Source organism: Hemitrygon akajei, unplaced genomic scaffold, assembly GCF_048418815.1.
Source record: "Hemitrygon akajei unplaced genomic scaffold, sHemAka1.3 Scf000064, whole genome shotgun sequence".
NCBI classification, from domain to species: Eukaryota; Metazoa; Chordata; class Chondrichthyes; order Myliobatiformes; family Dasyatidae; genus Hemitrygon; species Hemitrygon akajei.
In genome coordinates, this window is record NW_027331950.1 from 530,057 (window position 1) to 602,145 (window position 72,089).

A 72,089-nucleotide genomic window follows, 5' to 3' on the forward strand; every position below is an offset into this window, starting at 1 on the left:
AAGGTGCAGGTTTGGAGGATCGATCAGGAGCTCACAGTGTGTGAAAGGTGCGACGGGTGGGGGCTTGTTTGTGTGTCCACCCTTGCCTGGTTGACAGGTCCACCACTGAAGAACGGTCGTACATGGTCATAGTCGATGACCACAACAGGACAGGAAGCTAACGGACAGTTCGATGGTAACGTGTCTCTCTCACTCCCTCTCTCTCCCCCCCCCCTCTCTCTCCCTCCCTCCCTCTCTCTCTCTCCCCCTCTCTCCCTCCACCTAAACTGAACTGAACTCTTCACCATCGTAAGACTATCCATTTACCCCTAGACTTTGAAAGAGCTTGGTTTTGATTCCTATTTCCACACTTCCGTACATATCATTGCTAACCTGTTTCACATATTTGCATTTTTATAGGACTGTATTGCTTAGTTTACTAATTAACACTATTAGCTACAGTAATACCAGACTCCAAAGTGTGTTTCATTTCTGCTGGTTCGGTAACCCGGTCACGGGGTACGTGATAAACTGATGACTTGGACTCCGAGCCGGCCATGACAATGAATTTCACAGGATCACTACCTGCAAATCATTGTGGGCAGGTGTTTTCATGGAGATGCACGGCAGAAATGTCGCAAATGTTCAGGGAACACTGGGGCAGGGAGCCCACGGTGGGGTAGATGAACCATAGTGTACAAAGGATGTAGAAAATCTAGTTAAGAAGAACAGAAAAGCTTATGGAAGCTCCAATAAACTGAGTACAGATGGATTTCTAGAGAATTACAAGGTTACATGGAAGGAGTGTAAGTGTGAATTAGGAGAGTCAGAAGGGGCCATGAGAAGTGTATGTGAAGAGCAAGATGATGACCAATGTGATCGTAGGACCAATAGAGTGCGATACCTGAGTTAGATCAGGTAGCGTTGGTACTTAAGGAATAGTTTGCTTCAGTATTCACCAGGGAAGGGGACCTTCACAATTGTGGGGATGACTTACAGCGGATTGAAATGCTTGAGCATATAGACATTAAGAAGGAGGACGTGCTGGAGCACTGGAAATATATTAAGTTTGACAAGTCGCTGGGGCCAGGTGAGATCTACCCCAGGCTACTGTGGGAAGAGAGGGAGAAAATTGCAGAGCCTCTGCCGATGATCTTTGCATTATCAACCAGGATGGGAGAAGTACCAGAGGACTGCAAGTTAGCAAATTCTGTCTTCAAATTTGACCAACCAAATATTAATGGTGAAACTCTTGGCAGTGTCGAGGATCTGTGTCCAATAGGAGCTCAAAGCTGCTCCGCAGGTTGACCGTGTTGTTAGAAAGGCATATGGTGTGTTGGCCTTCATCAACTGTGCGATTGAATTCAAGAGCCATGAGGCAATGTTACAGGGATATAAACCCTTAGTTCCACACCACTTGGAGCACTCTGTTCATTTCTGGTCGCCTCACTACAGGAAGGATGTGGATACTACAGAGAGAGTGCAGAGCAGCGTTACAAAGATCTTGCCTGCATTGGAGAGCATGTCTTGTGAGAATAGATTGAGTGAACTTGGCCTTTCCTTCTTGGAGTGACGGAGGACGAGAGGTGACCTGACAGAGTTGAATAAGATGGTGAGGGGTTTGATAGTGTGGATAGCAAGAGGCTTTTTCCCAGCGTTGAAATGGCTAACACGAGGGGGCATCGTTTTAAGGTGCTTGGAAATAGGTACAAGGGGAGATGTCAGAGGTACGTTTTACACACAGAAGGGAGCATGGGACGCATTTCCAGTGAAGGTGGTAGAGGCGGATACAACAGGGTCTGTTAAGAGACACTTATATAGGTACCGTACACGGAGCTTAAAAATAGAGGGCTGTACGGTAGGGAAATTCTGAATTAGGATCCATGGTCGACACAACATTGTGGGCAGAAGCGCCTGTAATGTGCTGTGGATTACTATGTTCTATGGTCACTCTCCGCTGCTATCAGATTTTTCTTCTCCAGCCCTTGACCTTTCTCACCCGCCTGGCTTCAACGATCACATTCTAGCTAATCCCTTTCCCCTCTGATTATACTGCACACCTTTTGATTCTGGCGTTTCCCCCGTCCTTCTCAGTGCTGAAGAAGGGACTCGTCCCGAACCGCCGGCAGTTTATACTTTTGCACAGATGCTGCCTGAGCTGCTGAGTTCCTTCAGCGTTTTGAGTGAGTGGCTTTGGATTTCCAACATTTGCAGACTCTCCCGTGTTCGCTCCAGGATTCGCCGTGACCAGGAGATCACATCGGCAAGCGTCAGGGTCGAAACCTTCCCGAAAATCACGCCTGCGCTCGGTAAACGAAAGGCTGATTGACCTGGCAGCATGTCGGAGCGGCGTCACGGGCGGAGATTTCCCGCGACTGAGGGACAATTACTGTGAGATGCCGACACACCATGGATCCGCATCCCGGGACAGTCCGGGTCCTTTCCCTCTCTCTTGGCCCCGCGATCCGGATGAATGATTTCACTTTATTTCTGACATCCTTCTCATACATGAGGAGTAAAATTCTTTTTGTTAAAGTAATAATAATAAATGAAATAAAAATAATAGTAATGAATAAATAAACCAATTACAATATGCTTATATTGAATAGATTTTAAAAACGTGCAAAAACAGAAATACATTATATTAAAAAAGTGAGGTAGTGTCCAAGGGTACAATGTCCATTCAGGAATCGGATAGCAGAAGGGAAGAAGCTGTTGCTGAATCGCCTAGTGTGTGCCTTCAGGCTCCTGTACCTCCTACCTGATAGTAACAGTAAGAAAAGGACATGCCCTGGGTGCTGGATGTACCCAGAAGAAGCCAGAATAAAAATATGGGGAGGGGAAAGAGGCTAGCTGGAAGATGGCAGGTGGGTGGGAAAGAAGAAATAATCTGGTAGGTGAAGAGAGTGCACCAGAGGGGAGAGAGGAGGAGGAGGGGACCCGGCGGATGTAATAGGCAGGTGAGAAGTAAGAGTGTGGAATAGAGGAAGACGGGGGTGGGGGTGGGTTTGGTCTATCAGAAGGCGAGATCAATATTCACGCATCAGGTTGCAGTACTCAGACCGAATATAAAATGTTGCACCTCCAGCCTGACGGGGGAATTCATCCCGGCACAAGAGGAGGCCATCGATCGACATGTCAGAACAGGGATGGGAGTCAGTATTGAAATGTTCGGCACTGGGAGGTTCTCCTTGGGACGGATGGTGTGAAGCTGCTCCACGAATTGTTCCCCTAATTGATGAGCTGATGCTCAGGAGGGAGGAGCAACACCTTATATTCCTGGTTCCCTCCAACCTGATGAGCTGAACCACAGTGCACCAGTCTTGTCTGGTGAATCCAGAGCCCCAAGGGAAGCTGTCTCTCCATCTGAATGATGGTCTTTTTGACCTCCTGAAGACCTGTTTTTGAGTAACAGTAATGTTCCGCTGCTCTCCTATGCCCACTTCCCCAGCTGGTCTCCATCCCACTGTAACCTCAGACAACCCTCACTTCCCCCACACACCAGTTCTGGTGTCATCCACAATCTCACTAATTGTTCGATCTGCATTCCCCTCCAAATTATTCACACACGTGACCAGCACCAGTTCACTGCAAGGAGACAGAAAGAAGTGAGAGTAGAGCTCAGCTCAAACAAAGAAGACAAGCGAAACAAAGAGCAGGAGAGTGGTGGTGGAGGGGAACTCGTTGGGTCTGGTGGCAAGAAGGAAACGGAGAGCTCTGTGACTTTCCTGGTGGGAGGGGGAGGTGTACATGAACGGGGTATCCACAGTGACAGTAAGATGATCGTGGCCAGGGAACATGAAATCGTTGAAAAAATTTCTCCTGTGTTGCTTGGATTTCCAGCATCTGCAGAGTTTCGCCTGTTTGTGACCGGGAAATTCCGTTTGTTGTGGACAGAGCAAAGGTACTTGACAAAGTGGACTCCCGATCTACATTGGGCCTCACTGACGTAGCGGAGGCTGAACCAGCAGCATCAGGTAGAGTAGATCAACCTGACAGACTCACAGGTGAAGTGTTACCTCACCTGGTAGGACGAATGGAGCTGAGGGGGAAAGAAAATGGGAGCGTGTAGAACTTCCCTCGCTTGCAAGGATATGTTCCAGGAGGGGGATTAGTGGGAAGAGACGAATGGAATCCTTGTGGAAAGCAGAAAGTGGAGGGGGAAAGTAAAGATGGGAAGGTAGGAAGAGGTTTAGTGAAGATCACCATGCAAATCGATAGGTTTACTAAATCAGCCAGTGTGAATGTGTTTTGTGAGCCCCGCCACCCGCCACAGTCGGTGTCTTTCTCGGGTCAGCTGTCACCTGAATGCGCCAGGGTGGATGGCGGAGGGTTTTACAGAAATGGCGAGTGGTGTAGGGTTCAGGTGGTTTCACAGAATGGTGATGAGTGTACGGTTAGAAAGGTTTTCACAGATGGTGAGGGCTGCAAGGATCGGAGGTGTTAACAGAAATGGGGGAGTGGTGTCTGGGTTGGAATAGTTTTCATAGGGGGCAAGGGGTGTAGGAATGCTACTCCACCTCTGTAGAAATGTACTTCAGTACCAAAATGGTATTTTTGTCTGTAACGAGCTGGAACCTGTATTGTATCAGGTTGCTTTGCTAATAATCTTCGTGCAGCACTTTGCAGATGTTTAATGCCAAACACACTAATTCCACAAACAACAGAGTGCACCCTGTCCTTGAACTTGTGTATGAAGGAATGACCTTTTGGTCAAAGCTACTACCAGTTGTTTTGCACTGCTAATCGTCCCTTCTGCAAGGGAAAATAACAACACTTATTATTGATCCACTCTGAGTTAATTGTTGTTGGTTGGAAGACGTAGTGAAAAGCTGCTTAACACCATCTCCTACCTGGACACTCACACTTACCTGCACCTGCAGCTTCCTCCGCATCGCTTCGCCATCTCACCACTACACCGCTCGTCGTAGGATCTGAAATACTCATTCCGTCCATTCACTTCTTCACCATTCGAATTTCCCTCTAAACTCCAGACTGCTGCTTTCTCCACGTCAGCTTCGACACCCTTATTAATCAACAACCCACCATTTATTGACTTAAGAGTTCGGACAACCTTGGGCTGTTTTCTCTGGAGTGGAGGAGGATCAGGGTGACCGGAAAGAGTTTGATTAGATTACAAGAGGTATAGACAGAGTAGATAGCTGCCATTTTTAACCTTCTGCGTCACAATGTCTAATCGCAGACAGCATGCATTTGGAGAGATGAGGGAGCTGTGGAATTCATTGCCACGGACGGCTCAGAGGCCAAGTCATCGGGTTTATTTAAAACAGAGGCTGATCAGTGCTTCATCAGTAAAGGTGTCAAAGGTCATGGGGAGAAGGCAGGGAACGGGGTTGAGAAGGAAGATAAAAGACACTGGGACAGGGACAGAAAGAGGAAACTTTAGAGTGAGACGTGTCAAGCTCAGACAGATGGGACAGACTCCGATAGGGGTTCTTGTCTGGCACGGAGCAGTGGGGCTGAACACCGGTTCGTTTTCCACTCTCGGACCTTCACTGAGACCATTTCTCATCAGTACATGTTTTACAAACAATACAACTTCAACGTAAATTTATTTTCGAAGTGTGTTAACCAGATGCTATCGAACAATTCTTTGTCTTCTTGACAAGGCAACTCAATGCTCACCCCCAGCCTGGGGTAGGGAATGGGACCCATTCCAGAGGGGGAGGGTTGGGTGAGTCTGGGACTTTATGAAGGAGCCCTAACTCCATCCTCCTCATTCCCGTCCCCCATCTCACTCCCCTCCCTCTCATTCCACTGCATGTGTTTGTGTGTGTGAAAGATAGAGACCTGCGTGCCCAGTCACACTCCAACAACGCTCTCTCTCCCCCAACACACTCATACTCCTCTGTACGCAGCAATCCTCACCAGCTCAAATGATCCAAAAATCTTATCCCCTCCCTCCTGCACCAACTCCTTCGCCACGTGTTAAACTGTATAATCTTCCTAATACTGGCAATTGGCACAGATGACAGTCCTGAGATCACAGGCCTGGAGGAGCTGCCCTTTAAATTAGCACCTCACTCCCTGAACTCCCTTTACAGAACCTCGTTACTCTACCGGCCCATCTCATTGTTACCCACATGGACCACAACCTTCACTGTCCACCCTCCTGAGGAATGCTGAGCACTCGACCGGAGATGTCACAGATGCTAGCATGCAGGAGGCAACATACCATCCTGGAATTTCATTCTCACCCACAGAACATCCAGTCAGTTCCCTGAGCTGCTGAATCACCTCTAACCACAGCTCACCTCGTCTCCTCCCTTCCCTTCTCAGTCTCAGAGCCAGACGAAGTGCCAGAGACCCTATTGCTGTGTCTTTCCTTTGCCAGGTCATCCTACCATCCCAGACAGGGTCATAAGGGGAGCATTGGGTTTGGACCCAAAAGCAAGACACAGACACTGAACTACCAGGAATAGAACTAGGCATGAGAAGGAAGCAAGGAAAATGGGGAAGAAAGGATACTGACCCTGGACAAGACAAGTATTCTGGGCCTGGGCTAGGAATTGACCAGGACAGCGGAACCAGGACATGGAACTGGGAACTAGAAGCCTGGACTTGGACTCCGAGCCAGAGACTGGACAAGGACCCAGAACCTGGGTCTTGACTCGGGCTCGGACTCCAGATCCAGGCGAGGACAAGACGAGGCTACAGGACGAGGAAAGGCACAGGAAGGAACGAGAGACTCCTGGACGGGACAAGGGAACCTCAGCACAGGACGAGGGAATCCTAGCACCGGGCTGGGCAAGGTACTCCTGTGCTGGGCGAGGCACATGGACATGACGAGAACCCAGAGCCTTAGTCGAGGGAGAGCCAACAGGACTGGACGTGAGTCTCCTGGACGAGGGAACCCCAGCACAGGACGAGGGAATCACAGCACCGGGCCGGACAAGATACTCCTGTACTGGGCAAGGCACAAGAACATGACGAGAACCCAGAGCCTAGGATGAGGAAGGACAGGAACGCAGAACACAGGCCCGGGACCCCTCCTTGGATACAGGATGTAGGGCCGGGACTCATAACACTGAACGCTGAACACAACGAGACAGTTCGCAACGCCGGGTAGCGGCAAAATGGTCCGAACTACATGGCGAAGGCATGGACACAGACAGACAGTTCCAAACAGGGCAAGGCTCCAGACAGAGGCAAGGCGAGGCGAGGCTCCAGGCAGACGCAAGGCTAGGCACTGCTTCAGGTAGAGGCGAGGTGAGGCAAGACTCCAGGCAGAGGCGAGGCAATGCGACGCACTAGACAGAGGTGAGGCAAGGCCCTAGGCAGAGATGGGGCGAGGCAAGGCTCCAGTCAGAGGCGAGGCAAGGCAAAGCTAGGCTAGGCTAGGTTCCAGGAGGAAGGTGAAGGGAAGGGATACAGACGGGGGTTTGGACAGGAACAATCAGCAGCCAGAGGCTGAATCCTGAAGCTATTTATGAGACCAGCCAAACAAGAATCAGCTGCCTCAATAGAAACTGGGGAAACCCGATAAACCTGGAATAAGGAGCATGGACCAGACAGTGATCCGAAATGCAGACTTCATGGACTAGAACATGACAGACAGTATCTGAAATGAAATATATGTTGCTCAGGGAGATGAACACAGGGGTAAACTGCACTCTCTATTTCCACCTTTCTCTTTCCTCACTGTCACCCAGTTCCCTGAGCCGGGCACCTTGGGTGCAACGACCTCTCAAATGTCCTACCTATCACCCCTTCAGCCTCCCGAATGATCTGGAGTTCATCCAGTTCCAGCTCCAACTCCGTAATGTGGATTGTTCAGAGCTGAAGCTGGATGCCCTTCTCACAGGTGTAGTTATCAGGGACACAGGAGGGTCCCCTGCCTTCCCACACCCCGCAAAGGAGCTTTCCACTATCCTGCCTGGCATCTCCACTGTTCTAACTGAGAAAATGTAAAGAAGGGGCAAAAAACATTCTACCTCCATCATGATTTTGCCTTCTCTGACTGACTGCTCTCCCCACTGAAACCTCAAAGAATTAAAGCCTCAAAGTCTCCGCTCCAACTCTGTCCAGTCCAACAATGACCGCTCCACTTGCTCCTGCTAATGAAGGTTTTCTTGATAATCCATCCTGACTGTTGAGTAGCCACTGCTGAAAGCTCAAAAATAACCTGCCCTGAACCACTGCCTTTAATACCCCATTGGTGAACCTGAGTGAATTACGTCCTCTCAAGCTTCTGACCTCTCCGATTCACAATGGATCAAAGCTCGGTAGGGGGACACAAGGATGAATGACTGATTGAAACTCATCCCACAGTCTGAGCAGGTGACCACCCTCCCCACAGTGTGAACCCACCACTGTCTCTGCAGTGTGGATCAGTGTGTGAATGCCTTCCCACAGTCTGAGCAGGTGACCACCCTCCCCACAGTGTGAACCCACCACTGTCTCTGCAGTGTGGATCAGTGTGTGAATGCCTTCCCACAGTCTGAGCAGGTGACCACCCTCCCCACAGTGTGAACCCACCACTGTCTCTGCAGTGTGGATCAGTGTGTGAATCCCTTCCCACAGTCTGAGCAGGTGACCACCCTCCCCACAGTGTGACCCCACCACTGTCTCTGCAGCGTGGATCAGTGTGTGAATGCCTTCCCACATTCAGAGCGGGTGACCACCCTCCCCACAGTGTGAACCCACCACTGTCTCTGCAGTGTGGATCAGTGTGTGAACGCCTTCCCACAGTCTGAGCAGGTGACCACCCTCACCACAGTGTGAACCCACCACTGTCTCTGCAGTGTGGATCAGTGTGTGAATCCCTTCCCACAGTCTGAGCAGGTGACCACCCTCCCCACAGTGTGAACCCACCACTGTCTCTGCAGTGTGGATCAGTGTGTGAATGCCTTCCCACAGTCTGATCAGGTCTATGTCCTCCCACTGCTGAAAACAGTCTGGTGTGTCGTTAGCCGAGATGAATGTATGCATTAATTCCCACAGTCAGAGCAGATGAACAGCTTCTATACAGTGTGAACTCACTGATGTTCGCTCAGTGATGTCTGAATGAATTCCTTCCCGTAATCAGAACAGGTGACTGGCATCGCCCAGTGTGAACTCACTGATGTTCGCTCAGTGATGTCTGAGTGAATTCGTTCCCGTCTGAGCAGTTGATGTTCAGTCAGTTGAGATGTCTGAGTGAATTCATTCCCACAATCAGAACAGGTGACTGGCATCGCCCAGTGTGAACTCACTGATGTTCGCTCAGTAATGTCTGAGTGAATTTGTTCCCGTCTGAGCAGTTGATGTTCAGTCAGTTGAGATGTCTGAGTGAATTCATTCCCACAATCAGAACAGGTGACTGGCATCGCCCAGTGTGAACTCGCTGATGAACTTTCAAGCCTGATGACCGAGTGAATCCCTTTCCACAATCTGAGCAGGTGAACGGTTTCTCCCCAGTGTGAATTCGGCAGTGCCTCACCAGGTTGGACGACGCAGTGAATCCCTTCCCACATTCAGAGCATGTGAATGGCTTCTCCCCAGTGTGAATTCGGCTGTGCTTCACAAGGTGTGATGAGTCAGTGAATCCCTTCCCACATTCACAGCATGTAAATGGCTTCTCCCCAGTGTGAATTCGGCTGTGCTTCACAAGGGAGTATGAATCAGCGAATCCCTTCCCACATTCAGAGCAGCTGAACGGTTTCTCCCCAGTGTGAATTTGTTGGTGTACATTCAGATGAGATGACTGAGTGAATCCCTTCCCACATTCAGAGCACGTGAATGGCTTCTCCCCAGTGTGAATTCGGCTGTGCTTCACAAGGTGGGATGAGTCAGTGAATCCCTTCCCACAGTCAGAGCACGTGAATGGCTTCTCCCCAGTGTGAATTCGGCAGTGCTTCACAAGGGAGTATGAATCAGTGAATCCCTTCCCACATTCAGAGCAGCTGAACGGTTTCTCCCCAGTGTGAATTCGCTGATGTACTTTCAGATGAGATGACTGAGTGAACCCCTTGCCACATTGAAAGCAGCTGAACGGTTTCTCCCCAGTGTGAACTCGCTGATGTTCAGTCAGTTGAGATGACCGGGCAAATCCTTTCTCACATTCAGAGCAAGTGAACGGTCTCTCCCCAGTGTGAACTCGGTAGTGCCTCACAAGTTTGGATGAGTCAGTGAATCCCTTCCCACATTCAGAGCAAGTGAATGGCCTCTCCCCAGTGTGGACTCGCTGGTGTCTCTGTAGTGTGGATGAACGAGTGAATCCCTTCCCACAGTCTAAGCAGGAGAACGGCATCTTTTCAGTGTGAACTCACTGGTGTTCATTCAGTTGAGATGATTGAGTGAATCCTTTCCCATACGGAGCAGGTGATTGGCCTCTCCCCGGTGCGAACTCGTTGGTGTCACTGTGGCATGGTTGAGTGTGTGAATGCCTTCCCACCATGTAAACAGGTTACCATCCTCTCACTGGGGAATTTTCAGATGTATATTTAGCACCGACGGAAGAATGAATTACTTCCCGCTGTCAGAACGGGTGGAGCATCTCACTGTGGTGTGAACTTGCTGATGTATCTTCAGACTGGATGACTGAGTAGTTCCCCTCCCTCACACAGAGCAGGTGAACGGCCTCTCCCCACTGTGAACTCACTGGCGTGTCTGTGGGTAGGCTGTGAGTGAATCTCTTCCCACACTGAGAGAAGGAGAATGATATCTCACTGCGATCAATCATCTGGCAATTCAGAAAGTCAGACGTTAGAATCCCTTGTACAATCAATGCAGTTGAAGAACTGATCTCCAGTGAACAAATGCTTGTGTGTTCTCAGCTCCCCGGTTCCAGTGGATTTCACTGAGTTACAACAGAAAACTTCATTTCAGACACAAAACACATTTCCAGCTGGGATGAGATCATTCTTCATCTCCAAGGATTGACAACAGATGTGTCGGTCTTGCAAAGGAAATATTTGGCCAATCCTTGTATATCCGGAAAGAGACAGCCCATGCACAAGTGTTCTGCCGTTTCAAACCTGTACAAATATTTGAAAGGACATCAATAGGTGAAGGACAGTTTTTCAGGTGAGATTTTAGTCTGTGGTGAGAACATAAGAAAAAGGAGTAGGAGAACATCATCTGGCCTGTCTCCACCAACCTGCCTTTTCCCCATCGCCCTTCATTCCCCTACTTTGCAAACATCTATCCAACCTCATCTCAAATGCATTTACTGAGGTAGCCTCCACTGCGTCATTGGGCAGAGAAATCTATAGATTCCCAACTCTCGGGGGAAAACAGTTCTTCATCTCCATCCCAAATGCCCTGAATGTTAAAGTGATGTCCTCTAGTTCTACCCTCACCTACCAGTGGAAACAACTTTCCTGCCTCTATCTTAATTCTATCTGAATCATAACTTTACATGTTTCTGTAAGATCTTCTCTCAATGTGAGCTCTGGCATCAGAATATCACCCAGTTCATCTCAAGTTGAGATATACCACAGGTGACTGTGGGAAGCAGATGGAGATCAACCTGGTGGTTCATTTCGGTAGGTCCAATTTGAAGACAGAATACAATATTAATGATAGGACTCTTGGCAGTTTGGAGGATCAGCGATATCTTGGGATCTGTGTCAATAGTTCATGCAGAGCTGCTACGCAGCTGGACAATGTTTTTAAGAAGGCCTTCAAAGCGGTGAGGTACTACTACAGATATAAAAGGCCTTCGTTAGGCCCTACTTTTAGCACTGTGTTCAATTCTGATCACCTCACTACAGGAAAAAATACTCTAAATAGGGTGCAGAGGAGATTGACAAGGATGTTGCTTGGATTGGAGAGCATGCCTTACAAGAGTAGGTTGAGTAAACTTTGGAGCGATGGAAGATGAGAGGTGACCTGAGAGAGTTGTATAAGATGATGAGAGGCAATGATCGTGAGAAACCCAGAGGTTTCTTCCCAGGGCTGAACTAGCTAACATGAGGGGGTATAGTTTTAAGGTGCTTGGAAGTAGGTACAAGGGGTCTACCAGAGGTATGTTTTTCACACAGAGAGTGGCAGGTACTGCCAGCGACGGTGGTAGAGGTGGATACAATAAGGGTCTTTTCAGACACTGTTAGGTACGTACGTGGAGCTGGGAATAATAGAGGGCTATTTGGTAGTGAAACTCTAGGCAGATTCTAGAGTAGGTTATACGGTCGGCATGACGTTGTCCGAAGGGCCTGTAATGAATTGCAGACTTATGTTTCTGTGATTATATGTGAACTCCCCATCTTCTAACAAGGCACGGATCAGGCATCCTGACTGACCAACAAAATCTCTGACTGTATTCCTGTCTGTATGAGAATGGGCTATTTCAGCCTTCAATCAACCTGTGACTTGGCTCAATCTGTCTCTGTCCTTTGGTATATTTCAAGTTCAGGTCATGTTCCACAAAGTGAACTTGTTACTACATGTCTGATCCTTGAGATTTTCTAATTACTGGGATTCCCTCCCCCCCCAGCTGATTGAGTGATGAACCCATCGATGGCAATGCCAATGACTATGAAGGGGTAAGCAGTAGTTATTCTCATTGGAGTGTGGCACTTTTGTGATGTGAAAGCTACAAGTCACCTGTCATCGAGGACAAAGGTGTTTCATATCATTATTTACCCAGAAAGAACTAAAGCCGACCGGCGGATTTTTTTATGGTATACTGTACTAATTGACATTTTCACTGACTCGGAGGTAGACTCTTCATCCGAGAGTAACTGGACGCTATATTTTTGTTCCGAGGTACTGATCTTCGGATTTACATGGCTGGAGGTCGCTGCGTTAGGGACATTCCCTATGGGGGACAACGCTGGTGTCACCCATGACTGCCTCCTTACCCAGAAGACACCACGGAGGAGAAACCTGTCTATACGCCATCCAAGGAAACAGCGATGCGCATGCGCCGGAGAAATGGCGGCGCCGCAAACTCCCCGTGGCTCGGGTAAATCGTGGGGCTGAGAGAGACGGAAAGGACTGGGACTGTCCTAAGGTGCAGGATCAGTGTGGACGGAGCTCATAGTAATTTTCCTTTAATCGCGGTTCAGACGCCGGTGATTAAGTTCCCACCCGCGGCCCCGCTCCTACCTGCGTCCGATCCCTGAGAGCCTCTCGTCTGCTGAGCGCATGCGCAATGTTCACGATTGGCTGTGCCGCCCACGCATGCGCATTGGATAAAACAGGATAAAAAAATCTGCAGACGCGGAAATCCAAAGCAACACCCACAAAATGCCGGAGGAACTCAGGGGGGCAGAAAGCAACAATGGAGAGGAGAGAACAGTCGGCGTTTCAGACCCACACCCTTCTTCAGGACTGGAAAGGAAGGGAGGGAGTAAGAATGTGGGGGGGAGATGAGGTGATAGGGTAAACCGGGAGACGGGGAGAGTTAAGAGCTAAGAAGTTAATAAGTGAGAAAGATAAACGGCTGGAGAATAATAATATTTTATTGATCCTGAGTGGGAAATTCATTCCGTTACAGCAGCAACATTTAAAAACACACTTAGCAGTGTGCAGACTTTACTAAAAAGAAAGTAGAGAATAATAATATATACAGTAATACTGTACCAATGTGGAATAATATTGAATAAAATAATAATGCAGGGGCTATTGAACTAAGATGTGTGTTCACCTATCGCAGAAAGATGAACTCTTGCATTTGGTAAGAAACAATTTCTGTAACTATGCTTGAGAGGGCGGGGATGTTGGAAAGAGGGATGGGGACTCTGCTGTCTGTCGGGTAGGTCATGGAGAGGATATGACAGATTGTCCATAATCACTAACAGTTTGTTCAGTGACCCCCTCCCCACCACTAACTCGAAAGAGTCCGGTTCTGTCCAAGGATGGATCCATGTTTTCTGATGAGTTTATTTTGTCTTTTTGCACCGCTGCTGCTCCCCCAACAGAAAGCAGCAAAGAAGACCGCACTCGCTACAGCAGACTGGTAAACGATCTGCACCAACCCGCCTCACACATTCAAGCATCTCGGTTTCATAGAAGATAGAGTCTACTCATCCCCTTCTTGTAAACCACCTTTCTGTTGCTTTTCCAGTCATATCTATTGCCGAGGTGAACACCCAGCTAATTGTACTCCTCCACCACAGTGACCTCTTCTCTCAGAATGTATACTGGACTCGTAAATGTCCACTTCCTCCTAAAATCAATCACCATTTCCCTGGTTTCGGCCACATTCAGGAGCAGGTGATTCCTCCCTCACTATTCCACAACCCTGCCCACCAGTCCTCTGTTCTCCGACTCCTGCCCATCTCTGCAGAGTCATCAGAGAACTTCTGCAAGTGGCCAGACTCAGAGTTATACTGAAAGTCAGAGATGTACAGTGTGAACAGAAACGGAGACAGGACAGTCCCTGGTGGGGCTCCAGTGACACTCACCTCCACCTCAGGCAGAGAACCACCCAGCGGTACAAACTGGGCTCTATCAGTCAGGAAGGCAGTGATCCAGGAGATAGTGGATTTGTCACACCCATTCTTTGCAATTTCTTGCTCAGAAGAGGCGGATGGATTGCACTGAAGGCACTAGAGCGAATCTAAAATTATGATTCTCACAATGCCACCAGCATCATTCCGGTGGGAGTGAGCTCACTGCAACAGGTGGATGATAGAACACAGAAACAAAGAAAATCTGCAGCGCAACACAGGCCCTCCGGCCCACAAAGCTGAGCCCAACATGTCCTTATCGTAGAACTGCCTAGGCTTGCCCACAGCTCCATGTACCTGTCCAGGAGTCTCTGAAAAGACCCTACCGTTTCCACCTCCACCACGGTCGCCGGCAGCCCGTTCCACACACTCACCACTCTCTGCGTAAAAAACACAGGCGCCTGACATCTCCTCTGTATCTACTTCCAAGCACCTTCAAAATATCTCCACTCGTGCTCGCCAGTTCAGCCCTGGGGAAAAGCCTCTGTCTATCTACATGATCAATGCCTCTCATTATCTTGTACACCTCTATCAGGTCCCCTCTCATTCTCCATCGTTCCAAGGAGAAAAGCCGGGTTCACTCAACCGATTCTCAGAAGACATGCTCCTCAATCCAGGCAGCATCCTTGTGAATCTCCTCTGCACCCTTTCTATGGATTCCGCGTCCTTCCTGTAGTGAGGCGACCAGAAATGAGCAGAGTAATCAGAGTGAGGTCAGACCAGGGTCATATATAGCTGCAACATTACCTCTCAGCTCATAAACTCATGCACCGCGTGCCTTCTTAACCACAAATTCAACCTGCGTAGCAGCTTTGAGTTTCCTATGGACCCAGACCCTAAGATCCCTCTGATCCTCCACACTGCCTAGAGTCTTACCATTAATACTACGTTCTGCTATCATATTTGACCTACCAGATGAACTACCTCACACTTATCTGGGATGAACTCCATCTGCCTCTTCTCAGCCCAGTTTTGCATCCGATCAATGTCCCGCTGTAACCTCTGATATTCCGGGGCTCTCTCTACTCTCTTTCTTGAAAAAGGGAACAGCATCTGCATCCCTCCAATCCTCTGGAACCTCTCCCGTCCTCATTGATGATGCAAGGATCATGGCCAGAGGCTCAGCAATCCCCTCCCTCACTTCCCACAGTGTCCTGGGGTACATCCCATTGGGTGCCGGTGACTTTCCAAAAGCTCCAGCACATGGGATTGTCCACTCCTGACACACAGTGATACAGAATGACACAAAGAACACAGAAATAAACGGCAAAACGTAGGAGCTGCAGCAACAAGCTGTCACAAGCGCAGCGCCATCTTAGAGTGTGAGTAGCTGGGAGTGTCCCGTCTGACAGTGACCGCAGGTCAGGGTAGGAGACAGCCGGAGAGACTACATCTGCTGACCCGTCTGACAGTCACTGGTCAGGGTAGGAGACAGCCGGAGAGACTACATCTGCTGACCCGTCTGACAGTGACTGCAGGTCAGGGTAGGAGACAGCCGGAGAGACTACATCTGCTGTCCCGTCTGACAGTGACTGGTCAGGGTAGGAGACAGCCGGAGAGACTACATCCGCTGACACGTCTGACAGTGACTGGTCAGGGTAGGAGACAGCCGGAGAGACTACATCTGCTGTCCCGTCTGACAGTGACTAGTCAGGGTAGGAGACAGCCGGAGAGACTACATCTGCTGTCCCGTCTGACAGTGACCGCAGGTCAGGGTAGGAGACAGCCGGAGAGACTACATCTGCTGTCCCGTCTGACAGTGACTGGTCAGGGTAGGAGACAGCCGGAGAGACTACATCTGCTGACCCGTCTAACAGTGACCGCAGGTCAGGGTAGGAGACAGCCGGAGAGACTACATCTGCTGTCCCGTCTGACAGTGACCGCAGGTCAGGGTAGGAGACAGCCGGAGAGACTACATCTGCTATCCCGTCTGACAGTGACTGGTCAGGGTATGAGACAGCCGGAGAGACTACATCTGCTGACCCGTCTGACAGTGACTGGTCAGGGTAGGAGACAGCCGGAGAGACTACATCTGCTGTCCCGTCTGACAGTGACCGCAGGTCAGGGTAGGAGACAGCCGGAGAGATTACATCTGCTAACCCGTCTGACAGTGACCGCAGGTCAGGGTAGGAGACAGCCGGAGAGACTACATCTGCTGACCCGTCTGACAGTGACTGCAGGTCAGGGTAGGAGACAGCCTGGGAGATTACATCTGCTGACCCGTCTGACAGTGACCGTAGGTCAGGGTAGGAGACAGCCGGAGAGACTACATCTGCTGACCCGTCTGACAGTGACTGGTCAGGGTAGGAGACAGCCGGAGAGACCACATCTGCTGACCCGTCTGACAGTGACCGCAGGTCAGGGTAGGAGACAGCCGGAGAGACTACATCTGCTGACCCGTCTAACAGTGACTGGTCAGGGTAGGAGACAGCCGGAGAGACCACATCTGCTGACCCGTCTGACAGTGACCGCAGGTCAGGGTAGGAGACAGCCGGAGAGACTACATCTGCTGACCCGTCTGACAGTGACTGGTCAGGGTAGGAGACAGCCGGAGAGACTACATCTGCTGACCCGTCTGACAGTGACTGGTCAGGGTAGGAGACAGCCGGAGAGACGACATCTGTTGACCCGTCTGACAGTGGCTGCAGGTCAGGGTAGGAGACAGCCGGAGAGACGACATCTGTTGACCCGTCTGACAGTGACTGGTCAGGGTAGGAGACAGCCGGAGAGACTACATCTGCTGTCCCGTCTGACAGTGACCGCAGGTCGGGGTAGGAGACAGCCGGACAGACTACATCTGCTGACCCGTCTGACAGTGACTGGTCAGGGTAGGAGACAGCCGGAGAGACGACATCTGTTGACCCGTCTGACAGTGGCTGCAGGTCAGGGTAGGAGACAGCCGGAGAGACGACATCTGTTGACCCGTCTGACAGTGACTGGTCAGGGTAGGAGACAGCCGGAGAGACTACATCTGCTGTCCCGTCTGACAGTGACCGCAGGTCAGGGTAGGAGACAGCCGGAGAGACTACATCTGCTGTCCCGTCTGACAGTGACTGCTCAGGGTAGGAGACAGCCGGAGAGACTACATCTGCTGTCCCGTCTGACAGTGACCGCAGGTCGGGGTAGGAGACAGCCGGACAGACTACATCTGCTGACCCTGTCGGTTTCAGCCCCAGGACACAGGAGAACACACATCGTAGTTCAATAGTCTCTGCGTTATTTTTTAATATATAATTATTGTGTATATTGTTAATCTTTATTTTTAGTAAAGTCTGCACAGTGCTAAGTATGTTTTTAAATGTGGCTGCTGTAACGAAAGAATTCGCCACTCGGGATTAATAGTATTTAATAATAATAATTCCCCACCCCTTTATCACTCTCACCAATCAACTTCTCAGCTCTTCACTCCTCCCCGTCTCCCTGTTTACCCTATCACCTCACCTTCCCCCAGATTCTTACTCCCTCCCTTCCTTTCCAGTCCTGAAGAAGGGTCTCGGTCTGAAACGCCGACTGTTCTCTCCTCTCCATAGTTGCTGGAGATTTTCCTGATTTTCTGAATTTCCTCCAGCATTTCCCGTCTGTTGCTTTGGATTTCCGCATCTGCAGATTTTCTCCTGTTTGCTCACATGCGCATGCGCAGGGGGTCTGAGGCGGTCCGAACTATCGCGCATGCGCTCAGTAGACGAGAGGCTCACAAGGACCGGCTGCAGGTAGGCGGGGTCTCCGGGAGGGATTTAATCTCCGGTGTCTGAAACGCGATTGAAGGGCTATTACTGTGAGCTCCTGCCGCACTGCTCCTGCACCCCAGGACAGCCCCGGTCCGTTCCCTCTTCCTCAGCCCCACGATCCGTACCCGGGCCCCGGGGAGCTTTCAGCTGACGAGCGCTGGAGCCGCCGCCATTTCTGCGGCGCATGCGCATCGCTAGATCGTTCGGTGCCTGACAGATAGGTTTCTCGTTCGTGCGGCCTTTCGGGTAAAGAGGCAGCCATGCGTCACTCTGCCAGCGTTGTCCCAGTACAGTCGGAGGAAATGTGAGCGAATGCCTCTCTCAAACACTGCCGAGGTCCAGCTGAATACATGCAAGGATTAGTAATTCGGAACAAAAATGAACTTCCTAGTTAATCTTGGATGAAAAGTCTACCTTCCAATCAATTAAATTGTCAATTAGTGCTGTATGGCAAAAAAAAAATCCTTCCGTCAGATTTAGTTCCCGCTGGGTAAGTAACTCCTTTGTCCTCCAGGACAAATGACTTGTGGCTTTCACATCACAAGACTGCCACACTCCAATGAGAATAACTGCTGCCCTCCCATTCAAGATTGCTGGCATTGACATTAATGGATTCATCACTGTCAATCAGCTGGGGTGGGGATCCGAGTAATTAGAAAATCTCCGGGATTCTATATGTTGTGACAATTGCTCTTTGTAGTGTTGTGGAGCATGGCCAGAACTTGAAATAATCCCAAAGGACAGAGACAAATTGAGCCAAGTCATAGGTTGATTGAACGCAGAAACATCCTCATACAGACAGGAATACAGTCAGAGAATTTGATGGTCAGCCAGGATAACTGATCCGTGCCTTGTTAGAAGATGAGGAGTTCATTTAGAGACAGAAATCCACAGTGTAATTACAGGCCCTTCGGCCCACATTGTTGCACCGAATGTGTAACCTATTTGAAAAACTGCCTATAATTTCCCTACCACATAGCCCTCTATTTTCTAAGCTCCATGTACCTATCTAAAAGTCTCTGAAAAGGTTCTATTGTATCCACCTCTCTGTGTGAAAAACATACCTCTGACATCACCCTTGTACCTACTTCCAAGCACCTTAAAACTATACCCCCTCATGTTAGCCATTTCACTCTTGGGAAAAAGCCTCTTGCTATCCTCACGATCAATGCCCCTCATCATCTTATTCACCTCTATCAGGTCACCTCTCATCTTCCTTCGCTCCGAAGTTCACTCAACCTATTCTTATGAGGCATGCTCTCCAATCCATACAACATCCTTGTAAATCTCCTCTGCCCTCTGTCTATAGTATCCACGTCCTTCCTGTATTAAGGGGACCAGAACTGAACACAGTACCAAAAGTGAGGTCTAACTAAGGCCTTATATCTGTAAATCTCCTCTGCCCTCTGTCTATAGTATCCAAGTCCTTCCTGTATTGAGGGACCAGAACTGAACACAGTACCAAAAGTGAGGTCTAACTAAGGCCTTATATCTGTAAATCTCCTCTGCCCTCTGTCTATAATATCCACGTCCTTCCTGTATTGAGGGGACCAGAACTGAACACAGTACCAAAAGTGAGGTCTAACTAAGGCCTTATATCTGTGAATCTCCTCTGCCCTCTGTCTATAGTATCCACGTCCTTCCTGTATTGAGGGGACTAGAACTGAACACAGTACCAAAAGTGAGGTCTAACTAAGGCCTTATATCTGTAAAGTTACCTCAAGGCGTTTGAACTCGGTCCCATTGTTGATGAAGGCCTTCTTAACAACACTGTCAACCTGCCCAACAGCTTTGTGTGCACAATTGACACGGACCCCAAGATCTCACTGATCCTCCACTCTGCCAAGAGTCCTAACATTAATGTTGTATTCTGTCTTCAAATGTGACCGACTGAAAGGAACCACTGGGTTGAACTCCATCTGTCACTCCTCAGCCCAGTTCTGCATCCTATTGATGTCCGACTGTAACCTCCAACTATTCACAACAACCCCAACATTTGTGTCATCGACAAACTTACAAACCCACCCTTCTAGAAACTTAGGAAACCTACATCATGAAACAGGCCCTTCGGCCCACTTAGCCCTCTATTTTACTAAGCTCCATGTATCTATCCAAAAGTCTCTGAAAAGACACTATCATATCTGCCTCCACCACCGTTGCCAGCAGCCCATTCCACACACTCACCACTCTCTGAGTAAAAGACTTACCCCTGACATCTCCTCTGTACCTACGCCCCAGCACATGAAACCTGTGTCCTCTTGTGGCAACCATTTCCGACCTGGGAAAAAGCCTCTGACTATCCACATGATCATGCCTCTCATCATCTTAAACACTACTTCCTCATCAAGGTCATTTGTAAAAATTACAAAGAGGAGGGGTCCCAGCAAAGATCCCTGCTGAACAGCACTGGTCACCGTGCTTCATACAGCATCTACATCCACCCTTTGTCTTCTGTGGGCAAACCAATTCTGGATCCACAAAGCAAGGTCACCTTGGATCCTTGCCTCATTAATTTCTCAATGAGCTTTGCTTGAGGAACCTTATCAAAAGTCTTACTGAAAACCATGCCCACGACATCCAATGCTCTACCTTCATCACTGTGCTTTGTTGCATCTTCAAAGAATTCAATGTGGTTCGTAAGGCATGACCTGCCCTTAACAAAGCCATGCTGACTATCCCTGATCAGATTATGTCTCTCCAATTGTCTCAAGTCCTGCCTCCCAGGATCTTCTCCAACCACTTGCCCACCACTGAAGCAAGACTCCATAACATACAGGAGCAGAAGTAGGCCATTTGGCCCATCGAGACTGCACCGTCACTCAATCATGGGCTGATCCAATTCTTCCAGTCATCCGCATTCCCCTGCTTTCACCCAATACCCTTCGATGCCCTGGCTAATCAAGAAACTATCTATCTCTGCCTTAAATACACCCAATGACTTGGCCTCCACAGCCGCTCGTGGCAACAAATTCCACAGATTTACAACCCTCAGACTAAAGTAATTTCTCTGCATCTCAGTTCCGAAAGGTCGTCCTTCAATCCTGAAGTCGTGCCCTCTTGTCCTAGACTCCCCTACCATGGGAAATAATTTTTCCATATCTAATCAGTTCAGGCCTTTCAATGTTCAGAGTGTTTCTGTGAGAACTCCCTCATTCTCCTGAACTCCAGGGAATACAGTTCAAGAGCTGCCGGACGTTCCTCATGCGGTAACTGTTACGAACACAAAAGTCTCAGCAGCAATGGAACGCCTGGAGTCTGGTTTTGCTGTTAACAAAACACTGTTTTATTAGTAACCACGTCATTTAGTAACTCAAACCAGGTAAATCAAGAGTTAATGCTGTTATGCGTATACAGGTGTAAATGTATAAATCCCCGAACTTCTTCAAGCTTAGGTGGTAAATGATACAGTCTTACGATGGTGTGGTAAGGAAATTCAATTCGGTCCACGGGATTGAAGTGAGAGAGACAGAGAGAGATGTATAATCCAAGTGAACAGATGTTGTCAATCCTCCTCGATGTCTTCCAAATCTTCTAAGTTAGCCAAACGTGACCAGCTTAAGAGCGCCATCTTCAAGTGATAATCTACCAACCCAAGCAAGGGTTAGACACACCGGTATATTCCACAGGGTTGCCCTCAAATGCCCTAATAGTCATGGATCGATTCCTCTTAATCGATCCTCAGCCCCACCCTTGTGGGCACTTAAAAGTTCAGTGGCAATTCCACCACCAGCCTTTGTGCATCTGCGTGTCCCACAAAAGAGACAGTGACGCTTGTTTAAATGCCGGTGTGCTGAACAGCAGCTGTCCGTCATGTAGCGTTCTCGTTCTCTCTCTCTCTCTCTCTCTCTCTCTCTCTCTCTCTCTCTCTCCCTCTCTCTCCCTCCCCCCTCTCCCTCTCTCTCCCCTCCCTCTCTCCCTCTCCCCCTCTCTTTACCCCCTCTCCTCCCTCTACTTGTGCTGTACGTCTCTCTCTCTTACAGGCATGATTCTTAAAGGCACAGTCCATAATGAATAAAACTTAAGATTTCATCGCAGTAACCATTTCATACCTGGAATCATTCTCGTGAATCTTCTCTGAGCCATCACGAATCTCAATATATCCTTTCCAAAATGAGGAGCCCAATCCTGTACACAATACTCCGTGTGGTCTCCCGAGTGCCTTATAAACCACAACATCACATCACTGCTCTTATATTCTATACCTCTAGAATTTTGCCTTATTCACAACCGGCTCAACCTGGAGGTTCACCTTTAGTGTATCTAGCACAAGGATTCCCAAGTCTCTTTGCATCTCTGCATTTTGAATTCTCTCCCCATCTAAATCATAGTCTGCCCATTTATTTCTTCTACCGAAGTGCATGACCACACACTTTCCAACATTGTATTTCATTTACCCCTTCTTTGCTATCCCCTAAACTATCTAAGTCTCTTTGCAGGCTCTCTGTTTCCTCAACACTACCTGCTCCTCCACCTGTCTTTTTATCATCAGCAAATGTAGCCATAAATCCTTTAATATCATAGTCAAAATCATTGACATGTATCGTGAAAAGCAGTGGTCCCAACTCTGACCCCTGTGGAACTCCACTGGTAACAGGAAGCCAGCCAGAATAGGATCCTTTATTCCCACTCTCTGTTTTCTGCCGACCAGCCAATGCTCCACCCACTTTAATAACTTCCCTGTCATACCATGGGCTTTTATCTTGCTAAGCAGCCTCATGTGCAGCACATTGTCAAAGGCCTTCTGAACATCCAAGTACACCACGTCTACTGCATCTCCTTTGTCTACCCTGCTTGTAATTTCCTCAAAGAATTGCAGTAGGTTTGTCAGGCAGGATTTTCCTTTCAGGAAACCATGCTGGCTTTGGCCGATCTTGTCATGCGGCTCTAGGTACTCCATAATCTCATCCCTAACAATCGATTCCATCAGCTGCCAGCCATTGATGTCATGCTAACAGGTCTATAGTTCCCTTTCTGTTGCCTCTGACCCTTCTTAAATAGTGGAGTAATATTTGCTATTTTCCAGTCATCTGGTACAATGCCAGAATTTATTGATTCTTGAAAGATCATTGTTAATGCCTCCACTATCTCTTCAGCTATTTTCTTCAGAACCCGAGGGTGCATTGCATCAGGTCCTGGAGATTTATCCACCCTCAAGACTATTAAACTTCCAGAGCACCTTCTGACTCATAATTGTCACTGCACAAACTTCACTTCCCTGATACACTTGAATGTCTGGTACGCATTCAATTCCTCTTACTTCTCAGCAACTCTCATTACAGTAACTCCAGCGATATTTTGTATTGGTCCTAAATCTACCCTCGGCTCTTTTTACCCTTTATATATATTTTAAAAAGTTTTCAGTATCTTCTTTGATATTAGTCACCAGCTTCCTCTCATAATTCATCTTTTCCTTCTGAGTTTTCCTCTGCAAGTTTTTAAAAGCTTCCCAATTCTCTATCTTCCCACTCGCTCGAACTTCCTCGTATGCCCTCTCTTTTGCTTTTACTTTGGCTCTGACTTCACTTGTCAGCCACAGTAGTGTCCTTCTTCCCTTTGAAAATTTCTTCTTATTCGGAATATATCTGTCTTGCATTTCCCTCATTATTTGCAGAAAATCCACCCATTTCTGCTGTGCTGTCCTTCCTGCAAATGTCCCTTTTCAGTCAACTTCAGCCAGTTCCCCTCTCATCCATTGCAATTTCCTTTATTCCACTGAAATACTGACACATTGGTTTTATTTTTTCTCCTCTCAAATTTCAACGTGAATTTGATCATATTGGGATCACCCAGTCCAGCACAGCCGATCCCCGAGTGGGCTCAACAACCAGCTGTTCTAAAAAGCCATCCCTCAGACATTCTACAAATTCTTTCTCTCCAGGTCCTCCCAATTCACGTTCATGTTAAAATCGCCAATGATTATCATGACATTGCCTTTCTGACAGGCCTTTTCTATCTCCTGTAATCCACATCCCGACTGCTGTTTGGAGATCTGTATACAACTGCCATTAGGGTCCTTTTACCCTTGCCATTTCTTAACTCAACCCGTAGAGACTCATGACCCTATCATGTGGATAGGGTGGTGAAGAAAGCTTTTGGTATGCCGGCCTTTATCAATCAGAGTATTGAGTATAGGAGTTGGGATGTAATGCTAAAACTGTACAAGGCATTGGTAAGGCCGAATTTGGAGTATTGTGTACAGTTCTGGTCACCGAATTATAGGAAAGATATCAACAAAATAGAGAGAGTACAGAGAAGATTTACTAGAATGTAGATAGATAGATACTTTATTCATCCCCATGGGGAAATTACCTGGGTTTCAGCACCTAAGTTACAGGGAAAGGCTGAACAAGTTAGGTCTTTATTCTTTGGAGCGTAGAAGGTTGAGGGGGACTTGATAGAGGTACTTAAAATAATGAGGGGGATAGATAGAGTTGACGTGGATAGGCTTTTTCCATTGTGAATAGGGGAGGTTCAAACAAGAGGAGATGATTTGAGAGTTAGGGGGCAAAAGTTTAAGGGTAACACGAGAGGGAATTTCTTTACTCAGAGAGTGGTAGCTGTGTGAAATGAGCTTCCAGTAGAAGTGGTAGAGGCAGGTTTGGTATTGTCATTTAAAGTAAAATTGGATAGGTACATGGACAGGAAAGGAATGGAGGTTTATGGGCTGAGTGCGGGTCGGTGGGACTAGGTGAGTGTAAGCGTCAGCACGGATTAGAAGGGCCGAGATGGCCTGTTTCGGTGCTGTAATTGTTATATGGTTAGACGGTTACACCTTACAATCCTATGTCATCTCTTTCCAATGATTTAATATTATTTTTATCCATAGAGCCACACCACCCTCTCTGCCCAGTAACCTATCATTCTGATACACCGTGTATTCTTGGACGTTCGACTCCCAACGGCAGCCACCTTTTATCCAAGTTTCAGAGATTGTCCAATTTGCCAATCTGCAGCTGAATTTCAAGATTGTCCATTTTAATCCTCATGCTCTGTACATTCAAATAACACTCTCAGCCCAGGATTTGTTGCTTTCTGTTTTAACTGCCCCACATCTCTATTGCCCTGTTCCTCATGCCACTGGCTTTGATTAAGCCTCATCTCCTGACCATTCTTTCTACAATCTCTGTTGCACACTATCTTCGATTTATTTCTGTTTCCCTTTTCCTCAGCCCCATCACTCCGATTCCCATCCCCAAGCCAAATCAGTTTAAACCCTCCCTAACAGCTCTATTAAATGTGCCGGCTAGGATATTGGACCCCTTCGGGTTCAGGTGTAACCCGTCCTCTTTGTACAGGTCGTACCTCCCCCAGAAGAGGCCCCAGTGATCCAGGAATCTGAAGCCCTGCCCCTTACACCAGTCTCTCAGCCACACATTAATACACCTGATCATGCTATTCTTGCTCTCACTAGCACGTGGCACAGGCAGCAATCCCGAGATTACTACCCTAGAGGTCCTGCCTTTCAGCTTCCTACAGAACTCCCTGAATTCTCTCCTCCCTTTGTCTACCTGTGTCATTTATACCAACGTGTACCGAGACTTCTGGCTGGTCACCCTCTCCCTTCAGAATACTCTGCACCCGATCTGAGAGATCCCGTACCCTGGCACCTGGGAGGCAACACACCACGCGTGTATCTCTGTCAGGCTTGCAGAACCTCCTGTCCGTTCCCCTCACTATTGAATCCTGTGACTACCGCATTCCTCATCTTCCTCTTTCCCTTCTGCACCACGGAACCAGGCTCAGTGCCAGAGACCCGATCGTCATGGTCGTCCTCTGTCAGGTCATCCCCTCAACCGCATCCAAAGCAAGGTAACGATTACTGAGGGAGATGGCCACTGGGGCACTCTCCACTCACTGGTCTATAATTTCTGGGTTCCCTCTACTCCATTCCCTGAACAAGGGAACAATGCTTTCCAATCCTCTGGTACATCTCCCTTCCTGAGTGGTAATACAAAGGTCATGGCCAGAGGCTCAGCAATCTCCTACCTCGCTTCCCACAGTAGCCCGGGATATATCTCAGGTTGAGTTGCTCCAGCTTGAGTTGATCTGGGTAAAATTGTGATGCCAGCGCTCACATTGAGAGGAGATCTTACAGAAACATGTAAAATTATGAAAGGGGTAGATAAGCCAGAGGTAGGGAAGTTGCTTCCACTGGTAGGTGAGGCTGGTACGAGAGGACATTGCCTCAAGATTGGGGGATGTGGGATGGAGATGAGGAGGAACTGTTTTTCCCAGAGAGTGGTGAGTCTGTGGATTTCTCTGCCTAATGAAGCAGTGGAGGCGACCTCAGTAAATGTATTTGAGACAACGTTTTATAGATTTTTGCATCGTAGGGGAATTAAGGGTTCTGGCGAAACGGCAGGTCGATGGAGATGAGTCCATGGCCAGATCTGCCATGATCTAATTAAATGTCGGAGCAGGCTGGACCGGCTGTGTTTTCACGACAGACTAAAATCCCACCTGAAATATTCTCCTTCACCCATTGATGTATTTTGCATTGTTGTTGATCCTAGGAGATAAAGATGTATCTCATTCCAGTTGGAATTGTATCTGTGTCTGAAATGAAGTTTTCTATTGTAACTCAGTGTTATCCACAGGAACCGGGTGCTGAGAACACACCAGCATTTGTTCACTGGAGATCAGTTCTTCAACTGCATTGAGTGTACAAGGGATTCAAACGTCTGACTGTCTGAATTGCCAGATGATTGATCGCAATGAGATATCATTCTCCTTCTCTCAGTGTGGGAAGGGATTCTCTCACAGCCTACCCACAGACAGGCCAGTGAGTTCACCGTGGAGAGATATCATTCTCCTTCTCTCAGTGTGGGAAGGGATTCTCTCACAGCCTACCCACAGACAGGCCAGTGAGTTCACCGTGGAGAGATATCATTCTCCTTCTCTCAGTGTGGGAAGGGATTCTCTCACAGCCTACCCACAGACAGGCCAGTGAGTTCACCGTGGAGAGATATCATTCTTCTTCTCTCAGTGTGGGAAGGGATTCACTCACAGCCTACCCACAGACAGGCCAGTGAGTTCACTGTGGGGAGAGGCCATTCACCTGCTCTGTGTGAGGGAGGGGATCTACTCAGTCATCCAGCCTGAAGATACATCAGCAAGTTCACACCACAGTGAGATGCTCCGCCTGTTCTGACTGCGGGAAGCAATTCATTCTGTCATCGATGCTGAAGATATATCCAAAAATTCACCAGTGAGGAGACGTTTCTCAGAGTGTGGGAAGGCAGTGACACAATCAACCACACTACAGCAAGTTCACACGGTGCCATGGCTGTTCCCCACCTCTGAATGGCGAAACGGATTCATTTAGTCATCTCAACTGAACGAACGTCACCAGTTCACACTGAGAAGATGCCGTTCACCTGCTCAGACTGTGGGAAGGAGTTCACTTCGTCATCTCAACTGAAGGTACACGGGCGAGTTCACACTGGGGAGAGGCCGTTCACCTGCTCAGACTGTGGGAAGCGATTCACTCGGTCATCTCACCTACTGAGACACCAGCTGGTTCACACTGGGGAGAAACCGTTCATCTGCTCAGAATGTGGGAAGGCATTCACTCGGTCATCTCAACTACAGGAACATCAGCAAACTCACACTGGGGAGAAACCGTTCAGCTGCTCAGAATGTGGGAAGGGATTCACCCGGTCATCTGACCTGAAGGTACATCAGCAAGTTCATACTGGGGTGAGTCCGTTCACCTGCTCTGAATGTGGGAAAGGATTCACGCACTCATCCAAACTACAGAGACACTTGCTGGTTCACACTGGGGAGAGGCCATTCACCTGCACTGAATGTGGGAAGGGATTCACTCAGTCATCCAAACTACAGACACACTGGCTGGTTCACACCGGGGAGAAACCGTTTGCCTGCTCCGTATGTGAGAAAGGATTCACACGGTCATCTCAACTGAAGGAACATCAGCGAATTCACACTGGGGAGAAACCATTCACTTGCTCAGACTGTGGGAAGGAGTTCGCTCGTGCAGCTCAGCTGAGCGTACATCAACGATTTCACACTGGGGAGAAACCGTTCAGCTGCTCTGAATGTGGGAAGAGATTCACTCTGTCATCTGACATGAAAATACATCAGCGAGTTCACACTGGGGAGAGGCCGTTCACCTGCTCGGACTGTGGGAAGCGATTCATTCGGTCATCTGAACTGAACACACATCAATGCTTTCACACTGGGCAGAAACCGTTCATTTGCTCAGACTGTGGGAAAAGATTCACTCTGTCATTTCGTCTACTGAGGCACCAGTTAGTTCACACTGGGGAGAAACCGTTCATCTGCTCAGACTGTGGAAAGGTGTTCGCTCGATCATCTGGCTTGAAAGTTCATCAGCGAGTTCACACTGGGGAGAGGCCGTTCACCTGCTCAGACTGTGGGAAGGAGTTTGCTGGGTCATCGGACTTGAAAATACATCTGCGAGTTCACATTGGGGAGAGGCCGTTCACCTGCTCTGTGTGTGTGAAGGGATTCACTCACTCATCCACCCTACAGAGACACCAGCTGGTTCACACTGGGGAGAGGCCATTCACCTGCTCTGAATGTGGGAAGGGATTCACTCAGTCATCGAACCTTTTGTCACACCAGCGAATCCACACTGGGGAAAGGCCGTTCACCTGCTCAGATTGTGGGAAGGCATTCGCTCACTCATCCACCCTTTTGTCACATCAGCGAATCCACACTGGGGAGAGGCCATTCACCTGCCCTGAATGTGGGAAGGGATTCACTCGGTCATCCAAGCTACAGAGACACCAGTTAGTTCATACTGGGGAGAAACCATTCACTTTCTCAGATTGTGGGAAGGGATTCACTTAGTCATCTGACTTGAAGCTGCATCAGCGAGTTCACACTGGGGACAGACCGTCAGACTATAAGATATAAGACCAGAATGAGGCTGTTTACCCCATCGAGTCTGTTCTATCATTTTATCGTGGCTGATCCAAATTTCCCCTCTGCTCCAATCACCTGTCTTGTCCCCGTATCCCTTCATGCCCGGATCAATCAAGATTCTATCCACCTCTGCCCTAAATGTACATAAAGAATTGGCCTCCACACACAGCTGCCTGTGGCACGGAATTCCGCAGATTCACCATTCTCTGTCCGTTCTCTGTCATCTCCGTTCTGAAAGGACACCCCTCTATTCTGATGCTCTGTTCCCTGGTCGTAGACTCTTCCACCACAGGAAACATCCTTTCCACATCCACTCTATCAAGCCCTTCCACAGTTTGATAAGTTTCAATGAGATCAGTCCTAATTCCTCTGCTGATACAGGCTCAGGCCCATTAAACACTCTTCATATGACAATCCATTCAATCCTGGAATCTGTTTTTGTGAACATACTTTGAACCTTCTCCAGCTTCAGCACATCCTTTCCAAGATAAGGGGCCCAAACCTGTACTCCAAGTGAGGCCTCACCAGTGACTACCGACTTCCCAAATTACATCCTTGCTTATATATTGTCGATCTCTGGAAATGAATGCTAACGTTGTATTTGCCTTCCACACCACAGACTCAACCTGCAAATAGATAGATAGATACTTTATTCATCCCCATGGGGAAATTCAACATTTTTTCCAATGTCCCATACACTTGTTGTAGCAAAAACCCATTACATACAATACTTAACTCAGTAATAATATGCTATGCATCTAAATCACTAACTCAAAAAAGCATTAATAATAGCTTTAAAAAAAGTTCTTAAGTCCTGGCAGTTGAATTGTAAAGCCTAATGGCATTGGGGAGTATTGACCTCTTCATCCTGTCTGAGGAGCATTGCATCGACAGTAACCTGTCACTGAAACTGCTTCTCTGTCTCTGGATGGTGCTATGTAGAGGATGTTCAGGGTTTTCCATAATTGACCGTAGCCTACTCAGCACCCTTCGCTCAGCTACCGATGTTAAACTCTCCAGTACTTTGCCCACGACAGAGCCCGCCCTCCTTACCAGCTTATTAAGACGTGAAGCGTCCTTCTTCTTAATGCTTCCTCCCCAACACGCCACCACAAAGAAGAGGGCGCTCTCAACAACTGACCTATAGAACATCTTCAGCATCTCACTGCAGACATTGAATGACGCCAACCTTCTAAGGAAGTACAGTCGACTCTGTGCCTTCCTGCACAAGGCATCTGTGTTGGCAGTCCAGTCTAGCTTCTCATCTAACTGTACTCCCAGATACTTGTAGCTGTTAGGGAATCCTGAACATGGACTCCCCGTGTCCCTTTGCACCTCAGTTGTTTGGTATTTTCTGCCCATTTCGAAGAAGTTAACACCTTCATTTCTTCTACCAAAATGCATGAACATACACTTCCCAGGACTGTATTCCATCTGCTGTTTTTTTCCCCATTCTCTAAATCTATCTCAGTCCTTCTGTACCCTCTCTACCGAAAACTACCTGCCCCTCCTCATGTCTTCATATCGTCTGCAAACCTTGTAACAAAGCCAGCAATTCTGTCTTCCAAACTATTGGAATATAACACAAATCAGAGAGCCCTGAGGAACACCACTAGTAACTGGCAGCCTACCAGAGATGGCTCCCTTTATTCCCAGTCTTTGCCTCCTACCATTCAGCTTGTCATGGTCCGGTCCGTGACGTCTGCGTTCCGGTTCACGGTCCGGTCCATGGACTCTGGACTCCGGGTCTTCTGGCTGTCCATTGTTTCAGTTGGGCTCAATCACAGGCACCTGATTCTCAAATTGGGGCTGGAATATAAGTGGCCCTGGGTTCAAGTGTGGTTGCTGGTTCATCTTGTCAGTATCCTGTTCTCTCCTCTCTGGGGTTCGTCTTGACAGTATGCTCTCCTTGCCTCCGTTGGGTAAGACAGGCCTGAGGCTGGACTGTTCCCTTCCCTTCCCCTTCTATCAGCAACCCACGCCTGAAGCCTTGCCTGCAACCTCGCCTGCGTCCTCCCCTGTTATCACTGTCAAGTTTAACCGCTGGAGTGAGACTGGAGCCTTGCCCCTCCAACAGAAGAAACCATCTATCTAGGAGCTTGGAACTGTCTCTTTGTGTCCCCGTGTTTAGTGTCCGTGTATGAGTCCCGGCCCTACGTCCTGTCCCCAAGGAGGGGTCCTGACTCTATGTAAAGCCCCAGCCCTACGTCCTGTCCCCAAGGAGGGGTCCTGACTCTGTATAAAGCCCAGGCCCTATGTCCTGTCTCCAAGGAGGGGTCCTGACTCTATGTAAAGCCCCGGCCCTACGTCCTGTCCCCAAGGAGGGGTCATGACTCTATGTAAAGCCCCGGCCCTACGTCCTGTTTCCAAGATAGATAGATAGATAGATAGATACTTTATTCATCCCCATGGGGAAATTCAACCTTTTTTCCAATGTCCCATACACTTGTTGTAGCAAAGACTAATTACATACAATACTTAACACAGTAATAATATGATATGCATCTAAATCACTAACTCAGAAAGCATTAATAATAGCTTTTAAAAAAAAGTTCTTAAGTCCTGGCAGTTGAATTGTAAAGCCTAATGGCATTGGGGAGTATTGACCTCTTCATCCTGTCTGAGGAGCATTGCATCGATAGTAACCTGTCGCTGAAACTGCTTCTCTGTCTCTGGATGGTGCTATGTAGAGGATGTTCAGGGTTTTCCATAATTGACCGTAGCCTACTCAGCGCCCTTCGCTCAGCTACCGATGTTAAACTCTCCAGTACTTTGCCCACGACAGAGCCCGCCTTCCTTACCAGCTTATTAAGACGTGAGGCGTCCCTCTTCTTAATGCTTCCTCCCCAACACGCCACCACAAAGAAGAGGGCTCTCTCAACAACTGACCTATAGAACATCTTCAGCATCTCACTGCAGACATTGAATGATGCCAACCTTCTAAGGAAGTACAGTCGACTCTGTGCCTTCCTGCACAAGGCATCTGTGTTGGCAGTCCAGTCTAGCTTCTCGTCTAACTGTACTCCCAGATACTTGTAGGTCTTAACCTGCTCCACACATTCTCCATTAATGATCACTGGCTCCATATGAGGCCTAGATCTCCTAAAGTCCACCACCATCTCCTTGGTCTTGGTGATATTGAGACGCAGGTAGTTTGAGTTGCACCATATCACAAAGTCCTGTATCAGTTTCCTATACTCCTCCTCCTGTCCATTCCTGACACACCCCACTATGGCCGTGTCATCAGCGAACTTCTGCACATGGCAGGACTCCGTGTTATATTGGAAGTCTAATGTGTACAGGGTGAACAGGACCGGAGAGAGTACGGTTCCCTGCGGCGCTCCTGTGCTGCTGACCACCGTGTCAGACGTACAGTCTCCCAACCGCACATACTGAGGTCTATCTGTCAAGTAGTCCACTATCCAATCCACCATGTGAGAGTCTAGCTAGATAGATAGATACTTTATTCATCCCCATGGGGAAATTCAACATTTTTTCCAATGTCCCATACACTTGTTATAGCAAAAACTAATTACATACAGTACTTAACTCAGTAATAATATGATATGCATCTAAATCACTAACTCAAAAGCATTAATAATAGCTTTAAAAAAAAAGTTCTTAAGTCCTGGCAGTTGAATTGTAAAGCCTAATGGCATTGGGGAGTATTGACCTCTTCATCCTGTCTGAGGAGCATTGCATCGATAGTAACCTGTCGCTGAAACTGCTTCTCTGTCTCTGGATGGTGCTATGTAGAGGATGTTCAGGGTTTTCCATAATTGACCGTAGCCTACTCAGCGCCCTTCGCTCAGCTACCGATGTTAAACTCTCCAGTACTTTGCCCACGACAGAGCCCGCCTTCCTTACCAGCTTATTAAGACGTGAGGCGTCCTTCTTCCTAATGCTTCCTCCCCAACACACCACCACAAAGAAGAGGGCGCTTTCAACAACTGACCTATAGAACATCTTCAGCATCTCACTGCAGACATTGAATGACGCCAACCTTCTAAGGAAGTACAGTCGACTCTGTGCCTTCCTGCACAAGGCATCTGTGTTGGCAGTCCAGTCTAGCTTTTCGTCTAACTGTACTCCCAGATACTTGTAGGTCTTAACCTGCTCAACACATTCTCCATTAATGATCACTGGCTCCATATGAGGCCTAGATCTCCTAAAGTCCACCACCATCTCCTTGGTCTTGGTGATATTGAGACTCCCATCTCCGTTAGTTTGTGCTTTAAGATCTTGGGCTAGATGGTGTTAAAGGCACTAGAGAAGTCAAGGAATGTGATCCTCACAGCACAATTGACCCCATCTAGGTGAGAGAGTGATTTGTGCAGCAAATACGTGATAGCATCCTCCACTCCCACCTTCTCCTTATACGCAAACTGAAGCGGATCCCGGGCGTGCCTGGTTTGTGGCCTCAGATTCTGTATTATCAGCCGCTCCATGGTCTTCATCACGTGCGACGTCAAGGCAACAGGTCTGAAGTCATTCAACTTCTTTGGTTGTGGTTTCTTCGGTACCGGGACAATACAGGATGTTTTCCACTGTCTGGGTACTCTTCTCTGATCTAGGCTCATGTTGAAGATGCGCTGTAGTGGTTCTCCCAGCTCAGTCGCACAGGCCCTCAGTAATCGTGGGGAAACTCCATCCGGTCCAGCCGCCTTGCTGGTACGGATCTTCCTCAGTTGACCTTCCACCTGTGCAGCCGTAATCCTGGGCGTGGGCAAGGTCTCCTGTGAGGGAAGTAAGCCTGGTGTGGAGTTCTGCGGTGAGGATGAGATTGTGCTGTCGAACCTATTGAAGAAGCTTTCTCCACATCTCCACTTATGTTTTCCCCTCGCTTTGCACCGCATCCGGTGATGATCTTCATCCCATCCCACACCTCCTTCATGCTTTTTTTCTGCAGCTTTTGTTCTAGCTTCCTCCTATACTGCTCCTTTGCCCCCCTTATCTGTACTCTGAGTTCCTTCTGAACTCTTTTAAGCTCCAACCGATCACCATCTTTAAAGGCCCTCTTCTTCTGGTTTAGGAGGCCTTTGATGTGACTAGTGATCCAGGGCTTATTTTTGGGATAGCAGCGAACAGTTCTCACAGGAACAACAGCATCCACACAAAAATTAATATAGTCCGTTGTGCATTCAGTGACCTCCTCAACGCCCCCACAGAGCCCCCCTTGCAGTACATCCCAGTTAGTAGTCCTGAGGGGTCCTGACTCTGTGTAAAGCCCCGGCCCTATATCCTGTCCCCAAGGAGGGGTCCTGACTCTGCGTAAAGCCCCGGCCCTACGTCCTGTCTCCAAGGAGTGGTCCTGACTCTATGTAAAGCCCCGGCCCTACGTCCTGTCTCCAAGGAGGGGTCCTGACTCTATGTAAAGCCCCGTCTCTACGTCTGGTCCCCAAGGAGGGGTCCTGACTCTATGTAAAGCTCCGGCCCTACGTCCTGTCCCCAAGGAGGGGTCCTGGCTCTGTGTAAAGCCCCGGCCCTACGTCCTGTCCCCAAGGAGGGGTCCTGGCTCTGTGTTCTGTGTTCCTGTGCTCGAGTCCAAGGCTCAGTAGGAAGACTGTTTGCCGCTACTCGAGTGGACTGTCGTTGTTTGTCGTTCCGTGTCAAGTCCAGTCCGGGTCAAAGTCTCTGAGGAGGTTTCCAGTCCATGTTCAAGGCTCCGAGGAGGTTCCCAGTCCTGTTAACTTGCCACGTTCAGTCCTCGTCTGGCTCCGGAGTCCGAGCCCGAGTCAAGACCCAGGTTCCGGGTCCCCGTCCAGTCTCTGGCTCGGAATCCTTGTACAGGTTCCTAGTTCCCAGTTCTTAGTTCCTCGTCCAGGTCTCACATTCCTACTCTAGTCCTAGCCCATGCCCTGTCACCTAGTCTTGTCCAGGGCCTGTGTCATGTCCAGTGTCGTTTCTTCCCCACTTCTTTCCTGATACACCTAGTCCTCTCCCTAGTACTTCAGTGTCTGTGTCTTGCATTTGGGTCCGTTCCCAACGCCCACCTTATGGCACAGCCATTGTTTAATCCATGCTAGAGTCTCCACTGTAATACCGTGGGTTTATTCAGCAGCCTAGTGTGTTGCACCTTGTCAAAGGCCTTCTGAAAATCCAAGTATACAACATCTATTTCTTCATTCGGGTTGCTTTTCCAGCAGGAGTTTCACTTGAGGAAACAAATTCTCCTTTGTCGATCCTGCTTGTTGCTTCTTCCAAGAATGCCCACAGATTTGTCAGACAAGATTTCCCCTTGAGGAAACTTTGCTGACGCTAGAGAAATAGAAGGCTCGAAGACAAATAGAGGGCTATGGGTAATCCTAGGTAATTTCTGAGGTAAGGGCATGTTCGGCACAGCCTGTATTGTGCTGTAGGTTTTCTATGTTTCTATGGCATATGGTGTTCAGTCGAAGATTAAAGGCAGAGCCTTGCAGCAGTTTTTTTTCGTTGGACCTTTGAGCAGCGGCCAGTCAGCATTTGGGTTTGCTCAGCAAGAACTGAAAGTTGTGCAGGAGCGAGTGGAGCGGTCAGTGTCAGAGTGAATGGAGTCCGAGTGGAGCGGTCAGTGTCAGAGTGAATGGAGTCCGAGTGGAGCGGTCAATGTCAGAGTGAATGGAGTCCGAGTGGAGCGGTCAGTGTCAGAGTGAATGGAGTCCGAGTGGAGCGGTCAGTGTCAGAGTGAATGGAGTCCGAGTGGAGCGGTCAGTGTCAGAGTGAATGGAGTACGAGTGGAGATTCTGAGGCTTTAGCTGTCAGTGATGGGAGCCTTCAGTCAGAGAAGGTGTAATTAAGCTGAAGGTAGAGATTTTTTGCCCCCTTCTTTTCAGTTGCTCAGTGAGAACAGTAGAGATTACAGACGGGGTAGTGGAAAGCTCCTCTTGTGGGATGCGGGAAACCAGGGACACCTCCAGTGCCCCCGATCAGTACACCTTCGAGAAGTGGATCCGGCTGCAGCTTCTAACAACCTGCATTAAGAGGCTGGAACCAGATGAGCACCAGATCATTCTAGAGGCTTCAGGGGTGATAGATGGGATGTTTAGAGAGGTGGTTACACCCAAAGTGCAGGACACAGGCAACTGGGTGACAGCCAGGGAAAGGAAAGGGGTGAAACAGCCATACAGAGTACCCCTGTGGTCATCCCCTCAACAACTGGGGTATCGTTCTGGATACTGTTGCGGGGTGTGGCGGTGATCCAGCCAGGGAAAGGAAAGAGGTGAAACAGCCATACAGAGTACCCATGTGGTCATCCCCTCAACAACTGGGGTATCGTTCTGGATACTGTTGCGGGGTGTGGGGGTGATCCAGCCAGGGAAAGTCACAGCCACTGGGTCTCTGTCTCTGTGACTCAGAAGGGAAGAGGGGAGAAGAGTCGAGCTGTGTGATAGGTGATGCATCCATTAAGGAAACGGACTGGATTCTGTGGGGGAGAACGAGATTTCAGGATGGTCCTGTGTGCCGTGGGTCCGGGACATCTCTGGTCGAGTGTTCAGCATTCTTAAGGAAAGGGAATAGTGAACGTCGTGGTTCACGAGGGTACCAATGATATGGACAGGTGGAGTATTGAGGTTCAACAAAAGGGGTTCAGGGAGTGTGGTGCTAAGTTCAAGGGTTGTAATCTTGGGATTGCCACTGTGCCACGTGCCAGAAACAGGAAGGCTCAGGAATCGGTGCAGGAGGGAAGGTATAAGATTTTCAGATTATTTGAGCCAGCGAGGATTGCGGTGTTGCGTTGGGGGAGAGGGTGGCATCATTGATGGAGGGTGGAGCAGGCAGGTCTCTCTCTCTCACAAACATATGCAGTGTGGGTATGGAGCGTAAGGAAGAGCGGGTTGAGTGGGAGAAGAGTGAGAAGGGGAATGAGGAGGATGAGGTTAGGGCTCCTTCTCAAAGACCCAGACTCACCCACCCCTCCTCCTCTGGAATTGGTCCCATTCCCTACCCCAGGCTGGGGGTGAGCATTGAGTTGCCTTGTCAACCAGAAAATGAATGGTTCAACAACATCTGGTTAACACACTTTGATAATAGATTTACGTTGAACTTGATTATTGAAATGTATTGTTTGTAAAACATGAACTGATGAGAAATGGTCTCAGTGAAGGTCCGAGAGTGGAAAATGAATCGGTGTTCAGCTCCACTGCTCCGTGCCGGACAAGAACCCCTATCGGAGTCTGTCCCATCTGTCTGTGCTTGAGATATCTCCCTCTAATGTTTCCTCTTTCTGTACCTGTCCCAGTGTCTTTTATTTCCCTTTCTCCTGTCTTCTCCCCATAACCTTTGATATCCTTAATAATCAAGCACTGATTAACTTATGTTTTAAATAAAACCTGTGAAGAGCAAACCAAGCTGAAATAGGGTCGAGAGTTGACCCCCCTGTGAACTATGCTGCTAATGAGAGAGAGAGAGCGAAAAGAGGGGGGGGGGGGGTGGAGGCGCCCGGCACAGATGAGAGGTAGAGAGACATGATTTAATATTATGGCTCCTTGGCTGATTGTTTACCTTTGCTCCAAGGACACTTTTGCCTGCTTGTAAGATTCTTGCACAGTCAGCAAGGCGGAGCCGGTTTGATGGACAGCCGGTGTCCAGCAAGTGATGATAAAAAGCAGCTCTGCTGAGACACAGGGCGAGACACACCACGGGACACTGAAAGAGCGTTGTGCAGCCATGTGAAGGTGGGGGTTTGGAGGATCGATCAGGAGCTCACAGTGTGTGAAAGGTGCGACCGGTGGGGGCTTGTTTGTGTGTCCACTTTTGCCTGGGTGACAGGCCCACCACTGAAGAACGGTCGTACATGGTCATAGTCGATGAGCACAACAGGCAGGAAGCCAACGGACAGTTCGATGGTAACGTCTCTCCCTCTCTCTCTCTCTCCCTCCCTCTCTCTCTCTCTCCCTCCATCCCTCCCTCCACCTAAACTGAACTGAACTCTTCACCATCGTAAGACTATCCATTTACCCCTAGACTTTGAAAGAGCTTGGTTTTGATTCCTATTTCCACTCTTCTGTACATATCGTTGCTAACCTGTTTCACATATTTGCATTTTTATAGGACTGTATTGCTTAGTTTACTAATAAACACTATTAGCTACAGTAATACCAGACTCCAAAGTGTGTTTCATTTCTGCTGGTTCGGTAACCCGGTCACGGGTTACGTGACAAACCGATGGCTTGGCCTCCGAGCCGGCCATGACAATGAATTTCACAGGATCACTACCTGCAAATCATTGTGGGCAGGTGTTTTCAGGGAAATGCACGGCAGAAATGTCGCAAATGTTCAGGGAACACTGGCATGGCGTTCTGCACAGGTATGTTTCATTGAGGCAGGGAGCACACGGTGGGGTAGAAAAACCATAGTGTACAAAGGATGTAGAAAATCTAGTTAAGAAGAACAGAAAAGCTTATGGAAGCTCCAATAAACTGAGTACAGATGGATTTCTAGAGAATTACAAGGTTTCATGGAAGGAGTGTAAGTGTGAATTAGGAGAGTCAGAAGGGGCCATGAGAAGCCCTTGGTGAGCAGGATTAAAGAAAACACCAAGGCATTCTCCAAGTATGTGAAGAGCAAGAGGATGAGCAATGTGATCGTAGGACCAATAGAGTGCAATACCTGAGTTAGATCAGGTAGCGTTGGTACTTAATGAATAGTTTGCTTCAGTATTCACCAGGGAAGGGGACCTTCACAATTGTGGGGATGACTTACAGCGGATTGAAATGCTTGAGCATATAGACATTGAGAAGGAGGACGTGCTGGAGCACTGGAAAGATATTAAGTTAGACAAGTCGCTGGGGCCAGGTGAGATCTACCCCAGGCTACTGTGGGAAGAGAGGGAGAAAATTGCAGAGCCTCTGGCGATGATCTTTGCATTATCAACCAGGACGGGAGAAGTACCAGAGGACTGCAAGTTAGCAAATTCTGTCTTCAAATTTGACCAACCAAATATTAATGGAGAAACTCTTGGCAGTGTCGAGGATCTGTGTCCAATAGGAGCTCAAAGCTGCTCCGCAGGTTGACCGTGTTGTTAGAAAGGCGTATGGTGTGTTGGACTTCATCAACTGCGGGACTGAATTCAAGAGCCATGAGGCAATGTTACAGGGATATAAACCCTTAGTTCCACACCACTTGGAGCACTCTGTTCATTTCTGGACACCTCACTACAGGAAGGATGTGGATACTATAGAGAGAGTGCAGAGCAGCGTTACAAAGATCTTGCCTGCATTGGAGAGCATGCCTTATGAGAATAGATTGAGTGAACTTGGCCTTTCCTTCTTGGAGCGACGGAGGACGAGAGGTGACCTGACAGAGGTGTATAAGATGGTGAGGGGTTTGATAGTGTGGATAGCCAGAGGTTTTTTTCCCAGTGTTGAAATGGCTAACACGAGGGGGCATCGTTTTAAGGTGCTTGGAAGTAGGTACAAGGGGAGATGTCAGAGGTACGTTTTACACACAGAAGGGAACATGGGACGCATTTCCAGTGAAGGTGGTAGAGGCGGATACAACAGGGTCTGTTAAGAGACTCTTATATAGGTACCGTACACGAAGCTTAAAAATAGAGGGCTATACGGTAGGGAAATTCTGAATTAGGATCCATGGTCGACACAACATTGTGGGCAGAAGCGCCTGTAATGTGCTGTGGATTACTATGTTCTACGGTCACTCTCCGCTGCTATCAGATTTTTCTTCTCCAGCCCTTGACCTTTCCCACCCGCCTGGCTTCAACTATCACATTCTAGCTAATCCCTTTCCCCTCTGATTATACTGCACACCTTTTGATTCTGGCATTTCCCCCGTCCTTCTCAGTGCTGAAGAAGGGACTCGTCCCGAACCGCCGACAGTTTATTCTTTTGCACAGATGCTGCCTGAGCTGCTGAGTTCCTTCAGCGTTTTGAGTGAGTGGCTTTGGATTTCCAACATTCACAGACTCTCCCGTGTTCGCTCCAGGATTCGCCGTGACCAGGAGATCACATGGGCAAGCGTAAGGGTCGAAACCTTCCCGAAAATCACGCCTGCGCTCGGTAAACGAAAGGCTCATTGACCCGGCAGCATGTCGGAGCGGCGCTACGGGCGGAGATTTCCCGCGACTGAGGGACAATTACTGTGAGATGCCGACACACCACGGATCCGCATCCCGGGACAGTCCGGGTCCTTTCCCTCTCTCTTGGCCCCGCGATCCGGATGAATGAATTCACTTTATTTCTTACATCCTTCTCATACATGAGGAGTAAAATTCTTTTTGTTAAAGTAATAATAATAAATGAAATAAAAATAATAGTAATAAATAAATAAACCAATTACAATATGCTTATATTGAATAGATTTTAAAAACGTGCAAAAACAGAAATACATTATATTAAAGAAGTGAGGTAGTGTCCAAGGGTACAATGTCCATTCAAGAATCGAATGGCAGAGGGGAAGAAGCTGTTCCTGAATTGCCTAGTGTGTGTCTTCAGGCTCCTGTACCTCCTACCTGATAGTAACAGTAAGAAAAGGATATGCCCTGGGTGCTGGATGTACCCAGAAGAAGCCAGAATAAAAAATGGGGAGGGGAAAGAGGCTAGCTGGAAGGTGGCAGGTGGGTGGGAAAGGTCAAGGGTTGGAGAAGAAATAATCTGGTAGGTGAGGAGAGTGCACCAGAGGGGAGAGAGAAGGAGGAGGGGACCCGATGGATGTAATAGGCAGGTGAGAAGTAAGAGTGTGGAATAGAGGAAGACGGGGGTGGGGGTGGGTTTTCGTCTAACAGAAGGCGAGATCAATATTCACGCATCAGGTTGGAGTACTCAGACCGAATATAAGATGTTGCACCTCCACCCTGATGGGGGATTTCATCCCGGCACAAGAGGAGGCCATCGATCGACATGTCAGAACAGGGATGGGAATCAGTATTGAAATGTTTGGCACTGGGAGGTTCTGCTTGGGACGGATGGTGCGAAGCTGCTCCACGAATTGTTCCCCTAATTGATGAGCTGATGCTCAGGAGGGAGGAGCAACACCTTATATTCCTGGTTCCCTCCAACTTGATGAGCTGAACCATAGTGCACCAGTCTTGTCTGTTGAATCCAGAGCCCCAAGGGAAGCTGTCTCTCCATCTGAATGATGGTCTTTTTGACCTCCTGAAAACCTGTTTTTGAGTAACAGTAATGTTCCGCTGCTCTCCTATGCCCACTTCCCCAGCTGGTCTCCACCCCACTGTAACCTCTGACAACCCTCACTTCCCCAGCTGGTCTCCACCCCACTGTAACCTCTGACAACCCTCACTTCCCCAGCTGGTCTCCATCCCACTGTAACCTCAGACAACCCTCACTTCCCCAGCTGGTCTCCATCCCACTGTAACCTCAGACAACCCTCACTTCCCCCACCCACCAGTTCTGGTGACATCCACAATCTCACTAATTGTTCGATCTGCATTCCCCTCCAAATCATTCACACACGTGACCAGCACCAGTTCACTGCAAGGTGACAGAAAGAAGTGACAGTAGAGCTCAGCTCAAACAAAGAAGACAAGTGAAACAAAGAGCAGGAGAGTGGTGGTGGAGGGGAACTCGTTGGGTCTGGTGTCCAGAAGGAAACGGAGAGCTCTGTGGCTTTCCTGGTGGGAGGGGGAGGTGTACATGAACGGGGTGTCCACAGTGACAGTAAGATGATCGTGGCCAGGAAACATGAAATCGTTGAAAAAAATTCTCCTGTGTTGCTTGGATTTCCAGCATCTGCAGATTTTCACCTGTTTGTGACCGGGAAATTCCGCTTGTTGTGGACAGAGCAAAGGTACTTGACTAAGTGGACTCCCGATCTACATTGGGCCTCACTGACGTAGCGGAGGCTGAACCAGCAGCATCAGGTAGAGTAGATCAACCTGACAGACTCACAGGTGAAGTGTTGCCTCACCTGGAAGGACGAATAGAGCTGAGAGGGAAAGAAAATGGGAGCGTGTTGAACTTCCCTCGCTTGCAAGGATATGTTCCAGGAGGGGGATTAGTGGGAAGAGACGAATGGAATCCTCGTGGAAAGCAGAAAGTGGAGGCGGAAAGTAAAGATGGGAAGGTAGGAAGAGGTTTAGTGAAGATCACCATGCAAATCGATAAGTTTACTAAATCAGCCAGTGTGAATGTGTTTAGTGAGCTCTGCCACCTGCCACAGTCGGTGTCTTTCTCGGGTCAGCTGTCACCTGAATGCACCAGGGTGGATGGTGGAGGGTTTTACAGAGATGGCAAGTGGCGGAGGCGTCAGGCGGGTTTACAGAATGGTGATGGGTGTAGGGTCAGAAGGGTTTTCACAGATGGTGGGGGCTGCAAGGATCAGAGGTGTTAACAGAAATGGGGAGTGGTGTCTGGGTTGGAATAGTTTTCACAGGGGGCAAGGGGTGTAGGAATGCTACTCCACCTCTGTGGAAAAGTACTTCAGTACCAAAATGGTATTTTTGTCTGTAACGAGCTGGAACCTGTATTGTATCAGATTGCTTTGCTAATAAACTTCGTGCAACATTTTGCAGATGTTTAATGCCAAACACACTAATTCCACAAACAACAGAGTGCACCCTGTCCTTGAACTTGTTTATGAAGGAATGACCGTACTGTCTGTGTATTTTTTGGTCAAAGCTATTACCAGTTGTTTTGCACTGCTAATCGTCCCTTCTGCAAGTGAAAATAACAACACACGATTGATCCACTCTGAGTTAATTGTTGTTGTTTGGAAGACGTAGTGAAAAGCTGCTTAACACCATCTCCTACCTGGACACTCACACTTACCTGCACCTGCAGCTTCCTCCGCATCGCTTCGCCATCTCACCACTACACCGCTCGTCGTAGGAACTGAAATACTCATTCCGTCCATTGAGTCTTCTTCACCATTCGAATTTCCCTCTAAACTCCAGACTGCTGCTTTCTACACGTCAGCTTCGACACCCTTATTAATCAACACCCCACCATTTATTGACTTAGAGTTCGGACAAACTTGGGCTGTTTTCTCTGGAGTGAAGGAGGATCAGGGTGACCTGAAAGAGTTTGATTAGATTACGAGAGGTATAGACAGAGTAGATAGCTGCCATTTTTATCCTTCTGCGTCACAATGTCTAATCCCAGACAGCATGCATTTGGAGAGATGAGGGAGCTGTGGAATTCATTGCCACGGACGGCTCAGAGGCCAAGTCATCGGGTTTATTTAAAACAGAGGCTGATCAGTGCTTGATCAGTAAAGGTGTCAAAGGTCATGGGGAGAAGGCAAGGAACGGGGTTGAGAAGGAAGATAAAAGACACTGGGACAGGGACAGAAGGAGGAAACTTTAGAATGAGACGTGTCAAGCTCAGACAGATGAGACAGACTCCGATAGGGGTTCTTGTCCGGCACGGAGCAGTGGGGCTGAACACCGGTTCGTTTTCCACTCTCGGACCTTCACGGAGACCATTTCTCATCAGTACATGTTTTACAAACAATACAACTTCAACGTAAATTTATTATCAAAGTGTGTTAACCATATGCTATCAAACAATTCCATGTCTTCTTGACAAGGCAACTCAATGCTCACCCCCAGCCTGGGGTAGGGAATGGGACCCATTCCAGAGGGTTGGGTGAGTCTGGGACTTTGTGAAGGAGCCCTAACTCCATCCTCCTCATTCCCCTTCCCCTTCTCACTCCCCTCCCTCTCACCCCACTGCATGTGTTTGTGTGTGTGTGAGAGAGATAGAGAGACCTGCGTGCCCAGTCACACTCCAACAACGCTCTCTCCCCCAACACACTCACATTCCTCTGTACGCAGCAATCCTCACCAGCTCAAATGATCCAAAAATCTTATCCCCTCCCTCCTGCACCAACTCCTTCGCCACGTGCTAAACTGTATAATCTTCCTAATACTGGCAATTGGCACAGATGACAGTCCTGAGATCGCAGCCCTGGATGAGCTGCCCTTTCAATTAGCACCTCACTCCCTGAAATCCCTTTACAGAACCTCGTTACTCTACCGGCCCATCTCATTGTTACCCACATGGACCACGACCTTCACTGTCCACCCTCCTGAGGAATGCTGAGCACTCGACCTGAGATGACCCAGATGCCAGCATGCAGGAGGGAACACACCATCCTGGAATTTCATTCTCACCCACAGAACATCCTGTCAGTTCCCTGAGCTAACAAGCCACGTATCACCACAGCTCACCTCGTCTCCTCCCTTCCCTTCTCAGTCTCAGAGCCAGACTAAGTGCCAGAGACCCTGTTGCTGAATCACCTCTGACCACAGCTCACCTCGTCTCCTCCCTTCCCTTCTCAATCTCGGAGCCAGACTAAGTGCCAGAGACCCTGTTGCTGAATCACCTCTGACCACAGCTCACCTCGTCTCCTCCCTTCCCTTCTCAGTCTCGGAGCCAGACTAAGTGCCAGAGACCCTGTTGCTGAATCACCTCTGACCACAGTTCACCTCGTCTCCTCCCTTCCCTTCTCAGTCTCAGAGCCAGACTAAGTGCCAGAGACCCTGTTGCTGTGACTTTCCTTTGCCAGGTCATCCCACCATCCCGGACAGGGTCATAAGGGGAGCGTTGGGTTTGGACCCAAAAGCAAGACACAGACACTGAACTACCAGGAACAGAACTAGGCATGAGAAGGAAGCAAGGAAAATGGGGAAGAAAGGACACTGGACATGACACTGGCCCTGGACGAGACAAGGATTCTGGGCCTGGGCTCGGACTTGACCAGGACATGGAACTGGGAACTAGAAGCCTGGGCTTGGACTCCGAGCCAGAGACTGGACAAGGACCCAGAACCTGGGTCTTGACTCGGGCTCGGACTCCAGAACCAGGCGAGGACAAGTCGAGGCTACAGGACGAGGAAAGGCACAGGATGGAACGTGAGACTCCTGGACGAGGGAATCCCAGCACCGGGCTGGACAAGGTATTCCTGTGCTGGGCGAGGCACAGGGACATAACGAGAACCCAGAGCCTTAGTCGTCGAGGGAGAGCCAACAGGACTGGACGTGAGACTCCTGAACGAGGGAACCCCAGCACAGGACGAGGGAACCCCAGCACAGGACGAGGGAATCCCAGCACCGGGCCGGACAAGGTACTCATGTACTGGGCAAGGCACATGGACATAACGAGAACCCAGAGCCTAAGTTGGGGAACGACAGAACGCAGAACACAGGGCCGGGACCCCTCATTGGGTACAGAATGTAGGGCCGGGACTCATAACACAGAACGCTGAACACGACGAGACAGCTCAGGCGAGGCACAGCTTCAGGCAGAGGCGAGGCAAGATTTCAGGCAGAGGTGAGTCGAGGCACTAGGCAGAGGCGAGGCAAGGCCCTAGGCAGAGACGAGGCGAGGCACTAGGCAGAGGTGAGGCAAGGCAAAGCTAGGCTAGGCTAGGTTCCAGGAGGAAGGTGAAGGGAAGGGATACAGACGGGGGTTTGGACAGGAACAATCCAGCAGCCAGAGGCTAAATCCTGAAGCTATTTATGAGACCAGCCAAACAAGAATCAGCTGCCTCAATAGAAACTGGGGAAACCCGGAAAACCTGGAATAAGGAGCATGGACCAGACTGTGATCCGGAATGCGGACTTAACGGACCAGACCATGACAGACAGTATCTGAAGTGATATATGTGTTGCTCAGGGAGATGAACACAGGGATAAACTGCACTCTCTATTTCCACCTTTCTCCTTCCTCACTGTCACCCAGTTTCCTGTGCCGTGCCCCTTGGGTGCAACGACCTCTCAAATGTCCTACCTATCACCCCTTCAGCCTCCCGAATGATCTGGAGTTCATCCAGTTCCAGCTCCAACTCCGTAATGTGGATTGTTCAGAGCTGAAGCTGGATGCCCTTCTCACAGGTGTAGTTATCAGGGCCACAGGAGGGTCCCCTGCCTTCCCACATCCCGCAAAGGAGCTTTCCACTATCCCGCCTGGCATCTCCACTGTTCCAACTGAGAAAATGTAAAGAAGGGGCAAAAAAAATTCTACCTCCATCAGGATTTGCCTTCTCTGACTGACTGCTCTCCCCACTGAAACCTCAAAGAATTAAAGCCTCAAAGTCTCCGCTCCAACTCTGTCCACTCCAACAACGACCGCTCCACTTGCTCCTGCTAATGAAGGTTTTCTTGATAATCCATCCTGACTGTGGAGTGGCCACTGCTGAAAGCTCAAAAATAACCTGCTCTGAACCACTGCCTTTAATACTCCATTGGGGAACCTGAGTGAATTACGTCCTCTCAAGCTACTGACCTCTCTGATTCACAATGGGTCAAAGCTCGGTAGGGGGACACAAGGATGAAGGACTGATTGAAACCCATCCCACATTCAGAGCAGGTGACCACCCTCCCCACAGTGTGAACCCAACACTGTCTCTGCAGTGTGGATCAGTGTGTGAATGCCTTCCCACAGTCTGAGCAGGTGACCACCCTCCCCAGAGTGTGAGCACATCACTGTCTCTGCAGTGTGGATCAGTGTGTGAATGCCTTCCCACAGTCTGAGCAGGAGACCACCCTCCCCACAGTGTGAACCCACCACTGTCTCTGCAGTGTGGATCAGTGTGTGAATGCCTTCCCACAGTCTGAGCAGGTGACAACCCTCCCCACAGTGTGAACCCACCACTGTCTCTGCAGTGTGGATCAGTGTCTGAATGCCTTCCCACAGTCTGAGCAGGTGACCACCCTCACCACAGTGTGAACCCACCACTGTCTCTGCAGTGTGGATCAGTGTGTGAATGCCTTCCCACAGTCTGAGCAGGTCAACATCCTCTCACTGCTGAAATCAGTCCGGTGTGTCGTCAGCCGAGATGAATGTATGCATTAATTCCCACAGTCAGAGCAGATGAACAGCTTCTATACAGCGTGAACTCGCTGATGTTCGCTCAGTGATGTCTGAGTGAATTCGTTTCCATCTCAGCAGTTGATGTTCAGTCAGTTGAGATGTCTGAGTGAATTCATTCCCACAATCAGAACAGGTGACTGGCATCGCCCAGTGTGAACTCGCTGATGAACTTTCAAGCCTGATGACCGAGTGAATCCCTTTCCACAATCTGAGCAGGTGAACGGTTTCTCCCCAGTGTGAATTCGGCAGTGCCTCACCAGGTTGGATGACGCAGTGAATCCCTTCCCACATTCAGAGCATGTGAATGGCTTCTCCCCAGTGTGAATTCGGCTGTGCTTCACGAGGTGGGATGAGTCAGTGAATCCCTTCCCACATTCACAGCATGTGAATGGCTTCTCCCCAGTGTGAATTCGGCTGTGCTTCACAAGGGAGTATGAATCAGCGAATCCCTTCCCACATTCAGAGCAGCAGAACGGTTTCTCCCCAGTGTGAATTCGCTGATGTACTTTCAGATGAGATGACTGAGTGAACCCCTTGCCACATTGAAAGCAGCTGAACGGTTTCTCCCCACTGTGAACTCGCCGATGTTCAGTCAGTTGAGATGACCGAGCAAATCCTTTCCCACATTCAGAGCAAGTGAACGGCCTCTCCCCAGTGTGAACTCGGTAGTGCCTCACAAGTTTGGATGAGTCAGTGAATCCCTTCCCACATTCAGAGCAAGTGAATGGTCTCTCCCCGGTGTGGACTCGCTGGTGTCTCTGTAGTGTGGATGAACGAGTGAATCCCTTCCCACAGACTAAGCAGGTGAGCGGCATCTTTTCAGTGTGAACTCACTGGTGTTCATTCAGTTGAGATGATTGAGTGAATCCTTTCCCACACAGAGCAGGTGATTGGCCTCTCCCCGGTGTGAACTTGCTGGTGTCACTGTGGCATGGTTAAGTGTGTGAATGCCTTCCCACCATGTAAACAGGTTACTGTCTTCTCACTGGGGAATTTTCAGATGTGTATTTAGCACCGACGACAGAATGAATTACTTCCCGCTGTCAGAACAGGTGGAACATCTCACTGTGGTGTGAACTTGCTGATGTATCTTCAGACTGGATGACTGAGTGGTTCCCCTCCCTCACACAGAGCAGGTGAATGGCCTCTCCCCACTGTGAACGCACTGGTGTGTCTGTGGGTAGCCTGTGAGTGAATCCCTTCCCACACTGAGAGAAGGAGAATGATATTTCACTGCAATCAATCATCTGGCAATTCAGAAAGTCAGATGTTTGAATCCCTTGTACAATCAATGCAGTTGAAGAACTGATCTCCAGTGAACAAATGCTGGTGTGTTCTCAGCACCCGGTTCCTGTGGATAACACTGAGTTACAACAGAAAACTTCATTTCAGACACAAAACACATTTCCAGCTGGGATGAGATAAGTCTTCATCTCCAAGGATTGACAACAGATGCTTCGGTGTTGCAAAGAAAATATTTGGCCACTCCTTATATATCCGGAAAGAGACAGCCCATGCACAAGTGTTCTGGCATTTCAAACCTGTACAAATATTTGAAAGGACATCAATAGGTGAAGGACAGTTTTTCAGGTGAGATTTTAGTCTGTGATGAGAACATAAAAAAAGAGGAGTAGGAGAACATCACCTGGCCCGTCTCCACCAACCTGCCTTTTCCCCATCGCCCTTCATTCCCCTACTTTGCAAACATCTATCCAACCTCGTCTCAAATGCATTTACTGAGGTAGCCTCTACTGCTTCATTGGGCAGAAAAATCTACAGATTCCCAACTCTCGGGGTAAAGCAGTTCTTCATCTCCATCCCAAATGCCCCGAATGTTAAAGTGATGTCCTCTAGTTCTACTCTCACCTACCAGTGAAAACAACTTTCCTGCCTCTATCTTATCTATCTGAATCATAATTTTGCATGTTTCTATAAGATCTTCTCTCAATGTGAGCTCTGGCATCAGAATATCACCCAGTTCATCTCAAGTTGAGATATACCACAGGTGACTGTGGGAAGCAGATGGAGTTCAACCTGGTGGTTCATTTTGGTAGGTCCAATTTGAAGACAGAATACAATATTAATGATAGGACTCTTGGCAGTTTGGAGGATCAGTGAGATCTTGGGATCTGTGTCAATAGTTCATGCAGAGCTGCTATGCAGCTGGACAATGTTTTTAAGAAGGCCTTCATCAGCCACGGGACTGAGTTCAAAAGCAGTGAGGTACTATTACAGATATAAAAGGCCTTCGTTAGACCCTACTTTTAGCACTGTGTTCAATTCTGATCAACTCACTACAGGAAAAAATACTCTAAATAGGGTGCAGAGGAGATTGACAAGGATGTTGCTTGGATTGGAGAGCATGCCTTACAAGAGTAGGTTGAGTAAACTTTGGAGCGATGGAAGATGAGAGGTGACCTGAGAGAGCTGTATAAGATGATGAGAGGCATTGATCGTGTGGATAGGCAGAGGTTTTTTCCCAGGGCTGAACTAGCCAACATGAGGGGGCATAGTTTTAAGGTGCTTGGAAGTAGGTACAAGGGGGCTACCAGAGGTATCTTTTTCACACAGAGAGTGGCAGGTACTGCCAGCGACGGTGGTAGAGGTGGATACAATAAGGGTCTTTTCAGACACTGTTAGGTAGGTACATGGAACTTAGAATAATAGAGAGCTATTTGATAGTGAAACTCTAGGCAGATTCTAGAGTAGGTTATATGGTCGGCATGATGTTGTCCGAAGGGCCTGTAATGAATTGCAGACTTATGTTTCTGTGATTATATGTGAACTCCCCATCTTCTAACAAGGCACAGATCAGGCATCCTGACTGACCAACAAAATCTCTGACTGTATTCCTGTCTGTATGAGAATGGGCTATTTCGGCCTTCAATCAACCTGTGACTTGGCTCAATCTGTCTCTGTCCTTTGGTATATTTCAAGTTCAGGTCATGTTCCACAAAGTGAACTTGTTACTACATGTCTGATCCTTGAGATTTTCTAATTACTGGGATTCCCTCCCCCCGCCCCCCCAGCTGATTGAGTGATGAACCCATCGATGGCAATGCCAATGACTATGAAGGGGTGGGCAGTAGTTATTCTCATTGGAGTGTGGCACTTTTGTGATGTGAAAGCTACAAGTCACCTGTCATCGAGGACAAAGGTGTTTCATATCGTTATTTACCCAGAAAGAACTAAAGCTGACCGGCAGATTTGTTTATGCTATACAGTACTAATTGACATTTTCACTGACTGGGAGGTAGACTTCATCCGAGAGTAACTGGACACTACATTTTTGTTCCGACGTACTGATCCTCGGATTTACATGGCTGGAGGTCGCTGCGTTAGGGACATTCTCTGTGGGGACAACGCTGGCGCGTCAAGCATGGCTGCCTCCTTACCCAGAAGACACCACGGAGGAGAAACATGTCTATCCGCCATCCAAAAAAAACAGCGATGCGCATGCGCCGGAGAAATGGCGGCGCCGCAAACTCCCCGTGGCTCGGGTAAATCGTGGGGCTGAGAGAGACGGAAAGGACTGGGACTGTCCTAAGGTGCAGGATCAGTGTGGACGGAGCTCATAGTAATTTTCCTTTAATCGCGGTTCAGACGCCGGTGATTAAGTTCCCACCCGCGTCCCCGCTCCTACCTGCTTCCGATCCCCGAGAGCCTCTCGTCTGCTGAGCGCATGCGCAATGTTCACGATTGGCTGTGCCGCCCACGCATGCGCATTGGATAAAACAGGATTAAAAAAAATCTGCAGTCGCGGAAATCCAAAGCTACACCCACAAAATGCTGGAGGAACTCAGGGGGGCAGAAAGCAACAATGGAGAGGAGAGAACAGTCGGCGTTTCAGACCGACACCCTTCTTCAGGACTGGAAAGGAAGGGAGGGAGTAAGAATGTGGGGGGAGATGAGGTGATAGGGTAAACCGGGAGACGGGGAGAGTTAAGAGCTGAGAAGTTAATAAGTGAGAAAGATAAACGGCTGGAGGATAATAATATTTTATTGATCCTGAGTGGGAAATTCATTCCGTTACAGCAGCAACATTTAAAAACACACTTAGCAGTGTGCAGACTTTACTAAAAAGAAAGTAGGCAATAATAATATATACAGTAATACTTTACCAATGTGGAATAAAATTGAATAAAATAATAATGCAGGGATTATTGAACTAAGATGTGTGTTCACCTATCGCAGAAAGATGAACTCTTGCATTTGGTAAGAAACAATCTGTGTAACTATGCTTGAGACGGCGGGGATGTTGGAAAGAGGGATGGGGACTCTGCTGCCTGTCGGGTAGGTCATGGAGAGGATATGACAGATTGTCCATAATCGCTAACAGTTTGTTCAGTGACCCCCTCCCCACCACTAACTCGAAAGAGTCCGGTTCTGTCCAAGGATGGATCCATGTTTTCTGATGAGTTTATTTTGTCGTTTTGCACCGATGCTGCTCCCCCAACAGAAAGCAGCAAAGAAGACCGCACTCGCTACAACAGACTGGTAAACAATCTGCACCAACCCGCCTCACACATTCAAGCATCTCGGCTTCATAGAAGATAGAGTCTACTCATCCCCTTCTTGAAAACAACCTTTCTGTTGGTTTTCCAGTCATATCTATTGCCGAGGTGAACACCCAGCTAATTGTACTCCTCCACCACAGTAACCTCTTCTCCCAGAATGTATACAGGACTCATCAATGTCCTCTTCCTCCTAAAATCAATCACCATTTCCCTGGTTTCGGCCACATTCAGGAGCAGGTGATTCCTCCCTCACTATTCCACAACCCTGCCTACCAGTCCTCTGTACCCCGACTCCTGCCCATCTCTGATGCAACCAACTACCGCAGAGTCATCAGAGAACTTCTGCAAGTGGCCAGACTCAGAGTTGTACTGAAAGTCTGAGGTGTACAGTGTGAACAGAAACGGAGACAGGACAGTCCCTTGTGGGGCTCCAGTGACACTCACCTCCACCTCAGGCAGAGAACCACCCAGCGGTACAAACTGGGCTCTATCAGTCAGGAAGGCAGTGATCCAGGAGATAGTAGATTTGTCTACACCCATTCTTTGCAATTTCTTGCTCAGAAGACGCGGATGGATTGCACTGAAGACACTAGAGCGATCTAAAATTATGATTCTCACAATGCCACCAGCATCATTCCGGTGGGAGTGAGCTCACTGCAACAGGTGGATGATAGAACCCGGAAACAAAGAAAATCTGCAGCACAACACAGGCCCTCCGGCCCACAAAGCTGAGCCCAACATGTCCTTATCGTAGAACTGCCTAGGCTTGCCCACAGCTCCATGTACCTGTCCAGGAGTCTCTGAAAAGACCCTACCGTTTCCACCTCCACCACGGTCGCCGGCAGCCCGTTCCACGCACTCACCACTCTCTGCGTAAAAAACACAGGCCCCTGACATGTCCTCTGTATCTACTTCCAAGCACCTGCAAAATATCTCCACTCGTGCTCGCCAGTTCAGCCCTGGGGAAAAGCCTCTGACTATCCACATGATCAATGCCTCTCATTATCTTGTACACCTCTATCAGGTCACCTCCCATCCTCCGTCGTTCCAAGGAGAAAAGCCCGGTTCACTCAACCGATTCTCAGAAGGCATGCTCCCCCAATCCAGGCAGCATCCTTGTAAATCTCCTCTGCACCCTTTCTATGTTTTCCGCGTCCTTCCTGTAGTGAGGCGACCAGAAATGAGCAGAGTAATCAGAGTGTGGTCTGACCAGGGTCATATATAGCTGCAACATTACCTCTCAGCTCATAAACCCATGCACCGCGTGCCTTCTTAACCACAAATTCAACCTGCGTAGCAGCTTTGAGTGACCTATGGACCCAGACCCTAAGATCCCTCTGATCCTCCACACTGCCTAGAGTCTTGCCATTAATACTACGTTCCGCTATCATATATGACCTACCAGATGAACTACCTCACACTTATCTGGGTTGAACTCCATCTGCCGCTTCTCAGCCCAGTTTTGCTTCCGATCAATGTCCAGCTGTAACCTCTGATATTCCGGGGCTCTCTCTACTCTCTTTCTTGAAAAAGGGAACAGCATCTGCATCCCTCCAATCCTCTGGAACCTCTCCCGTCCTCATTGATGATGCAAAGATCATCGCCAGAGGCTCAGCAATCTCCTCCCTCACTTCCCACAGTGTCCTGGGGTACATCACATTGGGTGCCGGTGACTTATCCAACAGATGCTTTCCAAAAGCTCCAGCACATGGGATTGTCCACTCCTGATACACAGTGATACAGAATGACACACAGAACACAGAAAAAAACGGCAAAACGTAGGAGCTGCAGCAACAAGCTGTCACAAGCGCAGCACCATCTTAGAGTGTGAGTAGCTGGGAGTGTCCCGTCTGACAGTGACTGCAGGTCAGGGTAGGAGACAGCCGGAGAGACTACATCTGCTGACCCGTCTGACAGTGACTGCAGGTCAGGGTAGGAGACAGCCGGAGAGACTACATCTGCTGACCCGTCTGACAGTGACTGCAGGTCAGGGTAGGAGACAGCCGGAGAGACTACATCTGCTGTCCCGTCTGACAGTGACAGGTCAGGGTAGGAGACAGCCGGAGAGACTACATCTGCTGACCCGTCTGACAGTGACTGGTCAGGGTAGGAGACAGCCGGAGAGACTACATCTGCTGACCCGTCTGACAGTGACTGGTCAGGGTAGGAGACAGCCGGAGAGACTACATCTGCTGACCCGTCTGACAGTGACTGGTCAGGGTAGGAGACAGCCGGAGAGACTACATCTGCTGACCCGTCTGACAGTGACTGCAGGTCAGGGTAGGAGACAGCCGGAGAGACTACATCTGCTGTCCCGTCTGACAGTGACAGGTCAGGGTAGGAGACAGCCGGAGAGACTACATCTGCTGACCCGTCTGACAGTGACTGGTCAGGGTAGGAGACAGCCGGAGAGACTACATCTGCCGACCCGTCTGGCAGTGACTGGTCAGGGTAGGAGACAGCCGGAGAGACTACATCTGCTGACCCGTCTGACATTGACCGCAGGTCAGGGTAGGAGACAGCCGGAGAGATTACATCTGCTGACCCGTCTGACAGTGACCGCAGGTCAGGGTAGGAGACAGCCGGAGAGACTACATCTGCTGTCCCGTCTGACAGTGACTGGTCAGGATAGGAGACAGCCGGAGAGACTACATCTGCTGTCCCGTCTGACAGTGACTGGTCAGGATAGGAGACATCCGGAGAGACTACATCTGCTGTCCCGTCTGACAGTGACCGCAGGGTCGGAGACAGCCGGACAGATTACATCTGCTGATCCGTCTGACAGTGACTGGTCAGGGTAGGAGACAGCCGGAGAGACTACATCTGCTGACCCGTCTGACAGTGACTGGTCAGGGTAGGAGACAGCCGGAGAGACTACATCTGCTGACCCGTCTGACAGTGACTGGTCAGGGTAGGAGGCAGCCGGAGAGACTACATCTGCTGACCCGTCTGACAGTGACCGCAGGTCAGGGTAGGAGACAGCCGGAGAGATTACATCTGCTGACCCGTCTGACAGTGACTGGTCAGGGTAGGAGGCAGCCGGAGAGACTACATCTGCTGACCCGTCTGACAGTGACTGCAGGTCAGGGTAGGAGACAGCCGGAGAGACTACATCTGCTGTCCCGTCTGACAGTGACTGGTCAGGGTAGGAGACAGCCGGAGAGACTACATCTGCTATCCCGTCTGACAGTGACTGGTCAGGGTAGGAGACAGCCGGAGAGACTACATCTGCTGTCCCGTCTGACAGTGACTGGTCAGGGTAGGAGACAGCCGGAGAGACTACATCTGCTGACCCGTCTGACAGTGACCGCAGGTCAGGGTTGGAGACAGCCGGAGAGACTACATCTGCTATCCCGTCTGACAGTGACTGGTCAGGGTAGGAGACAGCCGGAGAGACTACATCTGCTGACCCATCTGACTGTGAGTGCAGGTCAGGGTAGGAGACAGCCGGAGAGACTACATCTGCTGACCCGTCTTACAGTGACTGCAGGTCAGGGTAGGACACAGCCGGAGAGACTACATCTGCTGACCCGTCTGACAGTGACTGGTCAGGGTATGAGACAGCCGGAGAGACTACATCTGCTGACCCGTCTGACAGTGACTGGTCAGGGTAGGAGACAGCTGGAGAGACTACATCTGCTGACCCATCTGACAGTGACTGCAGGTCAGGGTAGGAGACAGCCGGAGAGACTACATCTGCTGACCCGTCTGACAGTGACTGGTCAGGGTAGGAGACAGCCGGACAGACTACATCTGCTGACCCTGTCGGTATCAGCCCCAGGACACAGGAGAACACACATAGTAGTTCAATAGTCTCTGCGTTATTATTTAATATATAATTATTGTGTATATTGTTAATCTTTATTTTTAGTAAAGTCTGCACAGTGCTAAGTATGTTTTTAAATGTTGCTGCTGTAACGAAAGAATTCCCCACTCGGGATTAATAGTATTTAATAATAATAATTCTCCACCTCTTTATCACTCTCACCAATCAACTTCTCAGCTCTTCACTCCTCCCCGTCTCCGTTTACCCTATCACCTCACCTTCCCCCAGATTCTTACTCCCTCCCTTCCTATCCAGTCCTGAAGAAGGGTCTCGGTCTTAAACGCCGACTGTTCTCTCCTCTCCATAGTTGCTGCCGGCCCCTCTGATTTTCCTCCAGCATTTCCCGTGTGTTGCTTTGGATTTCCGCATCTGCAGATTTTCTCGTTTGCTCACATGCGCATGCGCAGAGGTCTGAGGCGGTCCGAACTATTGCGCATGCGCTCAGTAGACGAGAGGCTCACAAGGACTGGCTGCAGGTAGGAGGGTCTCCGGGAGGGATTTAATCTCCGGTGTCTGAAACGCGATTGAAGGGTTATTACTGTGAGCTCCTGCCGCACTGGTCCTGCACCCCAGGACAGTCCCGGTCGGTTCCCTCTTCCTCTGCCCCACGATCCGTACCCGGGCCCCGGGGAGCTTTCAGCTGACGAGCGCTGGAGCCTCCGCCATTTCTGTCGCGCATGCGCATCGCTAGATCGTTCGGTGGCTGACAGACAGGTTTCTCGCTCGTGCGGCCTTTTGGGTAAAGAGGCAGCCATGCGTGACTCTGCCAGCGTTGTCCCGGTACAGTCGGGAGGAAATGTGAGCGAATCTCTCTCTCAAACACTGCCGAGGTCCAGCTGTATACATGTAAGGAGTAGTAATTCGGAACAAAAATGTATTTCCTAGTTAATCTTGGATGAAAAGTCTACCTTCCAATCAATTAAATTGTCAATTAGTGCTGTATGGCAAAAAAAAATCCTTCCGTCAGATTTAGTTCCCGCTGGGTAAGTAACTCCTTTATCCTCCAGGACAAATGACTTGTGGCTTTCACATCACAAAAGTGCCACACTCCAATGAGAATAACTGCTGCCCTCCCATTCAAGATTGCTGGCATTGACATTAATGGATTCATCACTGTGAATCAGCTGGGGTGGGGATCCGAGTAATTAGAAAATCTCCGGGATTCTATATGTTGTGACAATTGCTCTTTGTAGTGTTGTGGAGCATGGCCAGAACTTGAAATAATCCCAAAGGACAGAGACAAATTGAGCCAAGTCATAGGTTGATTGAACGCAGAAACATCCTCATACAGACAGGAATACAGTCAGAGAATTTGATGGTCAGCCAGGATAACTGATCCGTGCCTTGTTAGAAGATGAGGAGTTCATATAGAGACAGAAATCCACAGTGTAATTACAGGCCCTTCGGCCCACATTGTTGCACTGAATGTGTAACCTATTTGAAAAACTGCCTATAATTTCCCTACCACATAGCCCTCTATTTTTCTAAGCTCTATGTACCTATCTAAAAGTCTCTGAAAAGGTTCTATTGTATCCACCTCTCTGTGTGAAAAACATACCTCTGACATCACCCTTGTACCTACTTCCAAGCACCTCAAAACTATACCCCCTCATGTTAGCCATTTCACTCTTGGGAAAAAGCCTCTTGCTATCCACACGATGAGTGCCCCTCATCATCTTATTCGCCTCTATCAGGTCACCTCTCATCTTCCGTCGCTCCGACGTTCACTCAACCTATTCACATGAGGCATGCTCTCCAATCCATACAACATCCTTGTAAACCTCCTCTGCCCTCTGTCTATACTATCCACGTCCTTCCTGTATTGAGGGACCAGAACTGAACACAGTACCAAAAGTGAGGTCTAATTAAGGCCTTATATCTGTAAATCTCCTCTGCACTCTGTCGATAGTATCCACGTCCTTCCTGTATTGAGGGACCAGAACTGAACACAGTACCAAAAGTGGAGTCTAACTAAGGCCTTATATCTGTGAATCTCCTCTGCCCTCTGTCGATAGTATCCACGTCCTTCCTGTATTGAGGGACCAGAACTGAACACAGTACCAAAAGTGAGGTCTAACTAAGGCCTTATATCTGTAAATCTCCTCTGCCCTCTGTCTATAGTATCCACGTCCCACCTGTATTGAGGGGACCAGAACTGAACACAGTACCAAAAGTGAGGTCTAACTAAGGCCTTATATCTGTAAATCTCCTCTGCCCTCTGTCTATAGTATCCACATCCTTCCTGTATTGAGGGGACGAGAACTGAACACAGTACCAAAAGTCAGGTCGAACTAAGGCCTTATATCTGTAAATCTCCTCTGCCCTCTGTCTATAGTATCCACGTCCTTCCTGTATTGAGGAGACCAGAACTGAACACAGTACCAAAAGTGAGGTCTAGCTAAGGCCTTATATCTGTAAAGTTACCTCTGGCATTTGAACTCGGTCTCATTGTTGATGAAGGTCTTCTTAACAACACTGTCAACCTGTCCAGCAGCTTTGTGTGCACGATTGACACGGACCCCAAGATCTCACTGATCCTCCACCCTGCCAAGAGTCCTAACATTAATGTTGTATTCTGTCTTCAAATTTGACCTACTGAAAGGAACCACTGGGTTGAACTCGATCTGTCACTTCTCAGCCCAGTTCTGCATCCTATTGATGTCCGGCTGTAACCTCCAGACTATCCACAACAACCCCAACATTTGTGTCATCGACAAACTTACAAACCCACCCTTCTAGAAACATAGGAAACCTACAGCACGAAACAGGCCCTTCGGCCCACTTAGCCCTCTATTTTAGTAAGCTGCATGTACCTATCCAAAAGTCTCTTAAAATACACTATCATATCTGCCTCCACCACCGTTGCCAGCAGCCCATTCCACACACTCACCACTCTCTGAGGAAAAGACTTACCCCTGACATCTCCTCTGTACCTACTCCCCAGCACCTTAGATCTGTGTCCTCTTGTGGCAACCATTTCCGACCTGGGAAAAAGCCTCGGACTATCCACATGATCATGCCTCTCATCATCTTATACACTACTTCCTCATCAAGGTAATTTGTAAAAGTTACAAAGAGGAGGGGTCCCAGAAAAGATCCCTGCTGAACTGCACTGGTCACCGTCCTTCATACAGCATCTACATCCACCCTTTGCCTTCTGTAGGCAAGCCAATTCTTGATCCACAAAGCAAGGTCACCTTGGATCCTTGCCTCATTAATTTCTCAATGAGCTTTGCTTGAGGAACCTTATCAAAAGTCTTACTGAAAGCCATGCCCACTACATCCAATGCTCTACCTTCATCACTGTGCTTGGTGGCATCTTCAAAGAATTCAATCTGGTTCGTAAGGCATGACCTGCCCTTAACAAAGCCATGCTGACTATCCCTGATCAGATTATGTCTCTCCAATTGTCTGAAGTCCTGCCTCCCAGGATCTTCTCCAACCACTTGCCCACCACTGAAGCAAGACTCCATAACATACAGGAGCAGAAGTAGGCCATTTGGCCCATCGAGACTGCACCGCCATTTAATCATGGGCTGATCCAATTATTCCAGTCATCCGCATTCCCCTGCTTTCACCCAATACCCTTCGATGCCCTGGCTAATCAAGAAACTGTCTATCTCTGCCTTAAATACACCCAATGACTTGGCCTCCACAGCCACTCGTGGCAACAAATTCCACAAATTTACCACCCTCTGACTAAAGTAATTTCTCCGCATCTCAGTTCCAAAAGGTCGTCCTTCAATCGTGAAGTTGTGCCCTCTTGTCCTAGACTCCCCTACCATGGGAAATAACTTTTCCATATCTAATCAGTTCAGGCCTTTTAATGTTCAGAGTGTTTCTGTGAGAACTCCCTCATTCTCCTGAACTCCAGGGAATACAGCTCAAGAGCTGCTGGACATTCCTCATGCGGTAACTGTTAAGAACACAAAAGTCTCAGCAGCAATGGAACGCCTGGAGTCTGGTTTTGCTGTTAACTAAACAGTGTTTTATTAGTAACTACGTCATTTAGTAACTTAAACCAGGTAAATCAAGAGTTAACGCTGTTATGCGTATACAGGTGTAAATGTATAAATCCCCGAACTTCTTCAAGCTTAGGTGGTAAATGATACAGTCTTACGATGGTGTGGTAAGGAAATTCAATTCGGTCCACGGGATTGAAGTGAGAGAGAGAGAGAGATGTGTAATCCAAGTAAACAGATATTGTCAATCCTCCTCCATGTCCTCCAAATCTTCTAAGTTAGCCAAACATGACCAGCTTAAGAGCGCCATCTCCAAGTGATAATCTACCAACCCAAGCAGGGGTTAGACACACCGGTAGATTCCACAGGGTTGCCCTCAAACGCACTAATAGTCATGGGTCGATTCCTCTTAATCGATCCTCAGCCCCACCCTTGTGGGCACTTAAAAGTTCAGTGGCAATTCCGCCACCAGCCTTTGTACATCTGCGTGTCCCACGAAAGAGACAGTGACGCTCGTTTAAATGCCGGTGTGCTGAACAGCAGCTGTCCATCATGTAGCGTTCTCATTCTTTCTCTCTCTCTCTCTCTCTCCCTCTCACTCCCTCCCCCCCTCTCTCCTCCCTCTCCCTCTACTTGCGCTGTACGTCTCTCTCTCTCTCTCTCTTACAGGCATGATTCTTAAAGGCACAGTCCATAATGAATAAAACTTAAGATTTCATCGCAGTAACCATTTCATACCTGGAATCATTCTCGTGAATCTTCTCTGAGCCATCACCAATGTCAATATATCCTTTCCAAAATGAGGAGCCCAATCCTGTACACAATACTCCGTGTGGTCTCCCGAGTGCCTTATAAAGCCACAACATCACATAACTGCTCTTATATTCTATACCTCGAGAATTTTGCCTTATTCACAACCGGCTCAACCTGGAGGTTCACCTTTAGTGTATCTAGCACAAGGACTCCCAAGTCTCTTTGCATCTCTGCATTTTGAATTCTCTCCCCATCTAAATCATAGTCTGCCCATTTATTTCTTCTACCGAAGTGCATCACCACACACTTTCCAACATTGTATTTCATTTACCCCTTCTTTGCTATTCCCCTAAACTATCTAAGTCTCTTTGCAGGCTCTCTGTTTCCTCAACACTACCTGCTCCTCCACCTGTCTTTTTATCATCAGCAAATGTAGCCATAAATCCTTTAATATCATAGTCAAAATCATTGACATGTATCGTAAAAAGCAGTGGTCCCGACTCTGACCCCTGTGGAACTCCACTGGTAACAGGAAGCCAGCCAGAATAGGATCCTTTATTCCCACTCTCTGTTTTCTGCCGACCAGCCAAAGCTCCACCCACTTTAATAACTTCCCTGTCATACCATGGGCTTTTATCTTGCTAAGCAGCCTCATGTGCAGCACATTGTCAAAGGCCTTCTGAACATCCAAGTACACCACGTCTACTGCATCTCCTTTGTCTACCCTGCTTGTAATTTCCTCAAAGAATTGCAGTAGGTTTGTCAGGCAGGATTTTCCTTTCAGGAAACCATGCTGGCTTTGGCCGATCTTGTCATACGCCTCCAGGTACTCCATAATCTCATCCCTAACAATCGATTCCATCAACTGCCAGCCATTGATGTCATGCTAACAGGTCTATAGTTCCCTTTCTGTTGCCTCTGACCCTTCTTAAATAGCGGAGTAACATTTGTTATTTTCCAGTCATCTGGTACAATGCCAGAATTTATCAATTCTTGAAAGATCATTGTTAATGCCTCCGCAATCTCTCCAGCTATTTTCATCAGAACCCGAGGGTGCATTCCATCAGGTCCTGGAAATTTATCCACCCTCAGACCATTAAACTTCCAGAGCACCTTCTGAGTCGTAATTGTCACTGCACAAACTTCACTTCCCTGATAGTCTTGAATGTCTGGTATGCATTCAGTTCCTTTTACTTCTTAGCAACTCTCATTACAGTAACTCCAGCTATATTTTATATTTGTCCTATATCTACCCTCGACTTTCTTTTACCCTTTATATACTTAAAAAATGCTTTCCATATCTTCTTTGATATTAGTCACCAGCTTCCTCTCATAATTCATCTTTTCCTTCCGAATGACCTTCTGTTTTCTTCTGCAAGTTTTTAAAAGCTTCCCTATCTTCTTTCTTCCCACTAGCTCGAGCTTCCTTGTATGTCCTCTTTTGCTTTTACTTTGGGTCTGACTTCACTTGTCAGCCACAGTAGTGTCCTTCTTCCCTTTGAAAGTTTCTTCTTATTTGGAATACATCTGTCTTGCATTTCCCTCATTTTTCGCAGAGACTCCACTCGTTGCTGCTGTGCTGTCCTTCCTGCAAATGTCCCTTTTCAGTCAACTGCAGCCAGTTCCTCTCTCATCCATTTTTATTTCCTTTATTCCACTGAAGTACTGACACATTGGATTTTATTTTTTCCCTCTCAAATTTCAACGTGAATTTGATCATATTGTGATCACTGTTCCCTAAGGGTTCCTTAACCTTAAGCTGCCTTATCACCTCCAGATCATTGTACATGACCCAGTCCAGCACAGCCGATCCCCTAGTGGGCTCAACAACCAGCTGTTCTTAAAAGCCATCCCTCAGACATTCTACAAATTCTTTCTCTTGAGGTCCTCCTAATTCAGTTTCATGTTAAAATCGCCAATGATTATCATGACATTGCCTTTCTGTCAGGCCTTTTCTATCGCCTGTAATCCACATCCCGACGACTGTTTGGACAACTGCCATTAGGGTCCTTTTACCCTTGCCATTTAACTCAACCCATAGAGACTCATGACCCTATCATGTGGAGAAGATGGTGAGGAAAGTTTTTGGTCTGCTGGCCTTTATAAATCAGAGCATTGAGTACAGGAATTGGGATGTAATGTCAAAACTGTACAAGGCATTGGTGAGGTCGAATTTGGAGTATTGTGTACAGTTCTGCTCACCGAATTATAGGAAAGATATCAACAAAATATAGAGAGTACAGAGAAGATTTACTAGAATGTTACCTGGGTTTCATCACGTAAGTTACAGGGAAATGCTGAACAAGTTAGGTCTTTATTCTTTGGAGCGTAGAAGGTTGAGGGGGAACATGATAGAGGTATTTAGAATAATGAGGGGGATAGATCGAGTTGACGTGGATAGACTTTTTCCATTGAGAGTAGGGGAGATTCAAACAAGAAGACATGAGTTGAGAGTTCGGGGGCAAAAGTTTAAGGGTAACACGAGGGGGAATGTCATTACTCAGAGAGTGGTAGCTGTGTGAAATGAGCTTCCAGTAGAAGTGGTAGAGGCAGGTTTGGTATTGTCACTTAAAGTAAAATTGGATAGGTACATGGACAGGAAAGGAATGGAGGGTTATGGGCTGAGTGCGGGCCAGTGGGACTAGGTGAGTGTAAGTGTCCGCATGGACTAGAAGGGCCGAGATGGCCTGTTTCCATGCTGTAATTGTTATATGGTTAGACGGTTACACCTTACAATCCTATGTCATCTCTTTCCAATGATTTAATATTATTTTTATCCATAGAGCCACACCACCCTCTCTGCCCAGTAACCTATCATTCTGATACACCGTATATCCTTGGACGTTCAACTCCCAACGGCAGCCACCTTTTATTCAAGTTTCAGAGATTGTCCAAGTTGCCAATCTGCAGCTGAATTTCAAAATCGTCCATTTTAATCCTTATGCTCTGTACATTCAAATAACACTCTCAGCCCAGGATTTGTTGCTTTCTGTTTTAACTGCCCCACATCTCTATTGTTCCTCATGCCACTGGCTTTGATTAAGCCTCATCTCCTGACCATTCTTTCTACAATCTCTGTTGCACGCTATCTCCGATTTATTTCTGTTTCCCTTTTCCTCAGCCCCATCACTCCGATTCCCATCCCCACGCCAAATCAGTTTAAACCCTCCCTAACAGCTCTATTAAATGTGCTGGCTAGGATATTGGACCCCTTCGGGTTCAGGTGTAACCCGTCCTCTTTGTACAGGTCGTACCTCCCCCATAAGAGGCCCCAGTGATCCAGGAATCTTAAGCCCTGCCCCTTACACCAGTCTCTCAGCCACACATTAATACCCCTGATCATGCTATTCTTGCTCTCGCTAGCATGTGGCACAGGCAGCAATCCCGAGGTTACTACCCTAGAGGTCCTGCCTTTCAGCTTCCTACCTAACTCCCTGAATTCTCTCCTCACGCCCTCCTCCTTTTTTCTACCTGTGTCATTTATACCAACGTGTACCGAGACTTCTGGCTGGTCACCCTCTCCCTTCAGAATACTCTGCACCCGATCGGAGAGATCCCGTACCCTGGCACCTGCGAGGCAACACACCACGCGTGTATCTCTGTCAGGCTTGCAGAACCTCCTGTCCGTTCCCCTCACTATTGAATCCTGTGACTACCGCATTCCTCATCTTCCTCTTTCCCTTCTACACCACGGAACCAGCCTCAGTGCCAGAGACCCGATCGTCATGGTCGTCCTCTGTCAGGTCATTCCCCCTCAACCGCATCCAAAGCGAGGTAACGATTACTGAGGGAGATGGCCACTGGGGCACTCTCCACCCACTGGTCTATAATTTCTGGGTTCCCTCTACTCCATTCCCTTAACAAGGGAACAATGTCTTCCAATCCTCTGGTACATCTCCCTTCCTGAGTGGTAATACAAAGGTCATTGCCAGAGGCTCAGCAATCTCCTACCTCGCTTCCCACAGTAGCCCGGGGTATATCTCAGGTTGAGTTGCTCCAGCTTGAGTTGATCTGGGTAAAATTGTGATGCCACAGCTCACATTGACAGGAGATCTTACAGAAACATGTAAAATTATGAAAGGGGTACATAAGCCAGAGGCAGGAAAGTTGCTTCCACTGGTAGGTGAGGGTGGTACGAGAGGACATTGCCTCAAGATTGGGGGATGTGGGATGGAGATGAGGAGGAACTGTTTTTCCCAGAGAGTGGTGAGTCTGTGGATTTCTCTGCCTAATGAAGCAGTGGAGGTGACCTCAGTAAATGTATTTGAGACAACGTTTTATAGATTTTTGCATAGTAGGGGAATTAAGGGTTATGGCGAAACGGCAGTTAGATGGAGATGAGTCCATGGCCAGATCTGCCATGATCTAATTAAATGTCTGAGCAGGCTGGACCGGCTGTGTTTTCACCACAGACTAAAATCCCACCTGAAATATTCTCCTTCACCCGTTGATGTATTTTGCATTGTTGTTGATCCTAGGAGATAAAGATGTACCTCATTCCAGTTGGAATTGTATCTGTGTCTGAAATGAAGTTTTCTATTGTAACTCAGTGTTATCCACAGGAACCGGGGTACTGAGAACACACCAGCATTTGTTCACTGGAGATCAGTTCTTCAACTGCATTGATTGTACAAGGGATTCAAACGTCTGACTGTCTGAATTGCCAGATGATTGATTGCAGTGAGATATCATTCTCCTTCTCTCAGTGTGGGAAGGGATTCACTCACAGCCTACCCACAGACACACCAGTGAGTTCACCGTGGGGAGATATCATTCTCCTTCTCTCAGTGTGGTAAGGGATTCTCTCACAGCCTACCCACAGACAGGCCAGTGAGTTCACTGTGGGGAGAGACCATCCACCTGCTCTGTTTGAGGGAGGGGAACTACTCAGTCATCCAGTCTGAAGATACATCAGCAAGTTCACACCATAGTGAGATGCTCCACCTGTTCTGACTGTGGGAAGCAATTCATTCTGTCATCGATGCTGAAGATATATCAGAAAATTCACCAGTGAGGAGACGTTTCTCAGAGTGTGGGAAGGCACTGACACAATCAACCACACTACAGAGACACCAGCAAGTTCACACGGTGCCATGGCCTCTCCCCACCTCTGAATGGCGAAACAGATTCATTTAGTCATCTCAACTGAACAAGCGTCACCAGTTCACACTGAGAAGATGCCGTTCACCTGCTCAGACTGTGGGAAGGAGTTCACTTCGTCATCTCAACTGAAGGTACACGGGCGAGTTCACACTGGGGAGAGGCCGTTCACCTGCTCAGACAGTGGGAAGCGATTCACTCGGTCATCTCACCTACTGAGACACCAGCTGGTTCACACTGGGGAGAAACCATTCATCTGCGCAGAATGTGGGAAGGCATTCACTCGGTCATCTGACCTGACGGTACATCAGCGAGTTCACACTGGGGTGAGTCCGTTCACCTGCTCTGAATGTGGGAAAGGTTTCACGCACTCATCCAAACTACAGAGACACTTGCTGGTTCACACTGGGGAGAGGCCATTCACCTGCACTGAATGTGGGAAGGGATTCACTCAGTCATCCAAACTACAGACACACTGGCTGGTGCACACTGGGGAGAAACCGTTTGCCTGCTCCGTATGTGAGAAAGGATTCACACGTTCATCTCAACTGAAGGAACATCAGCGAATTCACACTGGGGAGAAACCGTTCACTTGCTCAGACTGTGGGAAGGAGTTCGCTCGTGCAGCTCAGCTGAGCGTACATCAACGATTTCACACTGGGGAGAAACCATTCAGCTGCTCTGAATGTGGGAAGAGATTCACTCTGTCATCTGACATGAAAATACATCAGCGAGTTCACACTGGGGAGAGGCCGTTCACCTGCTCGGACTGTGGGAAGCGATTCATTCGGTCATCTGAACTGAACACACATCAGTGCTTTCACACTGGGGAGAAACCGTTCATTTGCTCAGACTGTGGGAAAAGATTCACTCTGTCATTTCGTCTACTGAGGCACCAGTTAGTTCACACTGGGGAGAAACCGTTCATTTGCTCAGACTGTGGAAAGGAGTTCGCTCGATCATCTGGCTTGAAAATACATCAGCGAGTTCACACTGGGGAGAGGCCGTTCACCTGCTCAGACTGTGGGAAGGAGCTTGCTGGGTTATCGGACTTGAAAATACATCTGCGAGTTCACATTGGGGACAGGCCGTTCAACTGCTCTGTGTGTGGGAAGGGATTCACTCACTCATCCACCCTACAGAGACACCAGCTGGTTCACACTGGGGAGAGGCCATTCACCTGTTCTGAATGTGGGAAGGGATTCACGCAGTCATCCAACCTTTTGTCACACCAGCGAATCCACACTGGGGAGAGGCCGTTCACCTGCTCAGATTGTGGGAAGGCATTTGCTCACTCATCCACCCTTTTGTCACATCAGCGAATCCACACTGGGGAGAGGCCGTTCACCTGCCCTGAATGTGGGAAGGGATTCACTCGGTCATCCAAGCTACAGAGACACCAGTTAGTTCATACTGGGGAGAAACCATTCACTTTCTCAGATTGTGGGAAGGGATTCACTTAGTCATCTGACTTGAAGCTGCATCAACGAGTTCACACTGGGGACAGACCTTCAGACTATAAGATATAAGACCAGAATGAGGCTGTTTACCCCATCGAGTCTGTTCTGTCATTTTATCGTGTCTGATCCAAATTTCCCCTCTGCTCCAATCACCTGTCTTGTCCCCGTATCCCTTCATGCCCGGATCAATCAAGATTTTATCCACCTCTGCCCTAAATGTACATAAAGAATTGGCCTCCACAGCTGCCTGTGGCACGGAATTTCGCAGATTCACCACTCTCTGTCCGTTCTCTGTCATCTCCGTTCTGAAAGGACACCCCTCTATTCTGATGCTCTGTTCCCTGGTCGTAGATTCTTCCACCACAGGAAGCATCCTTTCCACATCCACTCTATCAAGCCCTTCCACAGTTTGATAAGTTTCAATGAGATCAGCCCTGATTCCTCTGCTGATACAGGCTCAGGCCCATTAAACACTCCTCATATGACAATCCATTCAATCCTGGAATCTGTTTTTGTGAACATTCTCCAGCTTCAGCACATCCTTTCCAAGATAAGCGGCCCAAACCTGTTCTCCAAGTGAGGCCTCACCAGTGATTACCAACTTCCCAAATTACATCCTTGCTTATATATTGTAGATCTCTGGAAATGAATGCTAACGTTGCATTTGCCTTCCACACCACAGACTCATTAGCTGTTAGGGAATCCTGAACATGGACTCCCCGTGTCCCTTTGCATCTCAGTTGTTTGTATTTTCTGCCCATTTCGAAGAAGTTAACACTTTCATTTCTTCTATCAAAATGCATGAACATACACTTCCCAGCACTGTATTCCATCTGCTGTTTTTTCCCCATTCTCTAAATCTATCTCAGTCCTTCTGTACCCTCTCTACCGAAAACTACCTGCCCCTCCTCATGTCTTCATATCGTCTGCAAACCTTGTAACAAAGCCAGCAATTCCGTCTTCCAAACTATTGGAATATAACACAAATCACCAGTCCGAACACAGAGCCCTGAGGAACACCACTAGTAACTGGCAGCCAACCAGAGATGGCTCCCTTTATTCCCAGTCTTTGCCTCCTACCATTCAGCTTGTCATGGTCCGGTCCGTGACGTCTGCGTTCCGGTTCACGGTCCGGTCCGTGGACTCTGGACTCCGGGTCTTCTGGCTGTCCATTGTTTCAGTTGGGCTTAATCACAGGCACCTGATTCTCAAATTGGGGCTGGAATATAAGTCGCCCTGGGTTCAAGTGTGGTTGCTGGTTCATCTTGTCAGTATCCTGTTCTCGCCTCTGTGGGGTTCGTCTTGACAGTATCCTCTCCTTGCCTCTGTTGGGTAAGACAGGCCTGAGGCTGGACTGTTCCCTTCCCTTCCCCTTCTTTCAGCAACCCACGCCTGAAGCCTTGCCTGCAACCTCACCTGCGTCCACCCCTGTTATCACTGTCAAGTTTAACCGCTGGAGTGAGACTGGAGCCTTGCCCCGCCAACAGAAGAAACTATCTATCTAGGAGCTTGGAACTGTCTCTTTGTGTCCCGATGTTTAGTGTCCGTGTATGAGTCCCGGCCCTACGTCCTGTCCCCGAGGAGGGGTCCTGACTCTACGTAAAGCCCCGGCCCTACGTCCTATCCCCAAGGAGGGGTCCTGACTCTACGTAAAGCCCCGGCCCTACGTCCTATCCCCAAGGAGGGGTCCTGACTCTATGTAAAGCCCCGGCCCTACGTCCTGTCCCCAAGGAGGGGTCCTGACTCTATGTAAAGCCCCAGCCCTACGTCCTGTCTCCAAGGAGGGGTCCTGACTCTATGTAAAGCCCCGTCCCTACGTCCTGTCCCCAAGGAGGGGTCGTGGCTCTGTGTAAAGCCCCGGCCCTACGTCCTGTCTCCAAGGAGGTGTCCTGACTCTGTGTAAAGCCCCGGTCCTACGTCCTGTCCCCAAGGAGGGGTCCTGACTCTATGTAAAGCCCCGGCCCTACGTCCTGTCCCCAAGGAGGGGTCCTGACTCTATGTAAAGCCCCGGCCCTACGTCCTGTCCCCAAGGTGGGGTCCTGGCTCTGTGTAAAGCCCCGGCCCTACGTCCTGTCCCCAAGGAAGGTTCCTGACTCTATGTAAAGCCCCGGCCCTACGTCCTGTCCCCAAGGAGGGGTCCTGACTCTATGTAAAGCACCGGCCCTACGTCCTGTCCCCAAGGAGGGGTCCTGGCTCTGTGTAAAGCCCCGGCCCTACGTCCTGTCCCCAAGGAGGGGTCCTGACTCTATGTAAAGCCCCGGCCCTACGTCCTGTCCCCAAGGAGGGGCCCTGACTCTATGTAAAGCCCCGGCCCTATGTCCTGTCCCCAAGGAGGGGTCCTGACTCTGTGTATGAGTCCCGGCCCTACGTCCTGTCCCCAAGGAGGGGTCCTGACTCTGTGTAAAGCCCCGGCCCTACATCCTGTCCCCAAGGAGGGGTCCTGACTCTGTGTAAAGCCCCGGCCCTACGTCCTGTCCCCAAGGAGGGGTCCTGACTCTATGTAAAGCCCCGGCCCTACGTCCTGTCCCCAAGGAGGGGTCCTGGCTCTGTGTAAAGCCCCGGCCCTACATCCTGTCCCCAAGGAGGGGTCCTGGCTCTGTGTTCTGTGTTCCCGTGCTCGGGTCCAAGGCTCAGTAGGAAGACTGTTTGCCGCTACTCGAGTGGACTGTCGTTGTTTGTTGTTCCGTGTCCAAGTCCAGTCCAAGTCTCAGGCTCCGTGTCAAGTCCAGTCCGGGTCAAAGTCTCCGAGGAGGTTTCCAGTCCGGGTCAAAGTCTCCGAGGAGGTTTCCAGTCTATGTTCGAGGCTCCGAGGAGGTTCCCAGTCCTGTTAACTTGCCACGTCCAGTCCTTGTCTGGAACCGGAGTCCGAGCCCGAGTCAAGACCCAGGTTCCAGGTCCCCGTCCAGTCTCTGACTCGGAATCCTTGTCCAGGTTCCTAGTTCCCAGTTCTTAGTTCCTCGTCCAGGTCTCACCTTCCTACTCTGGTCCTAGCCCATGCCCTGTCTCCTAGTCTTGTCCAGGGCCTGTGTCATGTCCAGTGTCGTTTCTTCCCCACTTCTTTCCTGTTACACCTAGTCCTCTCCCTAGTACTTCAGTGTCTGTGTCTTGCATTTGGGTCCGTTCCCAACGCCCACCTTATGGCACAGCCACTGTTTAATCCATGCTAGAGTCTCCACTGTAATACCTAGGGTTTATTACCCTAGGTAATTTCTGAGGTAAGGGCATGTTCGGCACAGCCTGTATTGTACTGTAGGTTTTCTATGTTTCTATGGCTTATGGTCTTCAGTGGAAGATTAAAGGCAGAGCCTTGCAGCAGTTTCTTTCCGTTGGACCTTTGAGCAGCGGCCAGTCAGCATTTGGGTTTGCTCAGCAAGAACTGAAAGTTGTGCAGGAGCGAGTGGAGCGGTCAGTGTCAGAGTGAATGGAGTCCGAGTGGAGCGGTCAGTGTCAGAGTGAATGGAGTCCGAGTGGAGCGGTCAGTGTCAGAGTGAATGGAGTCCGAGTGGAGCGGTCAGTGTCAGAGTGAATGGAGTCCGAGTGGAGCGGTCAGTGTCAGAGTGAATGGAGTCCGAGTGGAGCGGTCAGTGTCAGAGTGAATGGAGTCCGAGTGGAGCGGTCAGTGTCAGAGTGAATGGAGTCCGAGTGGAGCGGTCAGTGTCAGAGTGAATGGAGTCCGAGTGGAGATTCTGAGGCTTTAGCTGTCAGTGATGGGAGCCTTCAGTCACAGAAGGTATAATTAAGCTGAAGGTAGAGATTTTTTTGCCCCCTTCTTTTCAGTTGCTCAGTGAGAACAGTAGAGATTACAGGTGGTGTAGTGGAAAGCTCCTCTTGTGGGATGCGTGAAACCAGGGACACCTCCAGTGTCCCCGATCACTACACCTTCGAGAAGTGGATCCGGCTGCAGCTTCTAACAACCTGCATTAAGAGGCTGGAACCGGATGAACACCAGATCATTCTGGAGGCTTCAGGGGTGATAGATGGGATGTTTAGAGAGGTGGTTACACCCAAAGTGCAGGACACAGGAAACTGGGTGACAGCCAGGGAAAGGAAAGGGGTTATACAGACATACAGAGTACCCCTGTGGTCATCCCCTCAACAACTGGGGTATCGTTCTGGATACTGTTTTGGGGTGTGGGGGTGATCCAGCCAGGGTAAGTAACAGCCTCTGGGTCTCTGTCTCTGTGACTCAGAAGGGAAGAGGGGAGAATAGTCAAGCTGTGTGATAGGTGATGCATCAATTAAGGAAACGGACTGGATTTTGTGGGTGAGAACGAGATTTCAGGATGGTCCTGTGTGCCATGGGTCCGGGACATCTCTGCTTGAGTGTTCAGCATTCTTAAGGGGAACAGTGAATGTCGTGGTCCATGTGGGTACCAATGATATGGGTAGGTGGAGTATTGAGGTTCAACAAAAGGGGTTCAGGGAGTGTGGTGCTAAGTTCAAGGGTTGTAATCTTAGGATTGCCACTGTGCCACGTGCCAGAAACAGGAAGGCTAAGGAATCGGCGCAGGAGGGAAGGTATCAGATTTTCAGATTATTTGAGCCAGCGAGGATTGCGGTGTTGCGTTGGGGGAGAGGGTGGCATCGTTGATGGAGGGTGGAGCAGGCAGGTCTCTCTCTCTCACACAAACATATGCAGTGTGGGTATGGAGCGTAAGGAAGAGCGGGTTGAGTGGGAGAAGAGTGAGAAGGGGAATGAGGAGGATGAGGTTAGGGCTCCTTCTCAAAGACCCAGACTCACCCACCCCTTCCCCTCTGGAATTGGTCCCATTCCGTACCCCAGGTTGGGGGTGAGCATTGAGTTGCCTTGTCAACCAGAAAATGAATGGTTCAACAACAGCTGGTTAACACACTTTGATAATAAATTTACGTTGAACTTGATTATTGAAATGTACTGTTTGTAAAACATGTACTGATGAGAAATGGTCTCAGTGAAGGTCCGAGAGTGGAAAATGAACCGGTGTTCAGCCCCACTTCTCCGTGCCGGACAAGAACCCCTATCGGAGTCTGTCCCATCTGTCTGTGCTTGACACATCTCCCTCTAATGTTTCCTGTTTCTGTACCTGTCCCAGTGTCTTTTATTTCCCTTTCTCCTGTCTTCTCCCCATAACCTTTGACATCCTTAATAATCAAGCATTGATTAACTTATGTTTTAAATAAAACCTGTGAAGAGCAAACCAAGCTGAAATGGGGTCGAGAGTTGACCCCCCTGTGAACTATGCTGCTAATGAGAGAGAGAGAGCGAGAAGAGGGGGGGGGGAGGCGCCCGCCACAGATGAGAGACAGAGAGACATGATTTAATATTATGGCTCCTTGGCTGATTGTTTACCTTTGCTCCAAGGACACTTTTGCCTGCTTGTAAGATTCTTGCACAGTCAGCAAGGCGGAGCCGGTTTGATGGACAGCCGGTGTCTAGCAAGTGATGATAAAAAGCAGCTCTGCTGAGACACACCACGGGACACTGAAAGAGTGTTGTGCACCCATGTGAAGGTGCGGGTTTGGAGGATCGATCAGGAGCTCACAGTGTGTGAAAGGTGCGACCGGTGTGGGCTTGTTTGTGTGTCCACCCTTGCCTGGGTGACAGGTCCACCACTGAAGAACGGTCGTACATGGTCATAGTCAATGACCACAACAGGACAGGAAGCCAACGGACAGTTCGATGGTAACGTGTCTCTCTCACTCCCTC

At 48.8% G+C, this 72,089-nt stretch overlaps 1 protein-coding gene across 1 annotated transcript; it reads right to left on the reverse strand.

The window, feature by feature from the left end:
* Positions 1–9,160: 9,160 nt before the first annotated feature.
* LOC140721912 (uncharacterized) lies at positions 9,161–55,883 on the reverse strand. The gene is made up of 4 exons (XM_073036735.1): positions 55,747–55,883; positions 55,522–55,641; positions 47,038–47,199; positions 9,161–10,172 (listed from the first exon to the last, which is right to left on the reverse strand). The coding sequence occupies exons 1-4, from the start codon at positions 55,881–55,883 to the stop codon at positions 9,254–9,256; spliced, it is 1,338 nt and encodes a 445-aa protein (XP_072892836.1). The 3' UTR covers positions 9,161–9,253.
* Positions 55,884–72,089: the final 16,206 nt, after the last annotated feature.

Excerpts from the sequence above, each read along its gene's own strand:
- LOC140721912 (XM_073036735.1), bottom strand. The coding sequence starts at position 55,883 with ATGGCTGCCTCTTTACCCAAAAGGCCGCACGAGCGAGAAACCTGTCTG. Across the intron at positions 55,642-55,746 it reads GAAAGCTCCCCGGGGCCCGG|ACACCGGAGATTAAATCCCT; the intron begins GTACGGATCGTG and ends ATCGCGTTTCAG. Across the intron at positions 10,173-47,037 it reads GCGTCATCCAACCTGGTGAG|ACACCAGCGAGTCCACACTG; the intron begins GCACTGCCGAAT and ends CACACTACAGAG.